Genomic DNA, 66,129 nt, shown 5'->3' with positions numbered 1-66,129 from the left:
GGCGGAGATTCCGTTAAGATTAGAACAAGATCAATATTGTAACATCACTGTAACTCGTAGTCTCTAGATGTCTTTGTAGATAGTTTCCATTCTATCGCTACATAGGATATTCCACCTTAATAAACATTTATCCATTTGCAATCAGTGTCACGTACAGCCTTGCTGTACTGCAATGTGGCTTCGCGACATCCGTAACAACTTCAAGTTTCCCTCGATGACATCGAGGCGAATATCAACTTATACCCATATTTAAAAAGCTGAAGCATGAGTCCTTTGTGATGCAGTGGATAGGTTAATTGCCTGTCTTGCACGTGAAGTTTCTGTGTTCGAATCCACCCGCCTGCATTCATTACGTAGCTTGTTTAACTATGAATTTATTGTCCTTTGTTTACGTAGTACTTCTAATAAACGACTCGTAAAATGAGCTAAGGGCGGCATTTTGCTTTTACTTCAGCCAAACACCCTTTCTTAAGGGCGCTAATCGAATAAGGGTACTTGTATTTGTGTTAACACGCTAGTCGTGCTCGTATGGCGACGAATTGATTTACAGCCTTGAGGGCGTTAAAATGTTTAGTGTGTACTCGCACTTGTACTTCAGAACGCCATTTCTGAGCGATTAAAGCGCCGTATCGAACTTAACAACAAAGTGCTCGAAAGCTCGAAATGCGCGCGCTGCAAATATACCGCCGCTTGTTTATCGCGACGGAAGAAACAAGAGTGCACACACAACTTGAAGCGGCGCGTAAGTAAATAAACGCTGCAACTGCCTTTGTTTACCTGAGTGGTGCGTGTTTATCGCACTCGCCCTTTCGGGGCCGTGAGCTACCATTATAAGGCTGTACAGAAGTGCGTTGTATCGAGCTCGTGACGGAAATTTCACAAAGGTGCTCGGTTCTTGCGTTATCCGAACCCCGTTATGTATCAACAAGATGAGACAGTTCGCGATAATGCTCGTCATTGTCACTCAGCATTCGCTGTCACTATACTGTCCATGCGCTGGTTATTAAGGCATTCTGATCTGCGCTCTCTTGTAAGTAATGATCGTCGTATTCATCGCCGTTTTGAACTCACGCTTCTCTATCTTCCAAGAAACTCACAAAGTTCGGAGACAGCACTTTACAATTGCTTTCTCGTGCCTGTTTCTCAACGTCCGATAAAGTCCCATTCTCATCAAGAGAGAGAGGGGGAGGAAAAAAAAAAAGATTCCGGCAGAACCCATGCCACGATGAATGTCAAAGTTAATGCAACTAGCATTGAAGCAATGTATAGCTATACATACCGTACTGCGCCACCGCTGAAACGCATCATGTCCCAGGCGTTTATGCAACCTGGCTCCTCTCTCGGGCGTCGAGTGACCCAGTGACCCAAATTGACGCGTATGCGTTTAGAGACGTAAGTATACGATCAAACATACAAACAAACATTCCGGAAAGTATACGTGGAATAGCCTAAGAATGCCATAACCGCATTAATTGAAAGACGACCACCAATTGGGCTGATACGCAGCTGCTTTGTGAACTGTAGGCAGTTGAACGTGAACCCGCCGCAGAGGCTCGGCGATATGACGTTCTGCCACCGAGCACGAGTTCGCGGCTTCGGTTCCCGGCCGTGACCGGCGCATTCAAATGGGGAGAAGGGTCAAAGGGCAGTCTCGTATACCTGCGGATATCGGAGTGCGGTAAAGAACGGGAAGCGGTCGTAATGAATCCGGATCGCTTAACCGCGGCGTCTGTTGTAGCCTCAAACGCTGCTTTGAGGCGTTCAGCTCGACGCATCAATCGATCATCACAAATATTGCAGTTGTCTTGGAGCAAATGCATGGGCTCTTCACGTTTCCTAATATACTAGCAAAGCCCATTGCTTCTTTCACTGTTTATCAAAACTGAAGCATCATCGATCGTATAGGCAGCTGTTCTCTGGAAGTATACAGTTCTAGCTTCCGAGCAGAAAGTTGTGATTTGCGCGAAACGCAATATACGTCTGCGCGAGGCTCGTCGAAGGAGCTGTTTTCTTGGTGCGCACGATATCGACAGCACTTGCGCGGAAATCGAGGCCACAGGGCTATTCTCCGCAGTGTAGTCGTTCTTTTATTCAACTTCCCATGCTCCAAGTGGTTCTGTGCATCTTCCGCTAGCCGAAGTTTTCTAAAAAATGGGGCCTCGTTTAATCATGCTCTCCGTCATCAGTGGGGTGTAACGGTGAGGGAACGACACCCTCCGCAGCTGCTCGGCCACTCTTGGTTGAGCGACCGCTTAATATCACGGTGGCCGTTATGCGACGGCACATTCAGCTGAAGGTGGCGAATGATGATGATGGTGGTGGTGGTGGGGGTGGTGGGGGTGATGATGACGATGATGATGATGATGATGTGGTTTTACGGCGCTAGGGCCAATGGTGGCCAAAGAGTGTCGGTGGCGGCAGATGCGCCCCTTGTTGGCCCTCGGACACCGCAGGCAGACTACGGTACTCCAATATATTCAGGTGTAACACGGAGATTGCATTTCAAGAGAGAAAAAAAGAAAGAAAGAAAAGGGGGGGGGGGGCTGCGAGGACTTCCGAACATATTGTACGTGTCGACATTTTATAGTGTCTTTAGCGAATTTAATAGACAGCTTTAGAAACTGCGGACGCGTGTATACGTTAGAGAGACCTTATAGCGTATTCAAGAAATAGCGTCGCGCGCACAGCTCATGTGCAGAAACCAAAATTATCATGGGTTCCGTCGTACGCAGGACCGATAGCTTACCGGCGGCTAACTTTGGGTCCGCTGCTTCTAAAGTTCTTTGATAACTCGGTGACAGTGCGCTGGACAATATTGGTTAAGTTACCTCGATCGAACGGCTGTCAACTAGGACCCTGCGTTCAGCACGTAACTTCGTCGTCTGAACTGTCAGCAGCGGATGTCCCGTGCTTGTTTCGTCGGCGCGACAACAACCGTGTTTCTTGCACCTCTGTAATTTCTTTCTTTTTTTTTGTATCGGCAGTACATGACTCCATATGTGTTGCTTTGGGCACGAGAGCAGCAACAAGCAGCAGCTGCGCTCAGTCTATCCGTGCTATCAAGCCTCGAACACCTGCCACGCCGTACACCAAAAGCAGCGGTTGAACTCCCACATTTTTTTCCCCTCTTACTCTCAAGCGCACCGTCCTCTTTATTTTTCTTTTTCCTAGAGGGTGTGTTTGACAGAGGAGAGAGAGAGGCGGCTGTCGGTTGCGCGCCGAGTCGATTGAATACTGACAAAGACGCACCTTTCAAGTGTTGACTGCCTTCTCGGGGCTTTGTAAACAAGAAGAGCAGCAAAAGGGCAAAACGTATGTTTGGTGGGGGAGGGGACGAAGAGAAGGAACGAGCGCAGGAGGGGAATTAGTTGGCATGTTGAGTTTGGCCTGACGATTCAAACGGGATGCCCTTCGCATACATTCACTCCGGTGTGCTCTTTCTTTTTTTACCTCGCCCTCTTCATCACTGGTGTAACGCTGAACGACGAAAAAAAGAAAGCGAAAGCAAAAATAAGTGAGACGCCAAAATAATCGAACAAACACCTTAGTAACGCACGCACCTCTGAACGAAACGTCGGAACTCGGGGAGCCCATGGAGTCTGCTATCGTCCCCGAATTTGCTTCTCCTTCCCGTAGTCGGTTTTATGGGGGCCGCTCTTGATGCATCTGCCGAGTGGGGCTTTGCGTATGGTGCTCTTTCGGATTAAAATAGAAATACAGAAGTAAAGCAGAGAAATGCGGATCGCCACGAAACAGGCAAAAATATAGAGAGAACGATCTCAATCATTGAACGCTTTGGTGGCGGATGGCAGATGCAGAAGTGAGGTGCTCCTGAAAAGCATGTGGGATGCTTTCGCGATATTTTGTGTGTGTGTGTGTGTGTGTGAAGGAGGCGGGGGAGAGGAGTGCAGAAAGGAGGGCTCGGGGCTGGATGCTCTCGCCCAGCGGGGAGCGCTATACAGGCGGCTCTCTTTTGTCGTTTTTTTTTTTTTTTTTTAAGTTCACCTGCCCCTTTCTGTTGTATACTGAGCGTCGAATGTATATTCAGCAGCCTAGCAACGAGAGTGCCCCCCATCGGTGAATGATCCCCACAGCGCCGTTCTCATAAGTATGTTAGTGCACTTCTTCATTTGTGTAACTTCTTTTCTCGCTCGCGTTTCCACTGGAATGCGCGGGAGTTCAGGTGGCCCTGTGCGTATATAGCTATACGTGCACGGGCATGGAGCCTTCTCTCAACGTTATATTCACGCCCGTAAGAAGAATAAGAAAAAAGCAAGGGGCGAATAATGGCCGAAATGTCGCGGCGGGCGATCGACGTGCCTTTTTTTACGACTTCATTCTTGGTGCAGGGTCGCTGTACGTTTTACGCACGTGCGCGTGTTGCTACAAGGTTGCAGCACGGCAGGTGGGGAGCGCACACACGCCATTCGGCGCCGTCCGTTCCCCTCTACGCCAGGTGGGTGCAAAGCGACGATGCACCGTCTCGAGCGCAGCCGCGTTTGCGTCTTCGCTTCTCAAACAAAGACAGCTGTCCAGGCGGAGGTCTGTCGACACTTGTGCAGCTGAGCATGTTACTGAAGTGGCGCGTAGTACGAAAAGTCGCGATCATATAAAGGTACGCTTAAGGTGACGTATTAAGATAATACAGGTTAGTATGTAGGTTAAACTTGCGTATAGTGCCAAAAAGATACCGCATAAGTGCGAGCGGAACGAGGCTTGGTATGTCGAAAATTACGCACAAGATGGACATAGCAGCGCCACCTCAGAATGTTCCGCACGGATTTCACTGTCACGTACGTCGGGTATTTCGACGGCGTCTATTTAGGTCTGGATAATCGTTTATCCACTGAGAAAGGTCACGCTGTATGTGAATGTAAGCGAGGATTGGACGTGCAAGCGTTAAGCAAATTTCGCGCATAGAAACGAGGCGAATGAATAGAGGATCTTGAAATATGTGACTTCACACCTGTGTCGACGTGCGTGGCAATTTGGGCACGAAAATAAGGAGCCGGCTAAGTAGGCAGCTACGTATGCGAACGTGAACTGTTCATAGGGAAGCGCAGTTTGAAGTGTTACTACTGACTTTCGCAATGTTTACACATCCCCCCTTTATTAATTTATGTGTTGTTCCTGCATTGTTTATAATATAACCCTCGGTGTATTATTATCTTCCTGTTCTGTATATTGTTACCCACCGTGGTTGCTTAGTGGCTATATGGTGTTGGGCTGCTAAGCACGATGTCGCGGGATTGAATCCCGGCCACCGCGGCCGCATTTCGATGGGGGCGAAATGCGACAGCACCCATGTACGTAATTTAGGTGCACGGAAAAGAACCCCAGGTGGCGTGCCTCATAATCAGATCGTGGTTTTGGCACGTAAAATCCAATTATTAATTATATTATTGCAGGTTTTTGGATAGAATGACACAAGTAATCTACTATGCAGGTGGAACTAGGGCAACTTTTACCTGATAGAAACGCAGCTCGCTGTTCGCTTGTCCCTTCCTCTTCCCTTTTACTGTGATCGATTCTGGCTGAACGTGGTGTTTCCACGTTGACGGTTGAACGGCGATCGCAATGGGGGGACGCTCACTGCGGCGGATGCAACAACATTTATGGCTCGACGTGAGGGGCCTGCGCCCGGGGGCCTTCCGGCCGGTCCGCGAACCAGCACGCGGCCAACATTGTCCAGGCTGTTCCGACGCTTGCCCGCTTCTCGTGTCTTCCAGTATATACGCCGGGAGGAACTCGGTTGTCTCTGACAACACGCAAAGCTGCACTTCTTCTATTACGATAGCAATTGCATGGACACTCCAGGCGCATTTCTGCCGTCGCCGTGAGGTTCCGTATGAGTGAAATCGTGTGAGGGTGAGCGGGCGAACGCGGTTCAATCTGGCGTGCGCGAGCGAGGAAGCGCCACCCGGTTGCGCGCCCTCTCCTATGGCGCGCGAGGCAGGGGGGGGGAGGTGAGGCGAGGGAGGAGGGGCGTTCTTCTCCGGCAGCTGCTAGGGTGTCTCGATGTCCTCCTCACCCGCCGCTCCGTACAGAGTGGAGACAACCGCGGCGTCTACTACGGCGTTCGCCACGCGAATTGCGGACGCCGTAGTAAACGCTTTGGCGGACGCCGTACGAGCGCGTTGCGGGCGCTTGTGTGTCTTGAAAGCGATCTGCGACGTGGCTAAAGTGCGCGCCCGCGCGGGCCTCATCTTCAAAGCGATCTGCGATGTCTGCGCAGTGCGCGTAGTGCCGGTAGCAGGTCAATTCGCTTGCTGCTGCCGCGATTCCTCGCTACAGAATTTTCACTGCGTTTCCACGCTCATCGAGCGAGATGTTTACCTGTGTGCGCGTGACACCGTGCTGGTTAATTTAGTTAAAACACGTTCACGGGCTAGCTTGTTTGAATCCATAATAGAATGTGTAAGCGCTACTGAACAAGGACGTAGAAAGAACCAGACACACAAAGACAGCCCTGTCTCTGTGTGTCTGTTACTTTCTACGTCCTCGTTGAGTCAAGCTTACACATTCTATCATGGTTAATTTAGTTAGCAAGTGAATGTTTACAAGTTTATACGGCCGGTAAAACTACTATCCTTACTTCGTACAGCTACATACTAATTTGCTACCGCAATCGGTGCTTCACCTTTCTGGTGGAACTGCGATTTTTTTTAGCATTATCGTTATTTTCCTAAATGCGACGCCAAAAAAGTTATGAGTAAAACTGCATTGCAGAATTGCACTTTCGCAATGGCTAACGTTCGCCTGTATAATAGCCTGCACTTGTAACCGGCTTGCTCTTCTTCTTCTTTCTTTTTCGTTTACGGCGGTAGCGTTTAAAGGAACGTTCTTGTAGAGCTCCCAACGTAGAACAATGTTTGTAGATGTCGCTTCAGCAGGGATGGAGCAGGCGATATGGCCCTCAAACCATCTGCGCCACCAGAGCGCATGGTCGATCGAAGTAACGCCTAACGAGGCAATGTTTCTACGCTGTGTGCCATGGAGGAAGGAAAGGTAATGTAGGTGTGTTTTGGTGCACTAGACCCCGCGTAAGGCAAAAAAGGCAAGCGGATATTTGAATTAAGACATCGCGCTGTAGAAAAAGAGTAATGAACTACCAGGAAGCCTCTCTTGTCGCCGTAGAAGGATGGCGCACCTTGTCCCACGCCCAGTTCCTTCTCACCGCAGATCCGAGCGCCATGCGCCGAATTGATTAAAAAGCCATCGATATGAACCTGGTAGAAACAGGGCACGAGGGAGCGAGAACTCGCACCCTAGCTCGCTTAATAGCGTGCAGTGCGTGCAGCTCTGAGAGTTTGTCATGGGGAGGCTGAAGCAAGCAGCCATTCACAGCCGGCAGCCAGAACGTCGTACGAAAGTGGGGCCGACTCGTCGCTTCGTTGTGGCGCGGAGCTGGAGGTCACGCGCTGAGCTGTGTCACCATTGAAAATCGGAGCGCACTCCACAACAGAGCCATACATAGTAAGATGAGAAATAATGGTAGCGACGGGTGCGCGGTATAGGTCGGGGGGATCGAGCGGGTTCTTCCTTATACGGCAGTCGATTCTTGTTTCGGGGTCTTGCCTCGCACCACTATGCGCGTACGGCGCACCTTGCGCGCTCTGCATGCCCACCCCCCCCCCTCCCGCCCAGCCGCGAACCCCTCGAGCAAGGCGGAAGACGCATTGCGCATCGACCGGGAAAACGAGGCACTCTCCTTTCCCACGGGAAGAGGGCGCCACAGAAGGGAATAAATGGCGGCGAGCAGCGCGCTTGTACGGTTTTATTGCTGTGCGCGCGCATTCATACGTGCACTCACTGATCCCGTCCCGAACGAAGGAAAGAAAGAACGAGAAAAGAAAAACGAAAGAGAACGAGAAGAAAAAGTGCGTGTCTGAGCTTTCTCCGTGGAAAGGGCAAAGCGTACCATGGGATTCCCGACCGCGAAGGGTTGGAAGAGAGAAAAAGAAAAAGAACCAGACAAAAGGAGGGGGGATGCAGGCGGCTCAACGTTTTATTTGTGTTGTGTTCAGCGAAGCCGTCTTTGCCTGTTCATCCCGCGACGCCTGATCCGCACAGCTGCAGCAAGTGTACGCTCTTCTTGCGTTTGGGAAAGTGCGAATGTTCCCAACTGGCAACCTTATCCATATCACTTTCCTTTTTTTTTATGTTGTCGCGACCTTCTCGCGGTATCTGTGTGTTCTACTTCAATCGTGCCGCATCGGGCGTGAAAATTCCCGTTCACATGCATGTTATTGCACTGTTGTAGCATCGGTCCCTATTTCTTTCTTTTTTTTGTGTGTGTGTGCATTGGGTCATAAGACGCGAACGTAACACACCGCCAACTCTCTCAGCGACGCTGTTGGCGCCAGCATATTGGTGTATTAGGCTTAGATAATCATGAATAAATCACAGCATGGATCAGGCGTGCACGAACTAGAATGAACTATTTATTTATTTATTTATTTATTTACCCTCAGGGCTTACATGTGCTGTAAGCAGTTTAGAGAGGTGTCTTTACATTGCAGCAACCGTACATGATGGGAAGGTCACTTCAAGAAATGTACTATGTTGTGCTTGTAGCTTTCATAGGAAAAGGTGTCCTGAAACGGACACTGATTATATTCGCGCGCACGGGTATTCCTTGTAAGTCGTGAAAAACAGCGAATACGAACATCAGCATATGCATAAAACGAAGCGCAAGGTAGAGCGTACTAATTCTATCCGTACCACATTTGATTTACCCCTTCAATTAGTGGACATAACGCAGAACAAAGCTCTGTGCTTGCCTTTGTGTGTCTTGTGGTTCTGCGCAGTTTCTTGTCTTATATTTCTTTTCACTGCGATAGCAATCACGTGAACACACCAAGCGAATTTTTGCCGTCGCCGGGAGGTTTCGCATATATTTAGGCATATGTATGCCACGCCATGCTGTATGACATGGGGTATATATGCGGGTTATAGTGCCACACTATTCTATCACTAAAGTTGCTCGTACCAGGTCTTACATTATTGACAAAATTATTCCTCAGAATTTTGAGAACGGCAGCCCACAAACAGGTGTCATGAAACAAAACACCGACAGCGCGTGCCTTTTATCTGAAATTTTCTCAGACTCAAATATTAAAAGTGCGAAACTGTAACAGACCTAAAACCTGAAAATGATGCGATTTTATTGATGCAGCTATGTACTACCTCCAGGATCGGCACAGGAAATAGGTTTGAAACATACCCGATGCTGAAAAGTGGCGGCAACGTCGCTAAGAAAGACGTTAGCTTTAATTAATAAGCATAAATGAAATTGTCCGATGGCAGGATTCAAGCAGAGGACAGCTCGTTTTTTACTTAGCTTACGTTTACTTCAGTTCATACTGCCACTACAGCTACGAGTCTTACACTTCGTGTAATAATCTAACATCTTGCTATCCCAATAATTGCTTCCCACTTATGGCGAAACTATGACTTTTTTCTCTGAATAGGCGCATTTAAAGCGTTCGTTTCTCTTTATTCATTGCTTTCGTTCGCGCACGCAAACTGCTTGCCAACAGCCCAACGACAGTGTACTAAACTTGCACGTGCGGAGCTAGACTTTCTTGCATTACTTGGCTACAGCGCAAAAAAAGCGGATTTAAAGGAAGAAGTTGGCTAGATCTCCGAGGCCAGAGAGTGTGCGAACGGCCCCAGACGCAACATATATAGATTTCTTCAACGTTGTCGACAACCTTATGGCGAAATAGTACTGTCTAACCAGAGTGAGCGCGCGGCACGATTAGTGTTGTGCATTCTGGAATGCACGCGAGTACCAGCGATTACTCTGGAATGTATAGGTGAGTACACATATAAATAGCGGACAGACTTAGCCCGTGAGGTAAGATTCAACCACCGTGCTCACCACTATTGACGTAACTTGAGCGTTCCTTTCCTTTCTGATCGCGAGTTCGCGCAATAAAAAAAGTTATATTCCGAACTCACACTTGCGGCAGTGTTTGCTTCCTCGCCGTCGCTATACACAGCGTGACATCCCGTTCCTCTTACTCCGTCGCAGAAGTTGCTCTACTGTCCCTGTCTATATATATATATATATATATATATATATATATATATATATATATATATATAGACAGGGACAGTAGAGCAACTATATATATATATATATATATATATATATATATATATATATATATATATATATATATATATATAGACAGGGACAGTAGAGCAACTTCTGCGACGGAGTAAGAGGAACGGGATGTCACGCTGTGTATAGCGACGGCGAGGAAGCAAACACTGCCGCAAGTGTGAGTTCGGAATATAACTTTTTTTATTGCGCGAACTCGCGATCAGAAAGGAAAGGAACGCTCAAGTTACGTCAATAGTGGTGAGCACGGTGGTTGAATCTTACCTCACGGGCTAAGTCTGTCCGCTATTTATATGTGTACTCACCTATACATTCCAGAGTAATCGCTGGTACTCGCGTGCATTCCAGAATGCACAACACTAATCGTGCCGCGCGCTCACTCTGGTTAGACAGTACTATTTCGCCATAAGGTTGTCGACAACGTTGAAGAAATCTTGGGTACGGTAGGTCTGTCGTCGGCCGAGTGACAACTCGATAACAGCGATAATCCGGCAAAAAAAAAAAAAAAAATGCTGGCACCGGCAAAGAGTAAAACAATGTACTCGCGGTGATATTGCCTAGGGCTGAAACGGAATAAATTGTGGACAATGTGTGACAGCAGTTTGAGTACAGCCGCTTTATTGAAAGGGCCTGAAAGGGCTCCTCTCGCCGAAGCATCAATTTCTTTGTCTCTGAAACTATCTTATGAAAGCGCGCCCTTTAATCTAGCACATGATGCGCCACTTGCGACCTCCACGCGACGTACGACGAAAGACGTGTAACCACGCATGGCTTCCGATCTTGGAGGCCGTGAATCGCGCCGCAACTTTCTCATCTATATTCGTTCGCCGTCCTTTCGATTATTTGTATCGTCAAGTTCGATGAAAAGTCCGCAGTCTACGGTTTCTAAGCAATTTATTGAGAACTTCTGTAGACATGTTTATCAACATACTCTCCATGCACATATAGTCTACGGAGTCATGGTTTGGCCCTCGTAATCGACACTTGCATATGGGATATCTGTAGGTTCGGCCTCAAAGTAAATATAAAAAAAGATCCTGTACAAAGGGCAGAATATAGTGTCAGTGGTGTCTGCGCAGCAGTTTGTATACAGTCAAGTATACCTACAGCAGTCAAGTATACCTGTTTAGGTAAATGCAGTGGCGCCCGTGAAAGTGCTCCCCTCTCATGTGGACATGGAAGCCAGCCAATGGGGTGCTTCATTTGTCCGCGATGCAGGAGTAAGATCCTGACGCATCGTTACAGAGCGGAAAGATTGCGATGGATTGAAACACGCGAGAAATGCAACCAGGTATGTTTTCGTAAGGAAAAAAGTTAGAAGTTTTACAGAAGAAAAGCGGTGAGCTCGACGAGGGTGCTAACCGGATGTGTGCTATACGGGCAAGAAAAAAAATTTAGAGAATAGGGGAAAGCTTGGCTGTGACGATGACAACAGGGCTTTATATATCCAAGCGCTTATAGCAGCTTCAATTTAGAACGGCGACTGGAGGAATTGTCTTTCAGTCATAGACATTCCTGTTGTGTGCTTTACCTATAAGAGCACTTGAAGGCTAGGAAACTACGTGGTCCATTGCATCCGTTCATCAGTCCCGTCCTTCCCGTTACGCCGTCGCCTCTATCATGCCATCATGCTGCCGTCATCTTTATTGTTCGGACGTGGTCAGGCTTCTTTTTCATCCTCAGCTTTACTTTTACCCTACGACAAAGAACAAAAAAAATTGTCTAACGGTGTAGCTCTGGCTAAGCACCAACTATTGTGCGCTAGCACAGTTAGCCCTTGTTTTGCATAGTTTGTCCTGGCTTATTATGGGTATGTGCTACTCGGTCTGTACTAGTCTCCAATGAATCTCTTTGATTCCAACTTGGGTTACTGGGTGTGTGTCAGTAGGCGTGTGCCGCTCTTCAATGAAAGTATTTGACAAAGCGCGCGGCACACTCTTCGGTAGTCTCCTTCGCCCGTCGAGTCCTCTTATAAAGCTTGAGCGTCGGCGTCTACGTAACGTTGTCGCTGTTCGGGAGTTAGCCCGCGCGTTTCTGGTGGCTTCGGCATCAGCGTCGAAACGGCGTTCCCGCTGTGCAGGAGTTTCATTTGCACGTTCACGACATTTCCTCAACCTGTCGGCTTGCAACTTCCCTCGTTTAGCTACGATGTCCGGATCAGTCGAAGACACATTGTCGTTTCAGCCGTAGTTGTGCGTTCCGTCGAACCCGGCGCTCCTCGTTGTTACGATCGGCCAGCGGGGTTAGTGACCTAGCCTCTCCTGCACCACTGCGACGAATCGCTTCGTGAGACATGTTTGGCGGACCGAGTGTTGTTTGTTGGTTCACTGTCGCTGCCACGGATTATAGGAGTAAGAAACTCGTGGAAAAGGGTGTCCTACGGCGTTTCCTCACGGACTCCGGTAACTGCCATGATGGTTTGACATACGCTCCATCTAACTGTTGGTCCCAGGAACCAACACTCGCCAGCTTGAGTCAAGCGTGACAATCCCTGTCTACGAAGCTCTCCTCTTTTCTGTGTGTTCAGGGAAGAAAGGTGCGGGAGTGATTGTGTGAACCCTCGCCCTCAACGCGAGTCCTTCGACGAATTCGAACGGTACAGTTGAACTAAGGTGGGGCGGCAGCTTTCCCTGACCTAGGGATCTAGGGAGGACAGAGCGGGTTTCAACGAACGTTTTTCGGGTACCTAGTGTGCTTCAATTCAGTCATGCTGGACTGATGAGACGTAACTTCCTTCACTCTTCATGTAGATAATGTAAATAAACTCAGTACTCCTCGTTCTTGATGAGGACATGTTCCTCCCTTCAACAACGTCCTTAGCGTAGATGAGTCATACGACGACATGGGCCAGCTGTCCCTTTTGACATGCCCGACTCCAGCTCTTACAGCGTGTGACTAACCCAGATGGACCCCCCGCCTCATCCATGGCCTATCTCTGAAGAACTGCAGAACGACTTGTTCAGACGCGGCGTAAAACTATCTGCGACTGTGAGACGAGGAGAACCGAGCGCGGTTTCCTATTGGCTGCAACTGTCGTGGCGCGCCCGCTCTGATTGGCTGCAGGTGATTACTCTCCTACAACGCGTGGCGTGCCTACTCCTTGCCTCCTCTCCACCGCACTGCATGCTTTTGACTCTTCACGGTCGCGTAGCGCATGGGCAGACAAACAACGGCTTTTCGCCGGTCTGGAAGCACTAGCGCTAGCGCACTAAAACAAGTTTAACCACCACCGCTACTGGGGATTCAATCTCGTGCACTTGCTGCGATATGCAGTTGGAAACCACGGCCGCGCTAGGCCAGCTTGCAGCGTTATAGGGCTTGCCAGTTTGTATGTTGTGCGACAACGCAGACTTTGAGAGGCGCCCTCTGTACACATATTTCGAAGGCCACAAAAATGCCAGTGTGGCGCGCTTAGACTACATTGTGCGCATCGCAAAAAAAAAAAAAAGTTGTTCTTTAAATTAAGTCCGATGAGAGAACATACTGCTGTCCAAATAAGTGCGTTTGGAGCGGGAGAAACCGCTGAAATTTGGTAACACTTTTTTATAGTAAAATACAGTAAATGAAGAGGCTATGTATGGTTAAAAAAATCGTTGAGGCTTTTTTTTTTTTTTTTTTGTAACAGTGGACGACCCTATGCACACACGTTTACCATGCAATATACACCTACTTTCACGATATACCTGCGCTTTCGCTTCTCCCATAAACTTTTGGAGACATGGCAAGCGCAGCGCCAGAGCCTCTGTGAAGTCAAGGTAACTGTCACCGTAAACTGTCAGGACTGCTCTCTTACCCGCACTCTCACTGCGCGTCACTCCGCGGGCGCCGGGACCTTATATACTCTGAAAGCTAGGCACGGCGAACACGCACGTTGCAAATAGAGTGCACCCAGGAACCGCGTGGGCCCGCTACACGTGTACACACACGCCTACGTGCGAGGAGGGAGAGAAAAAGAACAAAACGAAAGCTTGTCCGTTTTCGCACTCGCTCATCTCTTCGCTTCCTCTTTTTTGTAACGCCTGTACACCCAGCGCGCGTGCCCCATGCACCGTGTCTCGACGAGACGCTCTCTGAACGGGTAACACCCTCGCGCCGCGGCTGTAATTGGATGCGGAAGCAGCGTACAAAAGTGCGATATATATATATATATATATATATATATATATATATATATATATATATATATATATATATATATAGAGAGAGAGAGAGAGGCGTATAACGCGCACTAAATCACGATATAGCGCGACGCTCATTTACTTGCACTCAAAACACGCCGTGCTTGCACGGTTGGTTGACCCGTCGCCTCCAAGTACTTAAACGAGTACGCGAGAGGGCGCTAAGAGGCTTCTTTTTTCTTTCTTTCTTTTCTTTCTTTTTCTATCTCTTTCTCTCTCTGTCTCACTTTTTTTTTATTTGTCGCCCTCATAATACGTCGAGCCTTACTCCCCTTTGTTGGAGCGCACGCGCCTGATAAGCGACATTACATTACCGCTCCCGTCGCGAATTCTCTCCGCCCTCTTCTTCTCCGCAGCGTATTGTATGTAATACAGGCGGCAATGTGAGGAAAAGCGACAGCGTATGTGCCATGTATAACACGCACCCGCCAGCAGGCGCGTGAGAGATAAGGACGCTAGAGTCAATCGCTCGCGCACGCACCTCGAGTGTTTAGTCAGGCTCGCAGCTTCATCTCTGCGCGCACGAACGCAAACGCCCACAAGTGCGCGCACAGCGGGCGCGGTGCTCTTTATGGGATGTGGTCGCGGTGCGTGCGCGAGCACGTATGCGCGACAAATAAGGCAGCGTCCTCTTTCCTTACGTGTACCCCCTCTCTCTCTCTCTCTCTCTCTCTCTCTCTCTCTCTCTCTCCTTTCCGATCTGGCCGAGCGACACGAACCGCCTCGGAGCGTCCGACGGAGAGGTGGACAATTTTAATTAAACGTTCCTTATCTTTGTCGCGGTGCCGTGCGCGATTCACCTTCCGTTTGGTTGTTGCGTTTTCTTTTTTTCTTTCTTTTCTTTTTTGTCGCTTTTACTGCTTGAGACTGCAACGCATCCTTCTTCTGCTTTTTCCTTCTTTACACACACACACACACACACATATATATATATATATATATATATATATATATATATATTCCCTTCGCAATATCCATGTCATCCTCGTAAGTGAAATCGCGTCGTATTTAAAGCACCGCTTTCACTAGGGTGCTTTGTAACTTACTGTTGCTTTTTTTTTTTTTTTTTTTTTTTACTGTCTACACCTTTTTCCTATTCGTTTTATATTACCCGTTGCTTTGGGAGGACGGCATGTAAGAAGCGATGAAAGGTGCATAGTACATCAGCAGTGGTATAGTCCAGAGTAAACTAGCTGGCCGAGGCGATATCTTCTGTACCTTTCACACATCTCTTATTGCTTCTGAGAGATAGAAGTTACATAATTTCAAAGGGATAAAGTGCCTCGGAAGGCTGGCCGACGTTCCTATAAGTGGACAAATCTTTGTCGAAGACAGAAGATACGTCCACCCGTCGAAAGGTTCACCAGCCTTCAGAGGCACTTTATTTCTGTTTATATAACTTCTGTACCACATGTGTGATATACTGCATCTGTCGGCCCCTTTAATATCGTTTCGGAGATGGAATGGTCACGTGAAGGGAAGAAAGGAATGTGTCACAAAGCGACGCGTAGCGCGCCTACACACGACAGCATGTCAGAAATATGAGAAATCCGCGGATTTTGCTTCTCCCAACAACACTCGGACAAGACGCAAAAGGTGCAGGCCCTCAGAAACCGTTGGACGCGAAATCGGAGAGTGTATCGCCCTCGTTATACGGCCGCACACGCTCGTGCGATATTTTGTTTAAATTCTTTTCTCTCTCATTTTCTTCTGTTTTGTTTTTTCTTTCTTTTTTTTTTCGGACGTGCCTGATGGAAGGGACCGAGGATCCTCCATTAACGGAAATGACACCGCAAGCGCCGGAAGGAAAGTTGTCGCATACTCGCGAACGCTTCCAGAGCGCCGCTTTATACTTGCCCGGAAATCCGGTTCGCGAATGTCGACCGTTTCCGGAGGACCGCGCGGGTGTCATGCCAAAGGAAGTAGAGAAATTTTCGAACCACGCGTGGAAGGAACGGAAGCAATGGCATCTTCAGGGGATGGGGCACGCCAAAGATGTGGAATCCTGTGGCAGAGAGAAATAAAAGAAAGGTATCATATGTAGGATGGGATGTATAAAGGAAGGAAAGAAAGAAAGAAAGAAAGTTAATTTTTCTGGTGTTATAGGTGCCAAGATCACGATTTGATTATGAGGCACGTCGTAGTGGGAAACGCCATGTTCGCTTTGACTACCTGCATGGAGTCTTTTAACGTGCGCCCAATGCACGGTATGCACGAGCGTTTTTGCATTCCGCCCTCATTAGAATGCGGCCACAGCGGCGGGATCGAACCTGCGACCTCGTGCTCAGCGCAACGCCATAACCACTGAGCTAACGCGGCAGGTAAGTAAGGCAGACAGAAACAAAGCACAACTACGTACAACAAATTTATCTATTACAGCGGCTACAAGCACTCAGTAAAGAGAAGCGAACAGAGAGAGAGAGAGTAAAACTTTATTCAATGTAAATAAAATAAGGCACGATGGTTGGAGCCCCTATTCCAGGGCCCCACTAACAGTGCTTACATTCTTTCTAATGACGCATACCACATACAGAACAGCATATCAAAAACTGCCATCATCAATGGTGATTTAAATGTGGATGTGTCGGAACTGAAAAGGGACTGGTTAACGCTTTTCCTGTGGCAGACATGTATTGCTTGCGATGACATGCCGATCCGGGCCAACCGACCATCCAGCGGCGTACGTGCATCGATTTGACGTTATCAAAGATGTTTACGGTTGCAAGTATGCCGATCAGTGTATATCATAGCGACCACAAAGCCATTGTGACCGTCGTTACTAAGTGACAATGAGTGATGCAATAACGTCTTTACCACAAGTTTTCTCACCACGATGTTTACAGCTCCGCTCGTCATTCTTCGCAAGGTGGAATGGCCTTGATTTCGATTTCGAATTATCGATAAGATCGATAATTGGACGGCATCGAGTCTGTTCTGGAAGTAAATCTATATTGTTACGTAGGAAGACGCAGACGAAAAGCTATGTACAAATATATTTACAAGGAAAATACGCTGCGCTTGGCCAAGAGGCAACAGCCCGCGCTAGCTTCTAATCGTCGTCGTCGTCTTCACACTGCTGGCCTTTCGTGATCGCGCATATTGTGCCGTAGCACTACCCCCGGCTGCAAAAGCGCCGTCCCGGAGCGACTAAAGATCGGACTCGGAAACAGTGTAGTAGGCCTTGAGCCTACTGACGTGTATACGACATCACTAGATGCCACAGGAGAGGACGAGGTTGAGGCCACAGGAGCAATTTCGTAAGTCACAGGCGTCACCTGGCGCAGCACGCGGTAGGGCCCTGTGTATCGCGAAAGGAGCTTCTCTGAAAGTCCGACGTGACGAGAGGGCGACCACAGGAGCACGAGCGCACCAGGTGAAAACTGTACGTCACGATGGCGGGCGTTGTACTGACACTGCTGAGTGGTCTGTGAGGCCGTCAGTCGAGCACGGGCAAGCTGGCGTGCATGGTCAGCGAGGGCGATGGCGTCGCGCGCATACTCGCTTGTTGAGACCGCAGCAGGAGGAAGTGCCGTGTCTAGGGGCAAGGTAGGTTCGCGACCGTACAGTAGATAAAAGGGAGAAAATCCGGCGGTGTCGTGCCGGGAAGAATTGTACGCAAATGTTACGTAAGGAAGGGCAATGTCCCAGTCGTGGTGGTCCTTGGAAACGTACTTGGCCAGCATATCGGTAAGAGTACGGTTTAACCGCTCTGTCAGGCCATTGGTTTGAGGATGGTATGAAGTAGTCAGTTTGTGTTGAATGGAGCAGGAACGCACAATGTCAGCGATAACTTTCGAGAGGAAGTTTCGACCACGGTCAGTAAGCAGCTGTCGCGGGGCGCCATGAAGCAAGATAATGTCACGCAAGAGAAAGTCCGCGACGTCAGTGGCGCAGCTGGTAGGGAGAGCCCGAGTGATAGCGTATCGGGTGGCGTAATCAGTCGCGACGGCTACCCATTTGTTCCCAGAAGATGACGTGGGAAAGGGACCGAGCAGGTCTAATCCAACACGAAAGAACGGTTCCACAGGGACGGTGATCGGCTGGAGATGACCGGCAGGTAGCACCTGAGGTGTCTTCCGACGCTGGCAGGGATCACAGGCAGCAACATAGCGTCGAACGGAGCGAGCGAGACCAGGCCAATAGAAGCGGCGGCGGACGCGGTCGTACGTGCGGGTTACCCCAAGATGTCCTGAAGTGGGTGCGTCATGCATCTCAAAGAGCACAGTCTGTCGTAGCTGTTTTGGCACGACAAGAAGAAGGTCAGAGCCGTCAGGGAGGAAGTTCCTTCGATACAGAATGCCACCCTGGAGGACATATCGGCGAACGGATGCGTCGGTAGGTGTAGAGCGCAGACGCTCGATAAGTGCTCGCAGCGATAGGTCTCGGTACTGCTCATCGGCGATGTTACCGAAGGCAGAGACAGAGAAAATGCCGTTGGCGCTACTACTGTCGGCGTCGTCAGGCTCGTCGACCGGGTAGCGAGACAGGCAGTCAGCGTCCTTGTGCAGTCGGCCAGATTTATAGGTGACAGTATACGAATATTCTTGGAGGCGTAAGGCCCAGCGACCAAGTCTTCCTGTAGGATCTTTCAGTGAGCATAACCAGCAAAGCGCGTGATGGTCTGTGACAACGGAAAAGGATCGGCCATATAAGTATGGGCGGAATTTCGCAACCGCCCAAACTAGGGCCAGACACTCACGCTCAGTGATGGAATAGTTGCGCTCCGCGGGTGAGAGGAGCCTGCTGGCGTAAGCGATAACACGGTCGTGGCCACGCTGGCGTTGTGCCAGTACTGCTCCAATTCCGTGACCGCTGGCATCAGTACGGACTTCGGTAGGCGCAGAAGGATCGAAATGGGCCAAAACGGGAGGCGTTGTGAGAATGTCGATTAGATGAGAGAATGCAGAGGCCTCGTTATCGCCCCACTGGAAAGGAGCGTCTTTTTTCAAAAGGTCGGTTAGTGGTCGTGCTATGGCGGCGAAATTTCTCACGAAACGGCGGAAGTACGAACAAAGGCCGATGAAGCTGCGCACATCCTTGACACACTTCGGAACAGGGAAGTGCGTAACAGCATGGATCTTGCCTGGGTCCGGTTGCACTCCGTTCGCGTCAACGAGATGTCCAAGGACGGTAATCTGGCGACGGCCGAATTGGCACTTCGATGCGTTGAGTTGCAGACCGGCTCGCCGAAAAACGTCCAGGACTGCTGAGAGGCGCTCGAGGTGCGTAGCGAACGTTGGGGAGAATACGATAACGTCGTCCAAGTAGCACAGGCACGTGGACCATTTGAAACCGTGAAGAAGGGAGTCCATCATGCGTTCAAAAGTGGCAGGGGCGTTACATAGACCAAACGGCATCACTTTGAATTGATAAAGACCGTCGGGTGTGACAAAAGCAGTCTTCTCGCGGTCGAGATCGTCCACGGCAATCTGCCAGTAGCCGGAGCGAAGGTCAATAGAAGAGAAATAGCGAGCACCGTGGAGGCAGTCAAGGGCGTCATCAATCCGAGGTAGGGGATACACGTCCTTTTTGGTAACCCTGTTAAGGTGCCGATAATCCACGCAAAAGCGCCATGAGCCATCCTTCTTTTTGACCAGTACTACAGGTGACGCCCATGGACTATATGATGGTTCAATAATGTTCTTGGCAAGCATTTTGCGAACTTCTGCGTGAATAACTTGACGCTCAGCTGGTGACACTCGATACGGGCGGCGATGAATAGGAGGGGCATCGCCGGTATTAATGCGATGTTTGACAGCTGTAGTTTGGGCTAAAGGACGATCGTTAAAGTCAAAAATATCGTGGTAGGAAAACAGAACGCGGTAGAGTTCACGAGCGTGCTCGGAGGGCAAGTCGGGGGCAATCATTTTCCGTAAGTCAGCGATGGTACAATTTGCCGACTGCGATGGTAGAGGAGTATCGGATGAAGTGTCGTCTACTGCAATGGATGCTACTGAGTGATCCTCGAATGAACAAAGCTGGGCCAAAGACATCCCACGTGGCAGCACTTGTGTCGTCAAGCCAAAGTTGACCACTGGCAGGCAGACGCAATTCGCCGTAATAGATAAAACTGTATGGGGTACTGTGATCCCATGTGTAAGGAGGACGTCTTGCATAGGAGCCGCGATGTAGTGACCGTCGGGGACTGGTGGGGATGACACTAGGTCAACGTAGGTCAGTGCCGAAGGTGGCAAGCGAACGAAGTCGGCGGAACTGAGGCGACTGGGGTGTGGTTCAGCAGGATCCAGAACAGGCAGGTCAAGGCGGAGAGTACTGGCGGAACAATCGATGAGAGCAGAATGTGCGGAAAGGAAGTCTAAGCCGAGGATGATGTCGTGGGGACAGTGGGCGATGACTGTGAATAGCACGATTGTTGAGCGATCGGCGAAGGAGACGCGGGCGGTACACATACCAATTACGGGGGCTGTTCCGCCATCGGCGACACGGACAACAGGCGTCGTGGCGGGCGTGATAATTTTCTTGAGCCGGTTACGAAGGTCAGCGCTCATTACGGACAAATGCGCCCCAGTGTCTATGAGAGCAGACACAGAAACACCGTCGACTTGCACGTCAAGAAGGTTCAGATGAGTGGGCAAAGTCAATAGAGGATTTGGCGGCGTAGGGAGCAATGCAGCGTCACCTCGAGGCGCTGCATCGTCTAGTTTTCCGGCTGGGAGCGGCGTCCGAAGGGAGTCGGCGAATAGGAGCGACGGGGCTGGGGAGAGCGAGATTGTCGTCGTTGGGGCGAAGGCGAACGAGAATAGGGGCGGTTCGTTGCAGGAGAATCAGTGGCGGCATTATCGGAGCGTGCGGCATAGGGACGAGAAGGGCCACCTGAGGGGCGAGAGTAGGCAGTATAAGTAGGCCGGCTCGGGGAACTCCAGCGACTACGACAGTGCCGAGAAATGTGCCCGATTCGATGGCAGTGGAAACAAATAGGCTTGTCGTCAGCAGTGCGCCATTCAGATGGGTTGCGGAAACGTGGTGGGTAAGAAGATGCGGGACGGGGCGAAATCGAAGAAGCCGGGCGGGTATTAGGGCGATGGGCCGAGCAGATGGTGTGAAGACCCATGTTTTCAAACTCCTGGCGGACAACTGCCTGGATCAGTGAGACCGTGACTGCAGATGTGTTGGTGGGACTGGAGTCGAAGGCAGCCGGATAGGCGGCCTCGATCTCACGCCGGACGATCCTGGTAACATCGGCAGTGTTGTTGGGACGAGGAGCGTCGGCACAGGAAGATGTCGCTGGGGTGTTGGGCAGACGGGCAAACTGCTGGTCAATACGTCGGCTTTTGGCGAGTTCCAGGCGGCGGCACTCTCTTATAACAGCATCCACCGTCGCTACGTTGTTGCAAACGAGCAAGTTGAAGGCGTCATCGGCAATGCCCTTGAGGATGTGGGAAACCTTGTCTGACTCAGTCATGTGGGTGTCAACTTTGCGGCACAGAGCCAAGACGTCCTGAATGTACGTGACATAGGGCTCTGTTGACGTCTGCACACGGCCGGAAAGCGCCTTCTGCGCGGCAAGTTGTTGACCGTAGGGGTTGCCGAACAAGTCTCGAAGCTGTGTCTTAAGTGAATCCCAACTGGTGAGCTCATCTTCGTGCGTGCGATACCAAACTCGAGGTGTGCCACCGAGGTAAAAGACTACGTTGGCGAGCATAATAGTAGGGTCCCACCGGTTATTGCGGCTGACGTGTTCATACAGGCTGATCCAGTCATCGACGTCTTCCCCATCTTGGCCCGAGAATACGCCAGGATCACGGGGAGCGGGGAGAGTGATGTAGGTCGTCGAAGTGGCAGCAGGTGTCGGAGCCGGCGGAGTCGGGTTGTCGTCGCCGGGAGCCATGAAGGAAGGCTCGACGTACCGTCCACTGCGAAGCTCCGTGACGAGGTACAGGGAACGTCCACCTCCACCAGATATGTTACGTAGGAAGACGCAGACGAAAAGCTATGTACAAATATATTTACAAGGAAAATACGCTGCGCTTGGCCAAGAGGCAACAGCCCGCGCTAGCTTCTAATCGTCGTCGTCGTCTTCACACTGCTGGCCTTTCGTGATCGCGCATATTGTGCCGTAGCAATATTATAAAGAAAAGAAGAACAAACAGAACGCCGACGGGAGTGGTGTTGTGAAAGGGACTGACGGTTACGCGGGCTGTAGATTAAAAAAACTCGGCAGTGAGGAGGCGCTACTTCAGGTCGAGCGCTTATCTCGCGCACTGCATTGGCGATGCTGCTTGCGCGTGGGCTGTCCTCTTCCTCCTATCTTCTGCCTCATTCACGTCTATGTATATTTAGCAGAAGTTCTGCACTTAGCCCGAGTTTCCTCAAAATTTTCAGCCAAAGGCATTGATGTTCTTGTTAACACTTATCTAAGCACTGTGAAAAAAGCACTGCATGCAGCTCCCTCGTCGGAATACAGCCGCCATGACAGGGAGCTGTCACGACTCGACTCGATGCTCGTCATCAGAATAGGAATCAAACGCCTTTATTGCGCGTTTAAGTCTACAAGGTGATAACTTCACGGATTAGATGTTAATCAATGTAAATAAGCCAGTTAGCCGTAAATCTTTGAGGTGATCAAGGCGTCGAAGATCGTGCTATCTTGGCTCCGTGGAATCTGAAATATGTTGTCCTTGCTCCTAGTCGCTCTGCTGCATTTTAGATCAACACGTCACGCGATGCTTGTACCTTCAGAGAGTATATACGCTATATATGCAAATGTTGAACTTGCGTAGCTTGTGACCTCTGCCTATAAGAATAAACGAAACGCGACCTTTATATATGAGCGTGTCTCCAAGTTTGAAAGTTTTGTTTCCTTAAGCTTTCCGCATGTAAAAGCGTCGCAGCAAGCCTATTTCTTTTTTTTTTTTTCAAAGGACGACGCGACCAAGTGACACATCAGCAATCAGAATATTCACGGCAGAGGGCGATTGTTTCGGCTACGAAGCAGCAGCATACAAAAGCACACCGCGTGCCAGAACTATAGTAACGCGCGGCAAAAGGACATATGCATGCGCGGCAAAGCAAGAGCGCGCAAAACGAGGCGGTGTTTTGAGCGCATCTGTGACAAATCCTTGCATGTGCATGCGCGTCGCGCTGTAGCTGCCCTATAGTGTATACACGGACGTGAAGGTATGCGCGCGCCACCATCGAACTGGCTATATCAACATAGCCGATTGTGATATAGAAACGGCATGTCTCGACCTTATAGCGACGTTCATTGTCGCCCACATAACACGGAATCGAGGAGGTTCTTATAAAAACGCTTTAGGCGACGCGCAGCTCGCGGATTTCGGCGAAGACGTGGCTTCATCGATTTTGCGGCGATCGATGCAAACCTATATACACGGCCGATACGAGGAAATGGGTCGCGTGTTCTCCGAGAAAGAGTTGTTACCGCAGAACGGCCAAATTCTGCTGCCGATAGAAGGCCGATGGTTTCCGAGAAGCGTCCGGTGTGCTGTGTACCCTCTATTGTAGCGCGCTCGAAGGTTTCGCTGAGACCGCCTCTCTTCGTTCAATTATATACGTCTTCAGGTCGCGTTCGTGGCACCGCTGGCGGTCAAGTTCCTTCGTACAACATGCCACAAACACATCGGAGCGTAAGCGTGCTGCCTTACAATCTAAGAAAAAAAGGACTAAAAGGGGTAGGGAGGTTAGTCCTTTTGGGGACTAACTGATTTGCCACAACCATTATAGTCCTTTTGGGGACTTACTGACGTGGGATGAACTGTTACACCTCATGCGCTTACTCCTTCGAGGACTAACAGTTGCCCTTTTCCGATGCTCCTCAAGGGAGTAACGGTAATTCTTTCCGATGCTCCGCGAAGGTAGAATTCATGAAATTAGGCATTTATACCGTAGTAAAAAAATTAATGAGCCTGAAAAGAAAAGAAAGGGCGCCCGAGAGTAGGATTTGAATTCACGTCCGCTCGCTCACAAGTCAGATACCTTAACCACTTCACCATGGCGCTCTTTTCTTTTTTGTCCCTCTCTTTAATGGTATTTATTACAGTAGCAACAACCCGACGTTCACCAGTTGTGCATAGTCAGACAATGGAGAGCACAATGAAAGTCACACAGAGAAAAGTCATGGTTCACATTGTGGGTAGAAATGTTGGTTTCACTTTAGAAGGGTGGTAAGGATAGGCTCCTCACCAAAATGGGGTACCAGTCCGGCTGGGTATCAAGTTCATCATAAACCTGCTTTAGGTGCAGTGTGATTTGGATGAAATGTACCCTTGTAGGTACAGCCATTTCGGCGTTTCGGTCCATCATTCGCGTTTTCCGCAAACTGTGCATTCCGATGAGAAAAAAACATATCGAAAGGTGCACTATTATCAGAGGTCGGCAGCAGGTATCGCACAGTATGAGCGTTAATCTCAAAGTCTTTTTTTAAAGTCCGTTGGAGGACATCCCAAAATAGTATGGCGTCGGTGCAGCTAATAAAACAATGTTCAATCGTCTCTGGCACGTCACAAAGGCGACAGCTAACAGAAGAGACAAAGATACCCTTTTTCTGTAGCTATGTTTTAACCGGTATGGTTTCACTGTGAAGTTTATAAAAGAATGTTTTGCAACAAGGGGATATATACATTTTACGAACTCGCTTTAGTACATCGTGACCTGGTCATTGAATCTATAGTGATCGGTAAAATGGAGGGGGAAAAAGCATGGATAATAACTCTTTGTATAACGTTTTACGCGACACGGAGTATACAAGTATGCAGTGGAAAACCGAACTGTCAGGAAACGAACCGCCAAGTAAACTTCTTGCATGAACCTTCACAAGCATAAACGCGAAGAAAAATTGGAAGAAACAAAATCAGGTAACACGTTAACAAGTGCGACTTGCATGAATGACCGAATTATAGGATGCGATGTATCGCGAAAAAAGAAGAAACGAGACACTATTTGCCGCACATAAAGATGTACTAAACCCAGCCCACCTTCACTAACGTGCCTGAAAATATTGTCTCGCCTCATAGGCTCAAAAGTTGAAGACCATACGAAGGTTGCAAAGATTCGGTGAAAGCGTTGGATGTAGAGCCTGGTACAATGTATAACTTGCAATACATAGTAAATTTTTGTTGCCAAGAGCTTATTGCAGGCCTCGGCTTTCCCAAAAATAGAAAGTCGGTGTGGAACGAATGTCTGGGCGTAACTTTGCAGGGCCGAAACCCGTTCTTTCCAATAGTGTGCACTTAATTTATATGCGTGGCACGCCGAGATACTTTGGCGGAACACCGGTCCACTTAACGCCTGCAAACTGTTCTGGTGTATAACACCATGAGCCAAACCATAAGCCTAAGCTTTTTGCGGAGTTCATTCGTGTTCTTTATACGCTGCCAAATTCCTCTATTGTTGATACTAACTTTTCAACATTGGACTTATCCGTGCAGAAGAATGCTAAATCATCTGCATAAGCTAAGACATTTACTTCATTAACCAGTATATTGAAGCCATGGATGTAACTCGACTGAATTACGCTTAAGCATAGCGGTTCCAGATAAAGGGCGAATAGTAATGGGGACATATATGGCATCCTTGTTTTACCGAAGAGCAAATGGAAACGGGTTTAGAGAGTTGTCCATTAATAACTAAACGAGTAGTACAACACGTATAGCAAAGCTTAACGCCTTTAAGCACAACGGAGCCAACATTGGCATGCTCCAGAAGAGAAAATAAGTAGGAGTGACTGACACGATCAAAAGCTTTAGCAAGGTCTACCTGGAGCATTGCAACTGCTCAGTGGAACCGTAACAGTATTGAAGACGTGTACGGGTGATATGTATGTTGGTTTGAATGGATTGGCCCCTAATTCCACACGTCTGATGGGAACCAATGAGAATTGACATCGCAAATTGCAATCTATTCGATAAAACTTTTGCAAAAATTTTATAATCCACGTTTGACAATGTGATTGGTCGGTAGCTTTCAACAGAACGCAGTTTCTCCTTATCTGAACGTTTGGGAATTAAAACTGTGTGGGTTTTGCAAAAAGATTGCGGAAGGGCGTCTACCTCTAAACTTGTAATAAGAATGTCCAATAATATGGGACTGATAATTGATTTGAAAGCTTTGTAATATTCACAGGAAAGTCCATCAGGGCCGGGTGTTTTCGACAGAGGCTGCTGATCAATAGCTAGCTCAATTTCTTGTATCGTAAGGGTATCACTAATGAATGCACAGTCATGATCCTGTAAAGGTTTTACAAGAGACACAGAACTCTCTAAGTCTTTTGCATCGTGATCATCGGGCCGGGCACTAAACAACACACTGTAGTAAGCTTCGAACTTAGGAATTATGTCATTCGTATTTGTTAGAAGACTATACCTTCGGAGTATATTTCCGGAATTACTTTGGAAACAAGCGTGACGTCGCTCGTCAAGTAAAGCTTGACGTGTTGGTTGCTCAGACTCCAGAGCACGCCTATTTCGAGATCGAACTTGCGCACCTCTGTAACGCAGTGCATCATACTTTTGCAACTCACATTTAAGACTTTCTATGTCAACAATGTAGGTGCCTGGCATTTCGCATTCCATCTGATAAAGGTTGTGTAGGCTCTTAAGAAGTATTGTTTCTTCATTCTTTCTATAGAATGCTTTCAGCGATCCAATTTCTATAGCTACTGTACGAACCTCTTGTTTAAAGAGTACCCAAGCTGCAAATAACGGCAAGTCAGTTCTGCAATGCCATTGTCTTTAACATGAAGAGGGGCCTTACTGGCACAGCTGGTATCCGCGGAAGAGGGAACGTCTCCAGTCGCGTCGAGAACCTCAGTAATATCCATTATGTGATCCTGCAAGCTTTCATCCGGAGGCCTTGTCCTGTGTCGTAACTTGTCGGCGTATGTCACAACACATTCTTCAGCTGTGTGGCCAAAGCGTCGGCAGGCTTCACAACGTGGGGTTCTGCAGTTTCGACGAATGTGCCCAACCTTGTTACAGCGGAGACAAAGCAGGGGCCGGCCTGGAATCAATACAAGGCTCTGCACTCCACAAACGTGGAGCAGATGTGGAACGTCGCCCACGCCGACTCCATCGGCAAGAGTCAACACCACGTCACGATTTAGGGTACGCATTTGCTCCATTTCCGATACTCTCCAGCTTTCTGCTGATACAGACTTCACTTTCCCGTAAGCCTGGTGCGCATCTCGAATGTAATCGTCTTCCAAATGCTCAGGAAGCCATAAAAGCTTCATTTTTACTTCCGTGGGCTCGGGGTCAATAACGACGCAGCGTCTACCTTTTACAGATAATTCTCCGCACGTGACTAGCTTCGATTTTGTCATTTCTGATTTGCCCGTCACCATCCACACGTGCGACATCTGAAATTGACCGATGAAACTTATTTACTTCAGGTCAATGACGTTCCGAAGGGCGTCTCTGAAGTCTTGGGCTCTGTACGGTCGACCACTTAAGTCAGCATGCAGGAAAACGGAGTCCACAACCAGCTTACCGGTAGGAAGACGAGGAAGCCCAACACGGTAGTCATTGCTGCTGGCTGAAGCCTGAGCAGCACCTCGGCCAGGGGCCGAGAAATCCTTTGGAGCGGAGAACATGAAAAAAGCGACCGTTCGGAACGCCGTCTTCTTTCTCCTTCACCAAGGCGCTCGGATGACAGGACATGATATTTAGACAAGGTTAAGCATGGGAGCGCAAGTGTGGCAATATAAAAGCGACTCGGCATTTTGTGCAAGCTGTGCAGTGAGTGTCTAAATTTGAGTGCACTTGCGACCATAAGCGACTGCGAAAAGAAATCATCCCGAGTAATCTTAGGGTGATTTAAACTGAACCACTACTCGATGTATACGTGTATAGCGAGCTCAAACGGGGCACCGAAGGCGACAGAGAAGGTCAACTTCTCTGTCGCTTAGCGTGTCTTGTTTGAGATACCCATCGCTTCAGTTCGCAACCTCCTTGGAACGGAAGGAACTGGGGTAATATTTACCAAGAAAATCTAGCCGTCTATCAATGACTTGCGCGTTTAATCTGTATCGCTCACTTATGGTGTGCGCACGAAGGGCATGGCTCTTCACATTCCAGCTTTTAAGTTTCACGCAATTTTCTCACGAAGAGGCAAGGTGCTGCTTTGCATGTAGTTAAATAGAGAGTGTACGAACTTCCAACTATTCACGATTTATAGACAATACCGTTTTCGCCGCATACCTCCACGACACGACGAAAACAGCGAAGTGCATGGGGAGTAACTGCTGTCGTTCGTCCTCCCATTGCTCTCTTTCCGACCAGGGACTAAACACTTTCTCTCCGAAATTTGCACACGGCACGCACATTCATGCAGTTAGTCCTTTGAGGGACGAAAGCGCCCTTTTTAGGACTGACGGCCCAGTTACTCCCGTTTTCCCCGGGATTTTTCTTAGAGTGTACGATATAGACGAGCCCTTTTTGCTTAGAAACGGCGAGAATGCTCGGGCCACATGCGGCGTCTGATATCACCCGTGCGTGACGATCGGGAGGCGGTAACATGAAGGCGTTGCGCAAGCGATCGAGCACACAATTGTATGAAAGAAACACGCGTTGCGGTATATATGTATCAGCCGTGGAAAACGAGAGTTTGCCGTTTTCGACACGCGCTTCAAGTGAATGTAAGGGGTTACTCATTGCCTCCGCCTGGTATATATGTCCCGAGAGTACCCACACACACACACACACACAAAAATCACTTGTAAGAAACCGTTCCTCCTTATTGTTGTTATTGCCTCAACAGATGGCTGCGCCGGTCGTCTTCTTTGTTGTTGTTACGTATACAGGGGACGTATTCTGAAACGTTCGCCGCGGCGAAAGTTTCGCACTGGCCACGCCTCCGCCGTTGCGGCGCGCTCTGAATGGCTGCTTTGACAAAACCGGAAATTCAGGTGGCGTAAGTGAATTTCCGGTTTTGTCAAAGCAGCCATTCAGCGCGCGCCGCAACGGCGGAGGCGTGGCCAGTGCGAAAATTTCGCCGCGGCGAACGTTTCAGAATACGTCCCCAGCTGTGACAGTGTGGGGAGTTGGTCATGCCCTAATAAGCAGGAGGCGTGCCTTCCTTTCTTTTTTTGCACGTCATTAATAATGTCGCAGCCGCGTTGTGTTTTACGCGGCTAAGTCTGTGTGCAAATGTGAACGCTGCAATTATGTATACGTGAAAGGACATGTGTGTGGACTCGCCCTTGGATGAGTGCATGTGACGCTGCCACCTATATGCGTGCTCCTGTTGCTGGTGCCTGTAAGGTGACTACTTGTGCGCTTGTGACTTGTGTGGTTGTGTGGGTGTAGTGCCTGTTGATATTTTATTCTCGCCTTTACTCAAGCAGTAGTATATTTGTGATTTTCGGATAGGTTGCCCTAAAGAAAGAAGACCACTTTCCTACTTTTCTGCATTATCTCTCTCTCTCTCTCTCTCTCTCTCTCTCTCTCTATATATATATATATATATATATATATATATATATATATATATATGGTAGCTACAACCAGCCACTATATGAAGGGAGGCAGTGAGTGCTCTGTGTGCTGCCGATGTGATAAAAGGGGGCGATCGTCACTCCGTTTGCGTAAAAGTGGTTTTTAACGGATGTTTGCGTGTTTACGAGGCGAAGCGGTTGGAAAAGTCAGGATATGAGATAAGCTTCGCAGCGTGTTGATATATCGCATGCGGGCACGGGCTATTCTCGTGCACCGGACGATGAGACGAGAGCGCTCGCTTTAGTAACGTCGTTATCACGCACTGTCGCTTTCCGCTCGTTTCCACTTAGGCAGGAAGCTGAACTTGTGAAGTCGCTATCGTCACTGTTTGCTTTGTCGGGAGGCGTGAGACGTAAATATGCAGCTCAATAATTCTTTGTTTCTTTCTTTTTTTACCTACTTTCCTGGTGGTAGTGGTGGTTTTGGTGATGATGATTGCATTTTATTGGTGCAAGGGCATGTAAGGACAAAGAGCGCCAGGACCTATGTCCTGGTTTTGCAGAATTGTGAGCTTAAAACAATGGTTTAATATAGAGGCTGTACAGAGGCCTACGCGTAAAATAGATCTATGTGTATTGCTGCATCGATTATGAGATAAATACTAAAATAAATGTAGGGCCTTAAGTACTTTGGCTACAGACAGATGTTAAATTAATGTGGATAGTCCGAGTCCCTCACTGTACAATTCTTGCTTGCGCAAGAAATGCGCGGACTCAGAGGTACTTTTATGCATCACATTGTACTTCACCTGTGAGGTAGAACCTGACCGTTAGGATAGAATGACACAATTTCAAGAAATTAAATTGCGCAATATTATTAAGCACTCCTTTGAAGTTAAAGAAGTGGATCCTCTGATAAGAACAACGAGGGATGGGAAAGGGGGGTGTATATGATGTGAGTAAAGTTCCCTAAAATGAGCCATTCGTTCTCGGTGAAGTTCAGGACATTCAATGAGGACATGGAGAACGGTTACGTTCTTTCCTAAGTGTGTGCACGTCGGCGGATCAGTTGCAGTCAAGAGGTATTTATGTGTCTCATAAGTGTGTCCTATTTTGAGTCGTGCCAGAGTAAGTCTGTCAAGCTTCAGTGGGAAAGATTTGGTTAGTTGCGGTATAAGCAGATGCACCTTATTTTGAACTTCTAGTTCCATTAAGTTTGCCAGTGATTACGGAGCGCCTTGCGTACAAGAGGTTTCATGTCCACACTAGGTACCCAGCTTACATCAATGGTGTCCCGATGAGTCCGTTCTCCAGCATTTTCGCCCACCATTTCATTGCCTGCGATCCCAGAGTGGCCTTGCACACGGAATACAGCTAGAGCAAGGTTTAGCTTATATGCTGCATGAATCTGTTTCAGGAGCTTGATGAAAACAGGATTTCGGCTAGCTTTGTCACAGGACAGGGGTGTGACAGCGCTTAACGAATCAGCGTATGCTATAGACTTTTGTATATTGTATTCCGCTATGTGCTCAACAGTGATCAGGATACCGTATATATATGCTTCCGCTGTAAAGGTACTGCTATGGCTATGCACGGTTTTAGAGTTGGAGAAGTTTGGGCCATGGGCTGCGTATGATACCGAAGTTGCAGAATTTGAAGCATCAGTGAAAAAGGCCATAGATCCATACTTGTCTTCAAGGGCCAAGAAATGTTGCTGGATGAGGGCACTTCGACAACTATTCTTCTTATGTTCCTTAAAGGACAAGTCACAAGCGACTGGACGTTGCTCCCAAGGCGGGATGAGTTCATAGTAGTCACTTTCCTGCAGGTCTGTGAATACTATTCCAAAATTTTCCGCAACCGATTTTACTCATAACGGGAACGGCGGAGCGTGTGACGGCCGGTTTAAGTACGGTGGATTTGTGGGCCGATCATTTATAAGTGATGTACATGGATGGTTGTTTTAGGGACATAGCTCTTATCGCTATCGCATAGGTGACTCCAAGATATGTACGCTGGTGATCCAGTGTCCACTGATCTAATTCTGCATAAAGGCTTGCAACAGGGCTGGTATGAAAGGCACCGAGTGCGAGGCGGATACCTAAGTGGTAGACAGGATCAAGTAGCTTAAGTGTTTTCTTTCAAGCTGACTGGTAAGCTGTACATCCATGCGTGACAACACAAGGCTTTTAAACAGATAGAGGAGAAAATATCTGTCTGTTCCCCACAATTGGCGAGATAAAATCTTTAAAAGGTTCATAGTTTTAAGACATTTCAGTTTTAACTGGTTTATATGATGGATGAATGTTAGCTTAGGATCGGAGATCGCAACCAAAAAGAATGTGTTATTTCGTAATTACCAGGCTTTTCCCACTCATCGCGAAGCAAGAGTCAGGACATGTACCCCTCTTCGTCTGGAAAACAGCAGGCAAGTAGTATTTTCTGCATTGATGGAATCTGAACCAGTTTTCGTCTGCCCATTTGGCGAGCCGATTAACACTTAACTCTATCTGGCGTTCACGTATAGAGAGGTCGCAAGATTTGAAGCTGATTTGGATGTCGTCCGCACAGGCAGAATAAGATACCGTAGGTGGTACAACAGAACGAAGAGAGTTCATTTTAATTATGAAAAGTGTGCACCTTGAGCACTCCTCCTTGTGGTACACCGTTTTCTTGGACAATAGTACGCGATAATACACTGGCAACTCATGCGCCGAACTTCCTTTCAGATGAGTAATTTTGCAAAATGTTCAGCACGCCAGCACAAATTCCATACGACGACAGGTCTTGCAGAATGCCGTATAGCCATGCGGTATCATATGCCTTCTCAAGGTCAAAGAATACAGATATACTGTAGTGGCTGTGTACAAATGCGTCATGTATATATGACTAGAGGAGGACAAGGTTATCGGTTGTAGACCTCGCTCTTCGGAAGCCAGGCTGGCGTGGGTCCAATATACCGTTATACTCCAAAACATAGATAAGGCGACGGTCAATCATTTTTGCAAGGACCTTAAGTAAACAGCAAGTGAGTGCAATATGTCTGTAACGGTTAACAAAGGAAGGGTTTTTGACGTGTTTGAGTATCGGTAGGATTATTGCCTCTTTCCAAGCTCAAGATATGTGGCCAGTTGTCAAACTCTTATTGTAAAGGCCTAAAAGGCAGTTTAGGGTCTCATCAGGCAGATTCTTTATTATTTCATGTTAAATTGTCAGAACCTGGGGCCGAGCTGCCACAAGAGCTTATAAGGCAAGCTTGAGTTCATGGAATGTTAATGATTGGTTGTATCCCTCTTATGAACACTTGTTTGGACGCAGAGATATTTGTTCAGCTGTTCTTCTATGGCGCGAGGGGGGGGTCCCTTTAGCATAATTTTCTGAGCTTGATACACTCTCAAAGTGCTCACCAAGATTGTTCGCTTGATCTTCTGTTGTAGCACCAGAGACAGTGACAAGAGGGAAAAAAAAGGGCGTTGTCCTCTTAGTTTACGTATGCCTATTATTTACTTTCTCGCATCCGTGTACGAGTTTATTGAAGATACGTAACGCCTTCAGCTTTCTCTTTTGGATATTCGGTGGATACGCCGGCCATTTGCTTTGCACCGTTTAAAACTTATTAGATTTTCTGCAGTTGGGTCGCGAGTAAAAAATGATCCATGCCTCGTTCTGGCATTTCTTTGCAATTTCACTTTTTTTTCCACGACGGTTTTGTATTTATTTTGTTTGTGCATGACTCGGGTATGCAGTTTTGAGCATAGCAGAGTTAGCAGTGATATAGCAGTGATATAGCAGTGATATAGCTGGCCATTTCCTCCTCGCCTACATGGTTCACATTTTCCAGGCACAGTGTACACATCTTTCTAAATTTCCACCAGTTTGCGCTATGAAGCCTCCATTTTTTGGGGGTAAGCTGATCCATCGTGCCATGTTGTTGTTTCTTGAAGCGTTGGGAAATGATCGCTCCCATACGTATTATTAATAATTTTCCATTTTCTATAGTTATAGAAGGAGTGACGCTGACCCTATGGATAAACCTGTGCATAAATACGTGTTGTTTGTGGCACTGTAAAATGTTGGCTCTGCTTTGTTAAGCAGACAGGCTACAGATGACAGAAAAAAATGTTCTATTGCCCCACCTCACGCGCCACATCTTGAGTCGTCCCAGAGCATGAAAATCTCCGATTACTATATATATATATATATATATATATGGTTCAGGAAGCTGGTCAATCAGCTTTTCAAACTCTGCTGTGTCAAACAAACCGTTCATCGGGCGATATATATATATATATATATATATACATATATGGAGCAAATAGTGACAAGCCGATTGAACAATATAGCCCGAACAGCTACTGCCTCGAATGAACTCTGGAGCAATACATTTTGGCATGCAACTCATTTTTGGGCTTTAAATGCCACGCCGCCTGTAGAGGAATTACCATTATTTCTATCTTTACTAAAAACTATCTATTGCTTTAAAAATTTCCTGTGTGTTGACTTTAAACGTGTTTCTTGAACATAGAACAGTTTTGGCTGATATTCGTTTAGTTAATCTTTGACGTCATCTAGATTATGAATTAGGCCGCTTGCATTCCACTGAATTATTTGTGCTGTCATATTGAGGAAGAGTTGCGTTGTCTGTGTTCGAAAGAACATGCTAAGGATAGGTAAATATGTATACAAGGATGATAACTGTTTAGGTTACCGGTCCCTTTCTTATCCTTCTTAGCGCGCTCCAGAGAGCGCTGATCTTTTGGCGTCGATGACGCTGGCGTTCTTGCATCGATATCCATAGCCTTCTCTGAGGCGCTGGAAGATTGAGAACTAGGTGCTGAGACTCGCGTCTCGGGCCTTGCAGTTCGGTTTAGCTTTTGTACCTCCGGAATTACCGAGGTCTGCATGCAGGCAGGCCTTCGATAATGATGGAGCAGCACTAACTGCTGCCGTCGTGGGGCTGGGCGGAGTGGTTAGCGGCACACTGTTAGTGACCGCGGTAGACTCCAGGGGCATTTTGCGCCACCTCGGAAATGCTGGTGTTACGGTATGAAAGATGTTTCCTTGCTTCGTGAAATGTTATATTTTCTTTGACCTTTAGTGCAATGATTTCATTTTTCTTTCTTCCATTTAGGGCATTTCCTGGAGTAGGTTGGATGGCTTCCATCGCAGTTCACACAATGTGGAGATCCGTCTGAGATCCGTGCCCATACCTCTGGCTTTTGAAGCACCGTCGAGGATTTGGGATGTACAGTCAACCGCAAAAGTTTACGGGACGCAGGTTGTGCCAAGAAGCAGAATTTTCGCGGAGCGTGGTCACACAGCCTAAAATTAGATGTTCCAGCATGTAGTAGCCTTCGCCACCTACACAGCAATTCATTAAATACGAAGTGGCATGCCTTAACAGTGCAGGGATTCACATTTGAAGGGGAAACCGCATCCCGTAAACTTTTGCAGTTGACTGTACAGCCTCACACGAACTTTGATGTAGCCTGCATCTAATGTATTAGGGAGCAGACTAGCACCGAATATTAGTACAGTGTGCTTTGTTCGGAATTGTTCACAATTTCTGCGGACTGGGATCCTTTCTAATTTGATGATATTTTGGTCTTGAACACTTTCGGGCAGCTCGCCCTCACTAAGGTCTGAGATTACTCCACTGCTCGTGTTCACGGTTCGATGTACCGACACAGTAAGTGCCACATCGTCAATGCATTTCAAACAATTCATTTCCTGGAATTGCGTTTTGTCCTTTAGTTCAAAGAGCAGGTCTCCATTGGTCATCTTTGTGGCTTCGTAGCCAGGTCCGATTGTGTTCACGAGCGGCACCAAGAAAGCGGAGAATTTCCGCACACTCTTGTTGCCTTCACTGTGGATCACATGGTACTTAGAGAAGATGTTTTCATTGTTCTTCAAAAAGAACTGAAAGGGAGCTTCGGTTCGCCCTCTTCTCAGAGGGCGATCAAGAGAAAGCGGGGTACGGTAAGCCATCAGATAGGGGATCATGAGTTCTGCAGCAGCGTCAACCGCCCACCACCGAGCCCAACCTGAGGACAGAGCAAAAGCAGCCCTCGCCAGTCGTACGGTGCTACTGTAACCGAATATGGTGTACCAAATGTTGGCCACCGACACAAGGTTAACTATAACGGAATATGGTGTACCCAATGTTGGCCACCGACACAAGGTTAACCCTCGCTGCCTGGAAAGTCGGAAGTAACTAGAAGAGAGGAGGAGACAGGACAGATCCCAAGTGAGAGACAACGACAAAGATTGGAAATGAATATAGGAAAGGGCCACTACCAATTTCCCCCGGATGGGTCAGTCAAAGCCGAGGCCAAAGAGGCGTGTTGTCGCCGCCGAAGTAACCCCCCAGGATCCCCGTTTTCCCGGGCGGCTAAGCCGCGCACGGCTACACGCGGGAGGGTCCCAATCTCGTGTGCACGGGTTACGTGGTGTCGCACACACCAAACGCCTGCTGACGCAGACACCGCTGCGGGCTTACTTACTGTATTTCTTTCTTTTGAATGGTTAGAGTTAACTGGACGGAATGGTGATCTTTCTGTGCTTTTCGAGCTTTGCTTCTTGTCCTGTTAAGAGAGAGAGAGAGAGATTTTTAGAACGAGAACGGTAAACGAGAAACAAACAGCAAGCTTCCAAGAAGCTCGGAATCCGCGTGGAAGTGTGGAACTGTTGTTCTAGCGAAAAAAGCACGCGAAAATATAATCGCAGAATTACAAGTTTGAATGCCCACGGAAACTCGTAAACACGTAGTACAGATACAGTATAGGCGTGACACACAGAGGAAACAGTAGACGGACGACCGCTTCGTTATGAATGCAGCACTGTGCTGGGCCTCAGCATGTATCTGGTCTATTTTTCGTTAGTATATGCGCAAGTAGGAACGTCATCTAACCCCGGGCGCGTTAATCGGCACCTGTTAAAAGAAAAGAGAGCGAGAGAAGAAGAAGAGGACTTCGTCGTCCATTTCGGTTCCGGTGCGCTGCAAATATGCCGCGACAGCAGCAGGCTTTCACAACGTACGCCGGCATTTCCGTTGCTTGATTGCTCCTCAAACAATGAGGCTATAGTATGGCTTCTAAAAAACAATTAACTTGTGATGTGCACAACGTTCGGCTGTCTTCGTCCACCACAGTATTTCTCGCTGAGACATTCGAGCACCACTCTTCGCGTATATATATGCGCAGCTTACGAAAATCCCGCGCTGACTGTGAACGCGAATCTTGCGCGATAGCTCAGTGGATTGCGCCTTATAAAAATATATATATAGGCTCCCAAATTAGGGTGATGAGTAGGTGGCCTGACAACGACACGATATAACGACTACATGACACGACACGGCACGACGACGATGGCGTAACGGGAAGGACGCACGGACGGATATATAGCAAACCCACGTCTGAGATATTTAGACACGTTGTTGCAATAAAAAGAGGGGGGCGGGGGGAGAGGAAACACTATCGGAACTCAAGAGCCGACCGAAACGCCATGCTCTTTTTCGCGAGGCATTTTCATGGGCGCTAAGCACGCTTACGCAAATCGCTGCACGAGAAGCACGTTCTGTTCACGTGGGGGAACACGCATATAGCGGTCGAACGGCGTCTGGCGCGTGCTCGCGAGATGCCAGGAAGACAAACAGACGAAGCTGTGGTGGCGTGGTATATACAGCATATCCTGTTATTGTCCCGCGCTATACTATCTCTATAGCGTCGAAGACTGCAGCACCACGCCTCCCCGAACGTCCCGATTGGAAAGAAGGACGTCTGTTCGGGCAGCGTGGTTGAGACACGAAGGTTAACTACGTGGCGCCGTAGAAGGATGTTTTCGATTCTGACGAGGCTTCTCCGAGGAGTGCGCCTCCGTGCGTGCTGAATGAGTCGTCTAGAGTGCACGTATGCATTAGTCCCACTGGCCACCGCTGGGACGATATGCGCGTACATTGCGAGGTCCAGTCATTGCCGAAAACACAGCGCTGGACAGAAATCATCCATGTTATCGTTAGCCTAATTCATCTTCCGCGGCAGGTTGAAGACCTCCCTCTAGCGGTCTCCAGTTACCCACATGTCTCACATCGGCTGACTACCATGCTAAGCCTGCCAATTTACTAATTTTATCGCACCACTAAATTCTCCGCCATGTTCGACTGTGTTTCCTTCTCCTTCGCACCAATTCTGTTACTCTAACCAAACATTTTTTTTTTCTGTCATCTCCTGTGGTATATAGCATACAGCACAAATCTCTTTGAGCTGGAGCACTCAAAGAAGCGGACATTGATTGCGCGATATATCAAAATACATAAGGGAATAATTAACACGAGTTCTCTAATAAACCTTTAGGGTGCATATTACAATTTACGAATTGAAGCTTATGAGTCCTCAAGGCGCGTTCACTTGGAACGAGTTTTGAAGCTATACTACCAGTTTGAAGATACGCGCTGTCAAACCTAGCTGCGGTAAACATGCGCTGTTGTACTGCTTACTTTTTTAACGAAACGCCCTTTTCATGCACCGAAGCACAAAAAGATATCTGGAACGCCAATGTATCCTGTCGCACATTTTAGGAACGCATATCACGAAACTAGTGTCATCCTCAGAATCCGCTCCAAGTGGAGATGAGCCTTGCGAACTCACCGTCTTCAATACGCGAATTGCAATATGTGCCGTAAAGCAATGAGTTAATTAGCAAATTTTTCGTAATTGGTCGATTATGCACCTCTATATCACGTGCAAAAAAAAATCGCGTCTTAGATTAATTCAACTCAAGGCATATAATTTTTCCACATAGCACCAGTGAAATTGTAAATTAATTAAAAAGAACGCACCCATATTGAACGACTTTTCAGCCACACGGCGTAGCGTATTTCGTCAGAGGTAATACGCGCGGGTGCGCTAGGAGTGCTGGTATAGCCAACGTTAGCACCATTTCGTTTCCCCGACTCTCTCACATTCAAAAGCCATTTTTCGCAGTTCTTTTTCTTCCTTATAGCACAAAAGAGCTTATATATATATAATTCTTATGCGCCCTTTCTGTCCTTGCCTCTCGCCTTTAATCATTTCTCTTTCTCCCCCCTTTCCTTGGCTGCGAGGCAGCTCAGGTGTCCACCGACAGTTGAGACAATAGAGAGTTTTAGTTTAGGTGACGCAAGCGGCTTGCGTACGCAAGAACTAGGGGCGACGGTACTGCACATGCGCTGACCCCTAGAACTAGGGGTGACGGTATTACGCATGCGCAGACCCCTACGTCTCGGTCAGCACATGCGTAGTACCGTCGCCCCTACTTCTTGCGCACGCAAGCCGCTTGCGTCCCCTAAGCTAAAGCTCTGTAGTGACGAAGCTAGAAACCTATCCTGTTCTGTTCTTTCTCTCTAAACAATAAAAGCACCACCTGAACGGAATTGAGACGGCCGCGGAATTGGGCAAGCTCAGAGTGGCAGTGCATCATCGGCCGTAAGTAGCACAACAAACACACTGCCCGAGGGGGGCCAAGGACGAGCGAATCGAGCGCGCAGAGAGTGAAAAAAAGAAAGAGAGAGGGGGGGGGGGGCTCTCGTTCGTATAGCGCGCCAGATAGGTTCGGACACGCAACGCTGCTCGCTGCCAGAGTCCGCGACCTATACCCGCCAAGACCCAGCTCATTCACGAGCAACGTGGATGAGCGCACGCACGTGTACTTCGCTACTTCCCTAACGCCGCGGCAAGTTCCCTAATGGTGGCAGCGGTATTGGTCGATTCTCTGGTGCTCTGTGCGGCTGGCCGCGAAAAGAAGGAAGCTACCACTGTGACCCACTTCTTTTGTACGAGACGCGTCTCCCCTTCCGTGTCACCGTATGACCTTCCGCATCAAGCGAAGCGACAATACGCGGATCTACGCGTTCTCGCCAGCGCACCTCCTGCATTTCACGGTGTGCCGCACCACAGCCCTCTCTCGATTCCCTGGTGCCGAAACCGTGCCCCCCCGCACCGCGGTCCTCGAACGCAGTGCGGTGCAGCGAAACTTTGCACATGCTGCTGCTGCGGCTTGCAAACCGAGATGCGTGGAGTCTTCCAGGCTTATTCGCTGCATCGAAGTGACGTTTCCCGACAGAGCGTGCACGCCTATTGTAAATTGTGTGAAAGGTTACTGTAACCTCCTCGACAAAATGTTTTTAACATAGTTGGCAGAAATACGTCTTCCAAATTTCAAAAAAAAAGGGCATTTGCTGCCACTACAGAATGACGACCTCTGGTCCAAGCTCTCGTCGTATTTGTTTAGTTGTGCGCGTTGTGAGACCGAGCGGACTGGAAGCTCTCGCTGCGCCCGAAAAAAGCGGCAGGCTACTGAACGTTTACGCCAAGTACGTGGCCTCCGAGACCGCAGCCAAGTGAGGCGAGCTGACCTACTTCCAGCCGAGAAAGTGTACGGGGAAAGGAGCAGACACGCGACGGAATTCAGGCGTGTGGGTGCCGACGGAAAACGGGAGTAAGGGGGGGGGGGGGGGGGAGACAGCGCCCTCACAAGTTCCATTGCAGGGGGCTTCTGTACCTCTCCCTAGCCTAGAGTATACAGATAACTGTACCGCAGATAACTGAACCGCAGATAACTGAACCGCAGATAACTGCCGCCGCTAACCCCCCTCTAATATAGTAATTTAAGTCTTGGCAACTTAATAGGAATGTAAGAAAACCAACTCTTAGTGGGGTGTATCTTTGGGTGAGTTGGTAATCCACGAACAAAGAATTTTAGCGCAGAAAAGAAACAACATAGATTATAGTACAAACGACAACACAGGCGCTGCGTTGCCGTCTGTGTGGTAGCTCTAATGCGTGCGTTCTTAACTTGCACGCTATATAGTCCGTGTCCGTGTTGTTTCTTTTCTGCGCTAAATATATTTGTCCAAGAAAGGAAAGGAAAAAAATAAAGGCTTATGTCCTTGAAATGAGTCCCGACTTCCCTGCGCCCGCACTCAGTGTACACTTCCGCAGCCCCCGAAGAGGCTGGAACTCTCTCATGACTATAAAACTACTGAAATGTTTTGAGTGTTTCCTGACACGACATCCCTTGCAGAAGAAGCGACGTCGTTCGGCGCGTCGTGCAGCCCCGTATAGTTAGGGGGACCGCCGCCCACTTGTCCGGAGAACACACACTTGACAAACAAACAAAAAAGGCCCGTCGGCCAATTCCGCGAGGCGAAGACAACTGCCGCCGCCGCCTGCAGTCGCATGCTGCTCCGCGCAACACAACGGGAGCCAATCAATCGGCCCTCCTTTCTCTCCGCGTGGTGCACGGAAGCGCCTCCGGTCCCGCGGTCCTTCCTCGCCGCGGTGCTTGTTCTCCTTGGTCGAGCTGGCGTGGGGCGAGCATTGTTCCCGCGGTGATGGCACACTTACTCCGCGGCCCGATGTCGGCCCCGTTTTCCCGCTCAAACAAAAGATAGCCCCCCGTCTGGTATGCCGCTCATAGCGAACGATTCGCCTGGCGCTGCTTAACCGAAAGATCGAGAGAGAGAGAGAAAGAAAGAAACATGTCGGGACGTATCTTTCAGCTAGCCGTCAAACGTTAGGTATGCCACACAAGCCAAAAAAGGCCCTAATTACTTACGGACTCTGCCTCTCTACACGATGCTTCAGCAGTGGGAGTCAGTGCGGTTATGCGCATGCGTCTCCGTGGACGCTTGTTCATATACCTTTCAATTATTCGTGTGGGCGCCGTGCTTGTTCGTTTAGAATTAATTACAGCTTTTTTTTTTTTTCTCATGTCATTCGATTCCGCTTGCGACAACATTCCGAGCAACAGCTTGCATGCGGATACTTCCGTGAGAGCTGTAAGAAGGAAAGGCCAGGTTATACTTGGTTCTGGTTGAGCCTGAACTATGCTGTACGTAGCAATGGCTACAATCATCAGCAATGGCTCGTGCCACTCGTCAGCAATGGCTCACGCGTTCGTCTTCTACCACAGCTGGCTCCGTTGCCGCTCATCGTGCCAGCGTTCCCATACTGCCCCTCCCTCTGCGAAGGCGCTGGTGGCACTGGCCCACTGCCAGTCGGTGCGGTGATTTCGGTATCAAATTCGTTGCCTCAATATATCGCGAAATGAAAACGCGAATGTATAGAAGGAATGTATCACACGAATGAACGCGGATGAATAAAAATAAATGGGTGTGCGTACCTTCCGTCACGATGACCACCGATCAAGACAATAAATGTGTTCGCGCCTTTGTTCAAAATTCTGTGTCACCTCTTTGTCGTGTGCTACACAGCTTCGCTGGTCATCCACCTCAGAGTGGAGTGACTGTTTTTTTTTTCTTTCTTAAACCGTCAAAACAGGCATATAACTTTCCGAGCGCTTCTTATCAAAAAAAAAAAGAAAAAAACTGATGCCACGCATCACGCACGCTCTTGAGTATTCAGTATTGCAATTTTATATCGGCGGTCGCTATGTAAGACTACGGTAAGACTACGAAACGTGCGCCAAGGCAGATTTTTGCGCCGAAAACTAATCGAGCGTTTTGCCTCGCCTTGTGAATCCTTTTCCGGATTCGTCACTTCGGAGTTCTCGTTTCATCTCGATCACCGGTATAACGGAGGCGATAAAGATGTGTAAAGAGAATCGACGATAATAATGTCAGAAGAGAGAGTTCGCTCCACATCTAACGTCTGTCCGTGCCGCTAGCCGAACGATTTGTACACTTTGTAGTCTTGATCCGTTGTTTACAAGTGTGTTCTACGTCTTAATATTGGGCGGTAGGTCCAAACTTACAAGTTCGGTGTGTCTGGACCAAGACACTCTATATCTTTCCACAGCAAAACCATCTACAACAGAACAGAACGGACAATAGGCGAACAAGGACGGACATAACTGTGACTTTGGTTACTTTCCCCAGTCTCGTTGTCGACCCCCCCCCCCCCCCCCTACATTTGGCATAATCAGTTCGGCGGCCTGGCCTTCTCCGACGGCGGTGCGTGTGTATATCGCCCGCGACAAGCGCTTTTGTTGGACCAAGTACGGCGCCGGCTCGCTCGCGCAGGCTCTATTCAACGGCCCAGCAAGCGGTCCGCCGTAAACAGTTCGAACGAGCACATGTTGCACTCGTCGCGAGGCGACCTTTCACGTGCAGGCCGCATCATGACCGCTAGCGGGGACCGGACATGCGCCCCGCCGCGTGCCCGCGTAAACAACGTCGCTGGCGACGACGCCGTTCGACGCCGCCGCCGCGGCAGCAGCAGCAGCTGCTGTTTGTCGCGCGCAGCGGCGCCGAGGTTTTTTTTTGCGTCCGGCCGCGCGCGAGCGCGTGCGGCTGGATGCGCATTGTGTCACAAATGTCGCGAATATTCCTCGCCGACGCCGCCGGGGCGACGACGCACGACTTGCTTGCAAAACGGTCTGTCCGCGAGGCCTCGAAAACACTTGCCACGCAGTTTGGCAGGTTCAACTGAATGCCGGAGTTTTGCGTGCCCAAACCACGATTTTGATTACGAGGCACGCCGCATGCAGTGGGGGACTCCGGATTAATTTAACGTCGCCCCGATGCACGGGACACCCGTGTATTTGCACTATGCCCCCCCCCCCCCCCCCCAAACCATCGCTCGTATAGGTTGGGGGTCGAAGCCCGGCAAGTGAAAGTATAAGTGCGAGAGACGCGACGACGGGCCGTATACCTCTCGGATCCCGTAAACAGGTCGCCTCATCTGTATACCGTCATGGGTTGCGGAGATGCCGTCCCGGAATCAGAGCGATTCCGGATTCATTTCGGATTTTATAAAGACCACTAGGATTGAACGGGAATGAAAGTGTGGCAATTTCTGCAGAATTGAAATGAGAATGTCACTGCGCCTGTTTTAGTCGGAATGGAATTAGTATCGTCGTTTCCACAGATGCGGCAGATCTTGGCCGGCATATAATGTAACGATTGTATATTCCGATGCTATGACCTAGGTAGGAGATTAGGCAGTATAATAGCGTGAGCTTGGTGGTGCAACCCAACGCCCCATTCCAAAGAGGACGCCCATAACATCCATCCATCCATCCATCCATCCATCCATCCATCCATCCATCCATGATGGGGTGAAAACGAGTTTCTCCCGTCGCTTTTCCTCTCTTACTCGCGCCTGTACACGCTCTGAACCCCCCCCCCCCCCCCCGACGCGGTGTGTGCGACAGCAGCCCACAGCAGCAGCAGCAGTGGGAAAGTCGAAGGAAGATCGAGGAAAAGAAAGCTTCGGTTTAAAATAAAGAAAGGGAAAGGCGGACATGACAATACGAAGGCAACACGCAGTGTGATTAACATACGTGCCGTCTAATCTAATGCACTTGTCGGAACCAGCCAGAGTTTAGTATATGAGTTTCCCACAGATCCGCTAACATATCTTGTGAGTGAATTTTACGTCGTCACGTCCTCGTGTTAGAAGACGCGACACCGTGCTCTTGGCCGCACTTGGCATCGGTGACTGCAACAGTCTTGCCGCCTGCTGAAGACATCGCGTCTGCAATATTTCCGGCTGCATGAATGCGCAGCAGCAGAAAGCAGCACTCGATGGAATGGCGTCGACTGTGTGAGTCACAGGCAGCTGGCTGCTTCCATACTCTACGCAGCCCACGAAAAAAAGAAGAAAAAAATGTGAGGGGGGGGGGGGATGTCCAGAATGGAGCGCCCGAATGTGTGCCTCGCACAAAGTGCATGTGCGCCATTGAAGCGTGCATGCGAGAAATTTGTGCGCACGCAAATTGCCGCTTAAATTTGGCTTGCTGAACGAGACGGGTCAGCGCTAAAGATACCCTGCATGGCGTTATGCGCTACCCGAAGGATTGCACGAAAGAGCGCTTCAGGCCTGCGGGAAACTTTGGTTCTTATTTAGAGAGCGCATTCAATTTAGCCACAGTGTACCCTTTAATAACAAGTCGAACGGGCTACTGTGAAAGTGGGGCTCGTCGAAGGCCATCGATGTGGCGCAGATTCGCAAGTAACACGCATGGTGCCCTATGCCTGCAATAGATACGTCGGTCTGTATTATGCCAGCGCAGACTAGAATCATTCGTCTGAAAAGAGAAGGGTGGGATGGAGGGAGGAGGAGGAGGAGGAGAAGGTGCGACGTTGTCAGCTGCCGTAGAGAGAAAAGAGAGGACATAGACAAGCTTATGCCATTTACGCGGTAACGATACGGTGTTGGCTGCTCATTCTCTTTGCTATGTAAATTTTGTTTGGAGATGTAGACACTGCAATTGAAATTGTAGGTGCTAGAGCCTGCGAACATGAGAGGCATGCTGGTATATATTATAAATTTCGCAAAGACGGAACCACGACCTGAGATAGACTTCGCTCTGCATTATTTGGATTATATATATATATATATATATATATATATATATATATATATATAGAGAGAGAGAGAGAGAGAGAGAGAGAGAAACGCGTTATATATGTGCACACACGAGCATGGACACCATGTCAAAATCCATGACGTCAAGCCTAGCTGGCGCAGAAACGCAAAGATGTTCCAAAAGCCGGGTGAATTCATGATCGAAAAGTGGTTTACTCCGCCTGAACAAATTAGCAACAAAGGAGTACAGACGTTTCGCCACCTATGCAGGCTGCATCTTCAGTATGCACAATAATGGCACGGAAACGTGAGAGTGGCGTTTGAGTTTGAGTTTATTCAACCACATGGCAGGTACATAAAAGTGCACATGGACGGGGTTAGGTTTGATGGGAAAAAAGCTGCATTTAACAGCTTGACTGGCCCCATCACCCGGAAACCCATATCTATCGTTTTCGCCTCTTTGGTCACTTATACCGAGCTTTCTCCGTTTTGCTACATATATATATATATATATATATATATATATATATATATAGGAGGCTGCTTTTACTAATGAAGCTTAACTTACAATGTTTCTCTTTAGTATTACTTCAAGGGAGGCGCTCCGACGGTGTGTCTCAAGGCAACAAACCCCGTGCAGCCGGCCGCAGTCTATATGTGAGTCACGTGCGGCGTTGGCAACATGCAGCCTCTGACGAACACCTCTCCGTGACAACGGATGTGGCGGCGGCGGCAGCGTTCCTGCGCATCTCGCCGCTGCTGGCCAAAAATATACGCGCCTGTCACTGTGAGGTCGCGTATCTGTATAGCGCGTCGAGTGCTCTATAGCGTTGTGCCAAGCGCTGGGGCGATTCTGACAAAAATTTAAGTATCAAGTTTACAACTCTGTAACTGTAACCATTAACTAAGGCAGTAAAACCGATGTCAGAGTTCTGTAATCTGGAGCTAACAAATACGTAAAAAGGGCACAACATTGTCTCGTACTTCTCGGTGCCAAGTCAAGCAATCGATGAGCTGTCTCTAATGAATGAAAGCGTCACACCTGTGACAGCCACGCTCCTACGCGGCTGTTTGCGGCTGTTGCGCAGAAGTGTGCCTGTGGCAGATCAAACTGCGCGCTCGCATCCACGATCGCCACAGGGTTACGTCAGCTATTGTGGTCCAACAAAAACCGGGCCAGAATTCAGAACATGATTCGGCGCTGCTTCCGGTCCCTGCTTAACCTCGGTTCTGGAGACAGACAACAAGCATTACGAGTCGTCGCATTACGGGTCATCATCATCAAGAAAATGTATGGCCATTTCAGTCACGATGCGCGAGCCAAGCTTGGGGCCATATTTAGTTCATTAGCACAAGATCCTCTGGTGCGTTAAGTTTCCTACGATCACTAGAGAGAACTCTGGCACTCCGATCTTTCAGCCACCATGGGAATGATGGGTACTACATGGATTTGTCTGATATCTTCGTGCTTGGGGCTTCGTATAGTACGCTTTATCTGGGCCTAAATTGACCTTAATTTCAAAGCAACTTATACTTATTTTAATGCAGACGGTATAAGACTCTGCAAGCACGCATGATCGCTGTTAATTGCAGTGGTTCCGTTTGTTCATGCGTCTGTGGAGTAATGGTTTCAGTATAGGACTCCTGTGCTAGAAGTCCTGTGTTCGAACTCTGCCATCGGACAGTTTTAATAGTGTTCACCTAATTATTTATAACGCAGTACTTTCCTAAAAACGATTACTTTGCAAAGTCATCCACATCCATCTAAAGCCAAAAATCCATGTACTTCCTATGGTGGCTGAACTGTCCTGCCTGCAGCTCCCGCAGACACAATAACGCCACAGTTCCCTATTGTATGAAACTCCACGCTCTGCTGTGGGTTTCAAATATTCAGAAATTTAGTTGCGGCGCGCTTGCTTCGTGTGCACAAGATAATTACGTGCTCTCTTTAGGTTCACGTGTCGAAAAGCGCTCTTTACGTAAAGACACATTGAAGGACGTGGCGTCGCACTAACGCACCAGCTATGGTGCAGAGCGCGAATTCTTAGGAGGGAGAAATTTCCTTCGAATTTTTACTCGAATAAAAAATTGAAATTTTACCAGCAAATAAATGAAAAATAAGTTTTGGAAGATGCTTCACCTTATTAAACTGTCACAAAAGGCAAAAACGAAAGAGTTATTGTCAGCCAAAGTCGACGCGAAAGAAGAGAAGGTCGACGAACATGGTATATTTATGCATACTGTAAGCACTATTAAGGTACTTCATCGTTTTAGTGTGTGGATAGCCACCATCATCCCCGATGCTCTACTTATTCGCGCATGAGCTGACGCGTTTCCCTTTTGGAATAAAGAGCGCTTGGCGGCTTGGTCGGCCTCGGTCATATAATATGTCTTGAAATTGGGGATTAATGATGCAATGTTGGATATTTGCAAGATGATTTTGCAATATTTGCTTTATTTTCTTTGTTCCATTGTCAGACCTAACATCCTGTTTCTTTTGTTTGTTTTTTTACCGGATCCTCTATTCCGTGTATTCGTGTCAAGGTGCTTTTACTCGCTTTTCTTTTTGTTACGCCCATGTACGTGTCGACGTTGTCTTCTTTCGTGCCGGCTTTGGTTGACGCCAAGGAAGTTCTACTTGTTTTTTTAACCTCCTTGTTTGACACGCCCACCTCTTTCCTTTTTTTTCCAAGAGGCCAAGCCAGCCGATCCCGGAGGAGGCTCTGTCTATTGTGCAATGTGGTTAAATTTCAAATATGCTTTTGGCACTAATTACGCTCGTACCGTTAATTTTCCCTACACTATATACGACTAATTATCGATTTTTATCTCGTTCAGAACTGCATTATGATACCTTTTGCGACTCGCTACGACGCTCTGGAGACGCGAAAGGGTGGTTTTTCATTAATTAATTAATTAATTAATTAATAAGCACGGTTCGGGTGCTTCTGAATGATGCACTCAACGACACTCCGATATAATTTACCCTTCTTCAGCTTCTTCTGCAAGGCGGAGAAATTGCCAGAAAGTATCGCAAGGCTAGATCCGCCTACATGCAGCCTACAGGATTCCTTCTCTTAAAGAAATAGTGTTAACCAACGGGAGAATTTAGACGTGTGGAGGACGGTGGTGGTGAGCTCACAGTGAGCTGCTCACCGTCTCCCTCTATCACGTTCGCGAGTTATGTTCCCTCTTCTTTCTCGGCTCGTATAACGTTATTCCCGGTGTTATTCCAGCCATTCGCTGCGTTGAGCATTGTCTAACGGGTTGTCTGGATGCCTTACCGATTAATTCCAGTGTCATATAACTACCGTTGTCTTCGAATACGGCTCGTGCCCAGCGTTTATCTTTGTCATAGTTCAAGGAGATTGTGTGTCCTTCTGCTGATCGATACGGGAAAGTGACGCAGAATATCTGGAACAGAGAGAACAAGAAGGGTGTATCCGTGGGCTAATTGTCTGTGCACGTGCCGGTTATGACGACCCTGCTTCGAACTACGCCCGATTGAAGTGATAGCTGCATTGCGGAGGCTTGCGGAATATACTCGTATATAGCGCGTATTTTCCCCACTTCGCCGCGCGCTGAGGGTTCAATATTTGAGTATGGCGCAGCGATGTTCAAATAAGTGCCCTGCTTGAAAGGATGACCTCAGAAGAATGCTCACTATTTCCCGCTTTCTTCTTCTTCTAATGAATCAGTCGATCGATCGATCGATAGATCGATCGATCAATGAATAATTTTTAATGTGCCCAGGAACAACACGTAGGTCTGGGTGCTGGTGCACAGAAAAACAAAAAACAACAGAAAGAAACGGTAAAAATTTAAAACAACCGCGACTAAAAGTAATTCGATAGTCAACTGGAATGAAGAAAAGAAAGAAAAGTGCTGAATAAACAACTTCATAGTGAATAACACTACAGCAATAACGCGCAATTGAGAAACGGGAAACATTACCGCGACAGTATCAGTCAAATTATGCTGCAATAATCAATCAATCATCAAACAAGCACGCCGCCCCTCGTCTTTTCCCCTTTGCCGCTCCTCGTATTCGTGCTGAACTTTGCCTTGCCTACTGTTACGTTTCGCCTACGACGCGCGGTATAGCCGGCGCGGATGCAACGGACGCCGGGGCTTCGTTCAAAGCGGCGGACATTTTGGCCCGTTCAGCGCCGCCGATACGCCTCCCCGCCACGCGCGTCCAGGCATGTTTCAGTGCCACGTGTCTTCAAGTGTGCGTGTGTGTGTGTGTGCATGGTGGTGCCCACGCTTGTCAAAGCGCGGCAGCCGGGGAGAGGAGCTCCCCAAGTGTGAAGCGAGGAGGTCTGACCGGCGCCGGCTCGGCGGATGCGTCACTACACTCGTCTCAACATGTCTCTCAGCCTGTCCGTGCCCCGCATCACGTGCGCCTCTGACGAGGCGTTCCTTCTTCCCCTCAACTGCAAGAGTATAAAAGCAGCTGCCCCCGGACGCCAAGAGAGAGGCTCCGATTTCTTCTGTCGAGTAACGTGCTCTCCCGTCTCTCCACTTCGGTCGACCTGACCGGCCGCTCTTTTGCGATGCTAGAATAAACAAGTTGTTCTGTTACCAGTCGACTCATGCTTTGCCGGGACCTTCGGATGCTTCCAGTTGTGCCCCAGGCCGCCAGGCCAACGCTACCCTTGGGGCTTGCGACCCATTTGCAACAACTCGTGCCAGCGGTGCGATTGCAACAACGGGTGTCAGCGCTGAGATTACAACACTACCCATACCGGTGCCAAGGTCGATCCAAATAGGTCGCGAAGATTCGGGTGAAAAGCGCTTCAGAACAAATTGTCACCGGCATCCGCAAGGATGGTTATCGGAGCAGCAATTGAAGCGCGTCTATGTAAGGAAGGAACAAGCACTCGGAAGGAAAAAAAGTGTTTTAATTAAAACGAGACACAGTTTGATTCTTTCAACGAAAATAAAATACCCAATCAATTTTATATACGCGTGGCGAGGAAGGAAAAGGCAACTCTACTTTCCTTTTTAATTATCAATAAATACCTTTTTCTTTCAGCGCCCACTAATCGACGCCGCTATCACTTGCAATTAAATGTAGCTCTTGGTATTACCACCCGATTCGTGGCCTATCCACCGCAGTGGGTTTGTGCCATTAAATGGGGCTTCATCATCATCATCAAGCGTGCAGAAAGGCGCGCTCGTGTTGTTTTGCTTGTCCACGTTTGTCTGAATTTGGTGGCGCGAATAGTTTCATCCGATTTTTAACCTGTTCAGTTAAAAGCAGTGAGTTGTGACCGCGAGACAATTGTTTACTTTAGCTGTTATCGTGCGGCTGCGCTGGCCGACGGGCTTATCGTCCGACGATGGCACAAGTACTCTCTACACCTAAAGCTTTCGTTGGCTTCCAAAGAAAGTATGTCCCGTGCAAGTACGAGACCCGTACGACTGAGCTTTTGCAGTGTCGCTTTCCACGCTGAAAGCACGAAACAACCATCGAGTCGTATTGCTGGGCATTTCAGAATACAGTTCTAATGACAGGCCACCAAAACAAATTTCGCGCCCTTGAAAAAAAAAAATGACGTCACTTTTGTTTTTATCGGATATGGCGTCACACTATTTTTCTTCCGATGGAAGTGTTCCCTGGTCACGCAGATGGGGCTAACCCCAGCAACCGCCGATGAATCGCCATGTTTTGAACGCTACCGGGTATATTTGACTTGGCGGTGCTGAAACAACAATGAAATCAGTTGCTAGGCTGGTTGTTTTATATAAGAAAGGCTAGTGACGTCACTTTCCACGTCGCAAGCTCGTGCTTAGCAGCGCAGCACCATAGCCACTAAGCCACGGCAGTGGTCCCGACCAACTAAAGGCTAACAACTTCGCTGTGATAATAATAATCCATGCGTCCACTGGTCCACTGTGGGACGGCGTCGCGGCAACGGCATGGGGCGCGTTCGCCTCTTCGAGATCGCTCGTTGTGTTCAAGCGCTGCAGGGTCTCTTCTTCTAGAGTTTGCTGTATGTAGCAAGAGAGTCACACACAGGGACTCTTCGCGTTGACCACGTCGTCCGCGACAGCGGCGGGACGGCAGCCCGGCCTCTGTTGTTTCCGCCATCGCAAGCCAGCAGCGCGTCCTTGACCAGCAGCAGGGCCGCGCTTGCTCAACTCCTGCTCGGGAGCGGAAGAGAAAAGACACTGTTCTTAAGTTTCTTTTCTTCTTCTGCTTTACCGTGACTTAACGTGGTTGAGGTAAGTTTGATGCGAGGAAAGTCACGTACAGGCAGCGTAAAAGTCTGCGGGGTCACCGGAAAATAAGAAAGAAAGAAAGAAAGAAAGAAAGAAAGAAAGAAAGAAAGAAAGAAAGAAAGAAAGACGACATTGAAAGACCAAGCACATTCCACACCCTCTTTCCTTCAGCTTGATTCCGGCCACTTTTGCCCCCCTTTGCGCTCGACGCTTTCTACTTTTCTTCGCCTTGATGACGGCGCAGCGCGGTAACGGTCCCCTATAACGTATCCGGGAGGCAACGTGCCACTCCGCCCCGAGGGTTGCCAGCGCTAGCAAAAGACGAAGACAGGAGTAGAAGAAAACAGAAAAAAAAAAAAAAAAACATGGCTCGTGTGGTGCGCGTGGCTCTGACAACGCGACACGTATATACGTGGTACGTCGCACCGGTGTTGCCAAACATAGCGCTCGCCTCCCGCCCTCGTCACACCAGGTGGTGTCCTCGTCGGCGGCGGTGAATGCGCCTCCTCGCAGGAAGAGGAAAAGGTCGCTGGCAGCGTCGTCGTCGTGCGCGCGCCCTCAAAAGCGCTTGCGGCCAACTGCGCTCGTTTCCTTCTCGAAACGCGCACGCGGAGGCGAGTTGTTTATGCATCGCCGCCGCGTATCAAAAACTTTCATCTCGGGACTACTTCGCGTCTGCCTAACGGGACCTTGCAACGCAGGCCTGTTGTCGCTCTTTGACGTGCGAGCCCTTCGAGGCGTCTCACTAGAGCCACGGGGGGAAGAGGGCGGAGAAGGGGAGGACACTGGAAGAAATCGAGAGCTTGCAGAGTTCGCCATCATTATGATGTTCAAGAGATGCATCAAAACACGGGAATCGCGCTTTCAATGTTTTAGTCGGGACCGCGTCCTTGACGGTAAAACAATCCAAGGCTAGCTGTAAGAAGGAACTCACAATAAGAAGCAACATAACAGACGCGCCGGAGCGATTGCCAGGACGTCGCAATGTCCTGCTTCCACCAGACCACCTCTTGCGTTATGACGTCGTAACACATACCCCACCACCACCCCACCTTTTTTCTTTTTCCTCGCAAACGAAGACTAGACTGGTTCGTGGAAAAGCTACAACAGTGAATTGCTGAGGGCTCTGACGCTTGCCAGCATTTATTTTTCTTTTTCTTTTTTTGCGTTTTGAGGTTCAGGACCTTGACTTAACGAAGAGGAAGTCATATCGGTGTTCCTTTAATTACCGACTCGGTTTCCTGGCGTTTTGATCCGGCACATCGGACAGAAATCTTTCGCGATTGCTTTCGCGATTGTCGTTACTGTCGTTGAGAATTTATTGCCACGAAATATACGTCAAGGGTAATAGCCAGCCTGGAGGGTGCGCTGCCTGACGGGAAAATGTTCATGCTCAAAAGTTAAATATAGAATCTGCCTCGACAAGTAAAACACACGCAAGCGAGACAAGCGAGAAAATTGAAGCAATAAAACGGAAAGAAAGGTCGGCTACGGGAACAGCAATGGGTTTTCAAACACAGCTGCACACTTGCTTATGGGAAATAACAATGCTACAGGGTATAGGCCTCCTCGCCTTCCATCAGCGTACAATAAACCAGAGCATTCGCGGAATCTCAGAAGCCTTACGTGTTTTTCATTTGTTTCTCGTTTCGGTTATTTTTTTATCTCTCCTCCATTTATTCGCTTCATCAAACAGGTCGCACGCTATATGTGCAGCTGCACAACCGACGTTCGCGCGGTGCCCAGGTGGCCCGCATCATACCAAAGTCGACTCGCCTGGACTCCAAAAACAAATGCATTTTTTTTACACACACTTGAGCTCCTACATTTGCTTGCCGTACGAAAATTCACGCCCGGTATATTGCCTCTGAAGCCTCCTTTAATTTACTGGCTTTCTCACGATGGCTGCTGCTTTTTTTTTTTTCTTTTCTTCTATAACTTTTTTTTTTTTTTTTTTGCATCGTGGAAAGTAGGCACACAATAATGTTGGGTCGACAATTGAGTTTAGATGTTTAGTTTTGAGAGCGAAGGTCGGGAGAGGTTGGCGTGGCAAGCGTCAATGCTGTAGCTACTCCGCGATCACGTTATCAGCACGGGGACTGCGATATGGCAAAGCATGTGAGATGCTTACGGGAGTATACAAGACTACGCGAAGGTGCGAGGGAGTCACGCCTGCAGTTTCTAACGCAAACACAGAATTTGTATACGTATACGTATCTGCGCTAAAACCCCTTAAACTTCGTAAAGTAGTGCCACGCTTTGAAGGATGCCGCCTCCTCCTCACGCGCTCTGGCCAAGACCGACGCCGCGTCGCTATTGGTCTAATAGCATCACGTGGGCCCTCACGCCGTGCATCAGCGCCATTTTTGCTCGAGAAGCGTCTACGGAGTGGCGAGGAGCGCATGTTGGCGCCGTTGCTACGCTCGAGCAGTGTAGGCGGCGCCACGGTCGAGGAGGGAGCGTGAAAGAGAGTAGAAATGAGGAGGAGAGAATGCGGAGGAGGAGAGTGTCACTACTTTACAAAGTTTAAGGGGCTTTAATCTGCGCGCATACGCTGCGTCCTCTAAAACGGACGCCTAAAGGAATGCAGTGACTCGGACAAGTGCCGCCCACATGCAGAATCTTCAAACCGATGTTGTAACTCTTCCCCTTGTCGGAAGAAGCATAACTGCTCGAGATGCACTTTCCATGCGCAGAATGACAGACTGCACGCCTCTGACTTAAACATGTGAATTTTAGAAAAGGAAAAGGTGATGGTGGTGGTGGTGGGGCGGAAGAAACGTAAGAGTATATTAAGCCAATTTTAGCACTCCCACTTTAATATTGTAGCACTCGCTCGCATTCACAGTCATCGCAAAGCTGTGAGTAAGAGTTAACGCCACAGTGCGAATGTAATTGAATGCCTCAGAGTGTGAGTGGACGTACCTGACTGAGATATTCGTGGGTCAGTGCGAGTCAGCTTCGCTTAAACTTCTCGACGTATATGAATGACGTTTCGAGATGTGTGGATACAGCCGCACGATACTGCAACGTGCGCTTCAATACTTGCATACTACGACGTGCTCGTGACTAAGCCATCTGTGCTTACTCGGTTATTCTGGAGCGAATGTAGGGCACCTGCGCATAACTACTAAGAACGTTCAACCGCCACTTCGTACAGGAATCAATCAGATGGAAGTACTATCGACGGAGCCACTATACAGGCGATGTTTATGGCAGGATCGTGGTGTGGACCTATGTGTAACCCGAAAAAAAAACACCGCTATGAGGCAGAGGCTGTTTCAGACTTCTGCACCAAATACACGCAGAAAGAAACCACAAACACTGAACACGATTTCTATCGCAATACAAAGCAACGATAATCGCGACTGGTCAGCGCTGTATTGCACGATTCCAGGATTGACCCATGCGGTGGTGTGCTTTACAGCTGCAGCAGCGGGTGGCGGGTTTCGCTTCGTCGTGCTCAGTGGGTGTTTGTGTGAGCGCCGCGCTCACACGTTGCGCAATGCCTGTACCGTAATCAAAGCTCAGATATGTAAGCATGGTGCCACACGAATGCAACCTGAAGCGCAACCAGATGGAATGTTCACGTCGCCCCACTCACCATTCAGTGCACTGCACGTGCTTGCCGCTGTCTGCAGCGACAATCGCTCGTGTCTGCTTTCAACCGTGATATATCTACAGCGCCAACGTCGCGCCGTATACCGCCAGTACACTCTAGTAACGCTCAACTTGCAGCAGTTGACCAACTTGACTTGCGATGGGTGGCTCTCGTTCCTTCGTGTGAGAAGTTTTGAGGGAGGGAAAAATAGAGATTAAGATGTATACAAAAATGCTATAGAATGAAAAACCATGTATAGCATACCTGATTAACTCAAGCAGGCTATAGGTGACTATTTGTCACCGACGCTTTTCAAAGAGGATGCCAATAAATAATAATAATAATAATAATAATAATAATAATAATAATAATAATAATAATAATAATAATAATAATAATAATCGCAAGCGTTAGCGAAGTGAATCAACACTGCTTCCGTCGCAGCTAAAGCACTGTGTGTCGCTCACGTGTGTGGTTGACGCTCCATCGCAACGTAATGACCAGGGTATCATTACACGCTGTCTTGATACCCGAAAATGTTGATTTAATCACAAGACACCTATAACGCATATCCTAAGTAGTAGCGTTTTTGAAACGCTGGAGAGTTTTCAGTTGTCGACGGTTGAGCATGACCATATTTACTAATCATTTAAGTACTGCACTAATTAAGTTATAGCTCAGATGCTTTTCATTTTACTCTTTCTTTCTTCCTATCTTTATTATCTTTTGTTATACGTTTCCTTGATGTGGAGCTACGCTTCGGCCCGTGGTTTGGCCAGGATTCAAGAACGGTTTTTTTTCCCAGACTGAGAGAGAGCATGCGTAAGAAGGCAGGGAGGTTAACCAGAGGTTAACCAGAGGTAACCCTCCCTTTCGCTTTTGTAAAGTTAAGGAGGCCTACTTGCTTCGTTAATTGTCACCGCCGTCTCGGGCAAACTGCCCGCCCGAGAAAAATACATCAACCCGATGGTTCTTACCACTCCCGTCTGAATTAAAAATACAGTGTGTCACCGTGGCGTGCGCGCGAAAAGCAACGATACATTTCCCTACATTAATCCAGCACCGTCAGCAGAGTGCCAACAGCGTGTTCGCACGTGCGCGTCTGTGCATGACCTCGAGTTACAGGAGGAGGTAAACGCCGCCAAAGCGGATACGCGCGCCCTCTCGAATGGCGACTAGCCAGCGCAGCGGGCGACACATTTTTAGCCGCTGTTTCCAGCCGGGTCGGCCGAGCGCGCGAGCTTCTGTTAGACGCGTTAGGCCGAACGACTGCTTTGTATGCATCTGCGTGAGAGCGGGGTATCACTTGAAATCAACGAGATCGTTGGGCGTACTGTATAACAACGGTCGTAAAACGTGGGGCGATCTCCCACGTGATAGCGTAATAACTTTTCGTTGTCGGTTGGATGCAGTTGGGAAATGTTCCAATGCTCGTGATATGCGAAATCGTTTTGGCACTTCTTCGTGACCCTCGCTTTTCTTTCCTTTCTTTTTTTTCTTCTCTCCGAATGTTACTACTGCCGCTTTCGTCGCTTATTTCGACTGCCTTGAAACAGGCCTGCAACGCCTTTTGTTAAAGTTGCGGAATGTGTCTGGCATTTGAATTTAGAGGGCATCTCCGCGCGAACCTTTCCCGACGGGAAGTTTTTAAATGAGCCTTGTGTTAACGATACGTACGTACATGCGACCGGCTATATCGAAGGCTGCCACACTTTCCCAGCTTTGTGTTCATTCTCGTCAGTGCTAGTGCGCTTAAATCAGTGTGCCGCGCTCACGCGCAACAGGGACCACCACGCCACTTTCATAGTCGCGATGAGACTTTTTTGTGGACGTTACCTCAATATCATGTGGCGCGATTCTCGCTTGCATCGTCCATCTCGGAGGTCATATTATCGACGCAGTGGTATCGCTGCGCCACCAGATGGCGTGACCTCATCAATCATGACATTTCCCGCTTTTCTTTTGCTAGACGTATGCTGTCAAGTCGCGACGTTTAAAGAAAATATGCCCAGTAGCCACCGTGTCCACTTTTGCGTAAGAGCCAGATAAAAAGTGGCGCAGGCGAAATATGAGCGTAATGGGGCTCTCACAGCAAATATTACGAGTTATCTCAATACTGCCATAAGCAAGGAGTCCCTGCGGCAGAATCCAGAGAAAGCCGGATTGCCCAGTGGTGTGGGAGCCAGCTCTGGCATTCGAGGTACAAACGCTTTGTTCGTGGCCGGCGTAGATCTTCATGACATTAAGCGTAGGGAAACGCAAGTATATATTGTGGTGTTCGAATATTGTTGCAGGGCCCTTTAATGTTTGGTGTTATTCAGTACATTATGAAGGGAAGTTGATCCAAAAGTGTTGTTCATGGTCGCTTTTATTGTGTGTGTCCTCGAAAAGCGTTAAATTATATCCCGCTTGTTAGGGTTTACAATAGAGAACACTACTACTACTACTACTACTACTACTACTACTACTACTACTACTACTACTACTACTACTACATCTTCTATTATTACTACTTCTACAAATGTAAATATATATTAAATGAAGTGAATGACAAGGCTTTTTCTGCTCTAGCCTTACCGTTAACCTACCCATATATAAATAAGATCACGCACGCACAAATCAAGGCCTGTCGGCTGACACGCAGCACCTTTCCGCCGACCCAGCTGCCTTTCTCAATTAACGATGTCTTCGCTGCCAATGAGAAACTGTATAGAGATCCGCGCGACATCGATTTCTTCTCAAAGGGTACGGCGAGCGCTCACAGGAAGCGGCGCAGCAACCTCCAAGCCACACACACAAAAAAGAAGGCAATAGCCTATATCGAAGGGAAATCCACGCTAGAACTGCGGTCTTTTCTTCGCCATAAGGCAGCGAGGGCGGGGCAACGAAGCGCGGCGTGCCAACGACGCTCGCGTGGCGCCTGCGACAGGTCGCGTGACGCGGTTTTTATGGCGCAGTCGGGTGACAGCAGCGCTCCCTTGTCTCCGGGCGGCGTGCCCGTGCCAGCCGCTGTCAGGTCCCGTCGCAACGCGACACCGCGCGACCACGGGCCGTGACTTCGGTCGCCGCGCCGGAGCTGCGGGCTCGCCAAACAACACGCGCGTCGCACCGCGCGTATGCGCGAGCAGGATAACGAGGGCTCGCTGAACCAGCGCGTCGACTCCGGAGTTTCGCTCCGGGGCCCGACTGAATGAGCGCGCCCGGCGAGTGAATGGCGGTACTTCGCTTAATTATACGCGCGCGCCGGTTTCCTGCCTCCGGGGCAACTCGCCGCGTTACTTTGCTGCCACGCGATCGCACTTTTCGCTGTCATTTACGCCCTCGTTTCTTTCTTTTTTTCCCCGTACCTCGAGCTTAAGAGAGAAATATGGCTGAAAGACAGACTGGCGCTATTACAACCTGGATGACGGCGCAGCATGCTATACTGCAGGTATTTGGCGAAGGATCACATGACACGGACCGTAAGCAAGCCCACACATTAAAGCTATTCTTAGTGTCTCGTTAAAGGCACGTAGCATCGAAGCAAAGGGCATGCAGGCCCGCCACGAGCACGCCACGGCAGTGAAGTCTCGTATATAGGAATAGGGTATGCGCCAACGCATGCTGTTTTGCGGCTATTCCTTCCGGATGTTTTTGCTGTTCTGGCGATGACAGCGGAAGACTGTACGCACCGCTATATATACTGACGCGGCAGTAGTTTCTGACAGCCTGCAGGCAGCAACGTTTCAAGGTATTTTGCAGCCCCGGGCAACGTTAGATTTTTGCGCCCCTCTCTACTCTGGCACCATACTTACGCTCACCATTGAAATTTCTTGACGTTGCTTTGTGAGATATTAGTAATTGCGCTGGAAATTTTTTGCACGTATGTTTCCGGGCATCAGTTTATTGCTTCGGTGAGCAGTCATACCACGAGTGGGAATGAATGAAAATGCAAAATAGAATCCAATTTGCATCGAACGTTGCAACCAAGCGAATGCCACGTTGTCTGTGGTCCGCTGGTAAAGCGAGGCGAGGAGGAGCGCTAGCTCCGCCCTTCCCCCTGCACTCACGGCTGCTCGTGTAACTTGATCCTATATATGCAAGAGGCCCAGCTAGCTTATCTTACGTGAAGCCTGCTGTCCGCTGAAATCACCACGGCTCTATGGTGATTAGAGTAACTCTTATTATAACCGCTAAAGAGAAAGGTTGCAAACTTTGTTAGTATGTGTCACTGTACGTGCTGTAAAGACCTTATCGCTGTATATATCATAATCTTCACCCAACACCTGGTGTGGCAAGTCAGGCGAACAGCCAGGTTAACATCTCCAGCATACCATTAAAGCTTATTTCTCTCTCAGTCTGTTACTCTTAGCATAGGGACCTCTTCGAGTGGAATCGAATGAACATTCGAAAATTATGGACTAGGAACATGTAATCAAATCCCGAGCACTTTTCCTGCTTCTAAATGTAGTAAAAGAAAAAAAAAAGGAGAGAGAGAGAGAGAGACATGCTGAAGAAATGTGACAAAAACGAATCTGCGTATTTTATTTTTCTTTTTTCATCAGTACACCCAACGGTATTTGGAAGTTAGGTCAACTGGGCATCGTGTGAATAAGCTAAGTGTGAGGAGATATCGCCGTTTCCCGCTTACTTACAGGGAGCTGTTGAGGAAACCTGTGAAACAGCGGCACGGTTGATTTTTCTTTACAAGCAAGCTTCAATAATTGTAGTCCCCTGTATATTTGAATGTAGTCGAATTTACGATGATTTGGAATATGAAATTCTAGAACCATAATACTTCAATTCAAGAAAGAACTCGGTTCATTACCGAAATTTTGAAGATTCGCACCAGAATTCTCCATGTATTTGTCCACAAGAAAAAAAAGTACTTTCAAGCAGTTCGAAAGAAGAAATAGGAAGAGGCCAGACTAATTTTTGAGCTTCTCAGTTAGTTTACCGCGTCGATTGGGTCTGTTCAATGTCACGAACTTCAGAGTGTTTTAATGTGTTACACTCTGACAATAGCGGATTGAAAAGAGAAAGTCCCGCGCGACGTCCATGAAAGTTGTCTGAAGGTTACTGGAGTTAACCACTTTGCTGCCATTGCAATGCTATCGGTTGTTATATAAGCAGTTAACTAGCCCTGGAAAGATATCGTTACACGCTATGACGTTAAGGAAACGCTGTTCCAGAAATCACGTGCTGAGATCGCCACCCGTCCTTTGCTCGCTTTTACGCCGTTTTCGATCATCACAGGTACCACCTCCTATCTCGGCAAAGCGCGCCATTTTAGAATTCCAGGAGTGAAATCTGAACCAATCTATAGGGAACCAAGTGCTTTATTTATATGTCGGTTTAAGCCGACGTCTTTTCTTCGGCGATGACGGTGCCGACCACCCCTAGAGCTCCGTGGGACGTGAGAAAGCAGCGGCCGATATGCGAGCGGCATGCGGACATGTTCCCACGACGGCACAACATGGTGGGACCCTCGAAAGGGGAGGACGAAAAGAATTCCCGTTCGCAATCCGGTAAAAATTAAAACCCGTGAATGCATTCTATAGTGAAAATGTCGCTATATATATGTAGCCTTTTGTTCCTTAAGTATCCTTTTGCTGAGAACAGTTACATGCTCGATGGAAAGGGGTGTTTGCCGTGCGTCAGTCCTGTTACGCTATCCTTTATAGTCCTTTTCCTGTTACGCTATCGTCATCCTCAGCTTCATCCTCACTTATGGCGAAGAAAATACGAGACTTCCCTTTCTGTGTCCTAGAAAAAAAAAACAAGAACAGTTTTTTGAAGGCACAAATACCATCTATAGACACAGGGAAAGGATAACGCGTCAAGTAGCCGATGCGATTAGAATAATAAAATGAGGCGACGCGTCTGCTATGTGCCGCCCCTTGATTGCTTCATACGCGATCGAGAAGTGGCCTTTTTTTGGAAAGCAGGTGTAACGCTACGCGTGTTTCGGTCCCGTAGATGCGATGTCCTGTTTTGGTACCGAAGAAACGCGGGTTGCAGGAGTGACGTTCGTGGGCTTATATAACCTGCTGTTTCCATGCAATAAACTTACTTGGTGGTCAACACAGGCGTTCTTTCGCTTGTCCCTGTCTTAAGTGGTGCTGTTGAAGACGGATCGTTACCAACTTGCCAAATTAGCAATCCTGGGGATTGGTAGGGGGGGGGGGGGGGTATTTTGTAAGTGTCCGCCAAGTGGACATGTCCATTTCGTGTGCTGCTGAAGTTCTGATTGGCTGGGCTGGCGTATGCGTCAGAAGGAGACATGCGCCCCCAGCCAATCAACACTTCAGCAGCAGACGATATGGACATGTATGTAGGTGTGCATGTCCATATATAAAAATGGTCGCCTTGAAAAGACGTTGGTGCCTGCGGTGAAGGCTAGCTGCTATATCAGGAAATCAGTTCAGTATCGCAGTAACCACTACAGTCTGCTAATTATCGCTCCTTCTCCTCTCTCTCCCTCTCTCTCTCTCTCTCTCTCTCTCTCTCTCTCTCTCGTTTACAGAGAACATCAGTGGTGGAACTATCTGTGCCGAACTATAGTTTCACTGTGCCGAAAGGTCACATGCTGGCGCCAGACATTCAATTTTGCTGGCTGGACAGCAAAAAGTAAGTACCTGCTGTAGACGTTGTTGGGGAAGAGGGGGAGGTATAGCGTCTAGTTTCCGTGTTTGGAGTCTGCTTTATAGGCTCGCGGCGTCTACGACAAGTCTATATTTATAAGCTTTCCCGGCTGCTGCTGCTGCTGCTGCTGTTTCTTCTTCTGCCGCTGCTGCCCTTAACCTCTGCCGCCGCCCAGACACCGCGTGCGCGATGGTTTCCTTTCGCTGCCTCCTCTTTGTTTTGCCTTCGCCCATCCGGCGCGTTCCCTCTTCGCCGCGCCTGCGGTTTCTGTTTTCGCTCACTCGCGCCGCTTAATCTCTCTCTCGCCGGGCGTCCGATAGTCGCGCGCTGTTTACCCCCGGGCGTGTGTCTACGGAGGGGAGAAAGTCACTCATCAGCGGAAACCACCGCGACCCGGCGCTGGTGCCCTCGGTCGCGGCTGCAAGCGGCGACGCGTTTCCGCAGGGGCCTCGCACGCGCGCGGCGCGGTCGTTGGTCGCCGCGTTGGCGAGAGATAAACGACGCGTACACACACACGCGGAGGCCGCGGCCGCGGCTGCTGCGGACCCTGCCGTGGCTCGTCGCATCCGTCCACCCTGCTCCTCCTCCTCCTCCTCCTCGTTTTTTTTTCTTATTCTTGTCGTTGTTGACGTTGCTACTTTTCTTCCCCCTTCGAGCGTGGAGTTTCTTGCACAAATTACTAGAGGGAACTCTGGCACTGCGGCGATCGTTCAGGTACCATAATAGAAGACCGGTATATTTAGTATGTACACGGATTTGTCTCGTCTTCGTGCTTCTAGCTTCAGACGTTCTTGCGGCGTTATTTGTTACGCTCTGTCTTTGCGAGTTTCCAGGTGCATCGAGACAGTATATAGGCTGGCGCGCATGCATAATTATTGGGAACTGTTGAATTTATGAGGCAGTATATTGGTTGGGTATATCCGGTACGAAGAGTCGCGAAACCGTTTGAAGCCTCGAAGGGCAAGTCCACGCCTGCGCTGCCCATCAGTCCCATGCTGGCTGAACTGCCATACTTGCAGCTTCTGTGTACACAACAAGCTGAGCAGACGGTTCCTTTGGGTAGTTTTTGTACAGAAGTCTGCGCTATCGAGGGTCCTCTGTCGTCGACGCGTTGGTTTCCGCCCCTCTTCCCTCCGCCTCTTTCGTCGTTTTCTTTCACTTTCTTTTGTTTTTCCTCTTTTTTGTTTCTTCTGCTGTTCGTATGTTTATGTGTATATACTGCGAAAATGCTTGTCGGTGGTCGCGTATCTTCGTGATGCAGCCCTTTCTTCCTCCGAATGGGTATACGCCTTCTTCCTTGTTTTCTGTCCGCCGTTTCCTATCTCCGCGTCCTCGAACTATCAGTTTAGTTTTCGCATCTGCCAATTGCCATGGAAACGACGGGCCTGCGTCACCGCACTCGCACGAATAAAAGTCGATTTCTGTTTCTTGACGCCTTTGTGTTCTCAATCAAATTTCTAATTTCTTTCCCTCTCTTTTGTAATTTTTTTTGTTGTCGAAATAATACCTGAAATGTATTAGATGGGCGTAATTTGCAATGCAGGCTTACAGAAAACGCAGTTTTTCTATATATTTTTTTCCGCTTCTAATTTTCAAGCTGCAGCTTTCTAGCGTTTTCTGTTTTTCGGGTGCAAATGCATGCGTGATGTCAATACCACAGAGTGACACGGGGGTAGCATTAATTACATGGTCTTAAAAAAAAGTGAAGCAGAAACAAACAGAATTAAGTAAACAAAAAAATAGAAGATCGTGCGCTTAGTTTTCTGTGCTTGCGAGGCTCTGTTTTAAGCTAGTGAGAGCGTGAATTATGCGCAAGTCGCAGCGACCCGTTTTGTGTGCCTTGTGTCGTTGCTGCACACGCGTCCTGAAGTACAGAAATTGTGGTAATGAATGATGCATTTCCCGCTTACAAATTCGGTGCCTTGATTGACAGGCGTAAGAAGAAAGATAAGTCAAGCTTTCGACGTAAGCTTTACTCGTAAGCAGCGCCATGATGCTCACAGAGGTCTCTTACGAGTGGTCGGCTTCGGAAATACATCAATTAGCGCGTCGCTTTCTAAGCTTGTCATACTGGTTCTCCACATGGACATGCGTGAGGTGCGTGCGGATACAGATGAACATTCTGTCCCATTCACGCACCTTGAAGAGTTGATTGATACGTACCCACAGAGTCTAGCGGAACTCGACTGGTTGGGTGTTAGAGACCAATTGCGTTGTCTATAGACGCGTAACTCCCTATGAAGCAACACCCTCAGTGTGTTCTCTCCTTTCTTTCATATTCAACGCGGTTAGCATTCTTTTGGGTACTTAACCCTCTTTGCGGTATGTATCCCTAGTCTTTCGCGTACCCAGTGTCCCCGGTCGTTTATACGATAGTTTGGCCCACTAGTTTTGTGCTGGCTGCTGTAATGCCGAGAAGACAGCGTGGACCGCTGTGCGTATGCGCCCGAATAGACTAACCTGCTGCTGTGTGACCCAGCTATACAACAGTGGGTCGTCGGATGTGTGCCCAGACAACTTTCGGCACTGCGTACGTGATACTGATGTAAGTGCCCATTCGACACATGGGGTACGTGTATGACCTCAGATATATTGAAGCGATAGCGCCCCTTCCACAACAGACACCACCGCGTCGAGCGCGGCCGCTTGATGGAGAGCCATTGCAGCGGTGGTTGCAGCGGAGTTGCAGCGGTGGTTCTATAGGACGATATACTTCGGAGTATCAACTGGGGTGTAGTAACTACAGTTAAGATATTTACTGCGCCGTGGCGTCACTTGGCATTGTGGGTGGTGCGAGATTGCCCCGCAGCAATATAGGATGTGTCGCTATGTACATCACTTTAACGCTAATTGCATTAACGTCGATATTGGTCGTGAGGTGGGTTTTGCCGGAATTATTTCATTCCTTAAGCGCCCGTGTAATGGCAAACTGGGCGCGCTTCTGTTTGAACTCCCTGCCTTTCCTTTCTCTCTTCCCCTCTCTGTAGACAATCTTTAACTGAGGGCAGGAGCCCAGGTCACATGGGTCGCACGCAGAAGTTGCGCGTGTACGTAAGCCTCTCGCACCGCCCCCCCTCCCCGACAAAAATTTATGCACAGTCGGTGGAATGTTTATAGACGTTGTCCTGAAGTCAGTGGTTGTCTATACGCAGCATCTGGACTTGAGGCCTTGAGACTTTTTGCCGGTTAATGCCTGCATACCTTCTGTAAACAACGCTATTGCGATTCTTTATGGACGACACTGAAGAAATAGATTGCCTAACTACGTTTGCCTGTTTGGAGAGTAGCGTCTTGCGTTATACAGAGGAAGTCGGGCAGTACGCAGACATTATATGTCTATAGACAAAAAGGGAAATATATTCCAGAGCAAAGCATTCTGGCACACGTGCTACAGACCACCCATATAGACTGTCTAAATTCATTTACACAGGGACTCCGGTCCAGACGCGCCACTGTTTTTAGTTTTTCTTGGCGGGCACCATGATATGTCCAACAGCGTTCGCGAGGACCCGCAGGGCACACACTCACACCCGCACAAGTTACGTACGGCCGCGCACCGGAAAGACAGGCATGGCGGAAGGAAAGCGCTAAAAGCAATAAAAAAAGACAATAGCAAAGAAGAAGGCAACACACAAACGCACACACACAAGGGGATATGGAAGTCTTAAAACCAGCGGGAACAGCTAGAGCGCCGTTGCGTGCGTCGGTCGGCCGCATGGCGCGTTGGCAGGCGCAGGCGGGCGGCCCGTTAATCACGCCCCGTTTGTTTCCCGCGAAGGTTGACAACCTTATAGGGCAACAAACACGTTTCCCCGCCGCCGCTGCTGCCGTTGCCGTCTCCCGGCCCCTCCACTGTTGGTGTATACGTGTTTGTGGTTACGATCGCACTCACACACAGACTGTACCTATCGCGTTTGTGTTCTTGTTCCTTTTTTTTTTTTTGAAATTACTATTATTTGCTCGCTCGTTTGTTTTGTCGTTCCAGTATCTCGTGCGCATTCGCCAATCGTTAATTGGCTCGACCCCCTCCCTCCGATCTCGGTCTTCGCGATATTCACGGTGCGTACTCGAGCGCGGCACCCGCACAGTGCGCCCTCGGAGAGACTAGCACGGTTGCGCGTATATAATTAGGTGCGCGCGCCCGGTCCTGCAGCGTCGCGGCCAGGTTCCAGATGGCAACCGAGTGGCGATGTGGACGGTCCCCTTTGACGACTCGCCTGCGCGCAACGCGAAACAAATGATGAAAACTCCGCGGATGTATGCGAATCCGAGTAACTCATAACTGCATATGGGGAGCTTACCAGCAACTTGATTTGGGCAAGTTGGCTCATCTTGAAGACGGAAAATTGAAGCAGCGCGATGGGACGAGGACAGAAAAGAAAAAGAAAAAAGAAAAACGCACGTTTATATATATATATATATATATATATATATATATATATATATATATATATATATATATATATATATATATATATATATATATAAACGTGCGTTTTTCTTTTTTCTTTTTCTTTTCTGTCCTCGTCCCATCGCGCTGCTTCAATTTTCCGTCTTCAAGATGAGCCAACTTGCCCAAATCAAGTTGCTGGTAAGCTCCCCATATGCAGTTATGAGTTACTCGGATTCGCATACATCCGCGGAGT

At 48.6% G+C, this 66,129-nt stretch overlaps 1 long non-coding RNA gene across 1 annotated transcript; it reads right to left on the bottom strand.

The window, feature by feature from the left end:
- Window positions 1-15,220: 15,220 nt before the first annotated feature.
- Window positions 15,221-36,307, bottom strand: LOC129387741 (uncharacterized). The gene is made up of 2 exons (XR_008614931.2): window positions 36,226-36,307; window positions 15,221-16,315 (listed from the first exon to the last, which is right to left on the bottom strand). It is a non-coding gene; the product is annotated as an uncharacterized lncRNA (long non-coding RNA).
- Window positions 36,308-66,129: the final 29,822 nt, after the last annotated feature.

Source organism: Dermacentor andersoni, chromosome 2 (genome assembly GCF_023375885.2).
Source record: "Dermacentor andersoni chromosome 2, qqDerAnde1_hic_scaffold, whole genome shotgun sequence".
NCBI lineage: Eukaryota > Metazoa > Arthropoda > Arachnida > Ixodida > Ixodidae > Dermacentor > Dermacentor andersoni.
The sequence above is the reverse complement of the archived record's forward strand: the minus strand, read 5'-3'. Positions and strand labels throughout refer to the sequence as shown.